Source organism: Euleptes europaea, chromosome 1, assembly GCF_029931775.1.
Source record: "Euleptes europaea isolate rEulEur1 chromosome 1, rEulEur1.hap1, whole genome shotgun sequence".
Classification (NCBI taxonomy): Eukaryota; Metazoa; Chordata; class Lepidosauria; order Squamata; family Sphaerodactylidae; genus Euleptes; species Euleptes europaea.
The window spans coordinates 77961244-78022191 of record NC_079312.1 but is presented as its reverse complement, the minus strand read 5'-3'; the positions used below and the strand labels follow the sequence as shown (position 1 = coordinate 78022191).

Here is a 60948-nt window from a genome sequence, read left to right as displayed (position 1 = left end):
CCGACGATGCTTTCTGTAAAGTTTTTGGGGAAGATAACCTTTTAATTACTCTTCCACCCCCACCCCCCCTTTCTTGCACATTGCAGTGATGCTACAACTGAAGGTTATGATTTGAGAAACGCACTGCTAGGTGTGGGTGAATAGCCGCCGCCTTATTCTGTGCGAGACTGATCCCAGCCAGTTGCCATCAACAAAGGGCTGTGCCGTATAACAATAAGAACGGATTTGTTCCTACCTTAGGGTAGTAAAAATACACAGAAATGTCTGAATACCCATTCTGATGCACCTATACAGCGGTGGGTATTCCCAAGCCTGCCAGGGCATTCCAGCATTCGGTGTCCCCCTTTCCCCTAGGACTTCCCAGGCTGCCTCATGAGGGCCTTGGGCCTGCTGCAAGGGAGCCAGTCCCGGGAGGGGCTCTGCCCGTCAGTGGCTGCTGTGCCAGCAGAGGGCCAGGGCCTGGGAGGGGGTACCGCGCGTGTCCGCCCAGCGTCCGCACTGACCAGCGTATTGTGATGCTCCGCCGCTTCCTCCGACTCGGCGGGGGCTCCTCCCCTTTAAGGAAAGGGGGCGGGGCCTCGCTTGCTGCAGAAACCTGCCCTTTAAGAGCGCGCTCCCCTTTCTCGCTGCCGCCGGTGGCCGAAGCCGCCTCCCTCGTCCCCGCTGGCCACCGGAGGAGCCTCGGTCTCGCCATGGTGTCCTGGATCATCTCTCGGCTGGTGGTGTAAGCGCGCCGTCGCGGGGGGGCAGGGGCGGGGAGGCCTGCTCCTTGCCGGTTGCTAGGCAACGGGATGGAGACGGGGATGGGGCTGGGGGCCTCTGACCGGGGTTTCCCTCGCGTCCTGTCACGGCGGTGGGGGGCCGCTGGTGTCCCTCTTTGGCCGCTCAGCTCCTCTCTCTGCCCCCCACCCCTGACCCACACAGGTGACGACCGGTGCTGCCCCCCCCCCCGCCCTCTTTCATGGCTTTTGATCTGCATCAGCCTGGCAGGAAGGGCGGCTTCAGGTGTGCAAAAGGAAGGATCTTTCGATCCTCTGGGGCCTGCCCGCGTGTCTGCATGGAGGAGAAGAGCCCTGGCCCTTTAGAAGGAGCCAAGGCTTGTGGGGTCTGTAGCCCAGCCCTGCAAAAGCTCACAGGCTTCTCTCGCTCTCCCCCCCCCCCTTTGTTTTCCTCTTATTCCAGCTTGGTCTTTGGCACTTTGTACCCTGCCTATTCTTCCTACAAGGCCGTGAAGACGAAAAATGTGAAGGAATATGTAAGTGTGAGCAAGTTACCACACCCTTGCTTTAAAGGCCTTCGTGTTTCCCCTCCATGGAGACTGAGCATATAGACTGCATCTAGGCAGATAACTGGGGTTGTGTTCCAAAACAATGCTGTGGTTTCTGAGACCCCTTTCAGATGGAATATTCAAAAGCACATTTGAGCATCTTGCATAATTTTTGCCAATACTGTTTATGTGGGTAAAGTAGTAGAAGGCAAACTGAATCCACACCCTAGTCAATTTAGATTTAACAGTTGCATTACAGATCTTTGTAAGTGCTGAATGATCTAAGCATCACATGTGAAAATTTATTCTGGCGCTTCTTCGGGTGTTTTTGCAAGTGACTTAATAACCGTTTTTTATCACTTACATATCCTTGGTGATGTCACCACCGATTTGCTTTAGCTGTAAAGGTTACAGCTAGTGCAGTCTAGTCTGGAAAATCAATAACATTCTTCTAATGATAGGTCACACAAAGCACAAAGAGGTTGAAATGTGAATGAAGATGGATTTGCTATCAATTTTATAAAGTAAATTTTGTACATTCAAAATTTTTCATACCAAAGATAATGTGAGAGGCTGAAAAGTTTTTAATGTAATTAAAATACCCTTCACTTCTGTTACAGCTTCAGTGGTTCCCATTTATTTTAGGGTTTTGTTTTGTTTTTGCTGTCCAGTCACAGCTGACTAATGGCAACCCTGTAGGGTTTTCAAGGCAAGAGACATTTGGAGGTGGTTTGCCATTGGTCTTTCCCCCTAACAGGGTCCTCAAGATGATCAAGAAGATAAAATGTAAACAGCCTCATATTACATAAAACACATGTGATGCTTAGATTACTCAATGCTTACACAGGTCTATAATACAATTGTTAAATCTAAATTGACTAAGGTGTCTCATAAAATTCAAAACATTAAAAATCAACAGTAAAATTGCAACATATGGGGATTTCAACAACAGTGCCATCCTCAGAATTTAATTCAGTTCAAAGGCCTGGACAAGTCTTCAGTCAGGACCAGAAGGCCTATAGAGGCAGTACCAATCTTACCTACTGAGAAAGGGCATTCCACAGACTGGCATTTACCAGAAGTTATACTAGTGTTGTCATCTAGAATAATAGGACATTTTCACAAGTGATGCTATGAATGTAGATTGTGCCAGTTCTAAAAAATGTGTAATAGTAATAAATAAATAAAAATTCAGAGACCACTGTTATCTATCACTTGTGAAAATCCAACAATATATTTAGAATTCAGTGCTCAGGCAATACAATTCAAGTCATTAGAAAGGGAGTGTGCTTGTGTGAAGTAGTGTCAAGTCACTTCTGACTTATGGCGACCTGTGAATCTATGTTCTCCAAAACGTCCTATCATTAACATCATTGCTCAGGTCTTGCAAACTGAGGGCTGCGACTTCCTTTATAGAGTCAATCCATCACATGTTGGATCTTTTCATGTTTTCTTGCTGCCTTCGACTTTTCTTAGCATTATTGTCTTTTCCAGTGACTCTTGTATTCTTATAATGTGACCAAAGTATGATAGCCTCATTTTAGCTTATAGGGAGAGTTTAGGCTTGATTTGATCTAGAGCCCACTTATTTGTCTTTTTGGCAGTCGACGGTATCTGTGAAACTCATCCAACACCACATTTCAAAGGAATCTACTTTCTTCCTCTCAACTTTCTTCATTGTCCAACTTTCACATCCATACGTAGTAATAGGGAAGACTATGACATGAATTAACTTGATCTTGGTTGCCAGTGACACATTCTTATACTTAAGAATCTTTTCTAGCTTCTTCATGGCTGTCCTTCCCAGTCAGGGGAATGAAAAGTGGCATTTTGGAGATGTATGAAAATTGGGAAGTAAATAAATGAGATGAGGGGCAGATTAATTTTAAGAATAGTGTTTGTGTTTTTACTTGTGCATTTTACTGCTGTATGCTTCACTGTATAAAATAAAGAAAATGTCTTCCTTTATGTAACAAGTTAACTAATCTTGAGTAAACTGTTATTGGGACTTTCACAATTTTTCATAAACTTCAGTTGTAGGAAAATTGTGACATTGATTGCTTTTGAAAATCTCTACCAGGAGAATTTATTAAACATCTAGTTGGGTTCCATCATGCAGAGTTCTTAGGGGACATCTCTACTGATTTACTGGAGGACAGCTATACTTATTGAATGAATCTAATCTTCAGCATCTGTGTTTTCACCACCATTTTGGAGAGCTCATTAGGCTGCAGCAGATGAGGGAAATGGTTGCTGGTCTGTCTTAAAAAAAGGGTACTTAATTTTTCTTAATGATGTGGTTGGATACAAACCATTATCTGGTAATCCTTACAACAACCCTGCAAAGTAGATCAGTATTACTAGAGTGGAAACAGTGGTCTTGACTGAGAAGATGTGGTTTACCTAATCTCAAAGTTATCTAGGTATTCAAAGCAGTGATGAGAAGGGATCTGGGGACATTCTGATTTTATTACTACTTTTCCAAATGTACAGTAAACTCCTCTATTGTTGATTATCTGCAGAGTTGCCAACTGACCAATAAAAGATTGATCTGCAGAAAGCAGGCACAGCCTTTAACAGTGTGGAAATCAGCATTTAATGTCTGCAGAGCAAGCTGGTCTTAAAGACGTAGCAGCAGGGGATTGTTGAAAAGTTAGCAACTCTAATTGTAAAAGATTCCTTGGTCGTTTATGCATGGGAGTTTCACCTGAGGATCGTTGCTCACTGGACCCACACTTTCCTGTTGGGAATCTATGCACCAGCAGTCTCCAATCTCAAATCAAGTCCCCACCCCTTTAAATGTTGCCTTGTAATTGGCTTCCTTTGTAGTGCTTACTGTGAGAGAAAATCCCCCCCCGCAAAACCCAATTGCTGCATAAAAAAGCATTTTAAGAACAAAAAACAGAGCAATCTGAAAGGAGGGGGGAGGAGAAATCCAAGCGTTGGTTTTAAAAAGCTTTTCTTCTGCTCAGAAAGAGCTCTGAGGAAGCAAGAAGCATATGAATCCCCACCTCTTTACACGCTGCTTTGTAATTGGCTGTGAGAGAAACCAAACTTGCATGTCCCTCATTTTGCCTTATGCACGGGGATTTTGCCCGGGCTGAGTTTAGGGGAGATGGAAGCATCAGGTTAACAGAGGAACGGGAAGTCCCGGGATTTGTGAGGGCTGGCAGCAAGGTCATCTCTAATGGACGGAAAACTCATGCATAACTCCAAGGAACAACTGAGACAGACAGGGGGCGAAGTTGAGTGAAAGTACCCATGTATAAACAACCCTTAAGAAGGAGCTCAGAAATTTTACTCAAACCTTTTGCTATAGGGAGAAGAAATTTCAATTATTGTACCCAGCAAGGGTGGGAGGGAGAGCGGTAAAGAAAGTGACCTGCCAGCTTCTCTGCCCATCCAGTTTGCAGGGCAGCAGTAGCTCCTTGCCTGCCTGGGGCCTCGACTCATCTGGCCTGCCATTACCCTCCCTGCCCCCACTCCACAAAGGAGGAAAAGAACAGGTGGCGCCCCACTCAGCTCACAGGGTGGCAGTGGCTGGGCTCCTTCCCACCTGGCTCAGGTGTGGTGGTTCAGGATGTGCCAAGGTTCATGCATGGCTGGATCCATATCAGGTGCCAGTACTCAGTATTGGTATGTACCATCACAAAACCAGCCCTGGTTATAGTGGTATTGAGGTTTCATAATTGTACTCATGCAGTTACTGTATTGTCAAAGGCTTTCACGGTCAGAGTTCATTGGTTCTCGTAGGTTATCCGGGCCACGGTTACACAGCCCAGATAACCTACGAGAACCAAAGTTACTGTATTCTTTGCATTTCAAGTCTTTAACGTGCCTTTACTGTGTTCAGAGATAAGAGGTAGTACATAAGAAGGGGGATGCACTCCTCTTTGTGTGTCCCCATGTTTAATAAGTGTGGTATTTTGTATTTATTTAATTCATTTGTACCCTGCCTTTATCCCCGATGGGAACCCATTAAGGTTATTTATTTAATCTAGGCTATTAAAAACTTGATGGCCTTAGAGTCTACAGGGCTGTGTACTTATTAACACATGGGAGAAATCCTCTGGATTTCTGCATCTGCACTACAGATTTCTGCAAGCGTCATTTGGTAAAGGAATAGGGACTATGGACTGTGTACAGTACATACTGTCTGTTGCTATATGTAATTTCTGCATCATTTAATGTTGGTGTTAATCCTTATGCTTGGTTTCAACTCTGTTTTCAGATTTCTGCAATACAAGCCTTATCACATTGTTTATTGGATGTCCCATTCCTATTGATTTAAATGGTCTCATGCTGTGTGATCCACCTTGAGAAAGGCAGGCTGTACATGATATAAATAAATAATACAAATAATTATTTGTTTGGTAAAAAGGAGAAATAGAGCTGAATGTTATCAGAGTACTGGTGGTAGTCTGCTCCTGCTAGATGAACCTCTCCAGTGGCTTCATGTAGATGTGGAATAGAACCCTATGAAGCCCTGCAGGACAAGACCAACAGGAAAGAGTAATAATAGTCTGTCTTCTGAAACCTTGCAAGGTAGAAGTGGAACCACTGCAAAGCAACTGGTCTAGTAGGATCTAAAACTGATTGCCCACTAGGACATCAAAAGCAGATTCAGTCCTGAATTCTAAGTTGAAGCCTGAAATAGATCCAAAATCAAAAGAGATTGAATATAAGTATAAAGTAATTTATGCCGCCCAGGTGTGAGTAAAATTCCTAACTTAATCTATAAGAGGCTGTGACTATCTAGAAATCAGACTCGGGATTGAAAACAACAACATTGAAACAGGGAAATCCAATGTTGAGACCTATTAAAGAGGTTGAGAATGCAATAGCCGGTATTATGCATTTATATAATTGTCTAATTTTCTGCTACAAGATGTGGCAGTCATCACTGGTTTAAACAATTTAAAAGGATTAGAAATATTCATGGAGGATAGGTCTATCCAAAGCTATTCAGGGGTAGTATGGTATTATCCAGCAGGATGTCTTTCTTTTGCTATTTCTTTCTTCCTCTTTCTTGCATGCTTATCTATCTCAACTTTGGCCAAAGATGGAGTTTTGACACAGACCTTTAATTGCTCAACTTCTGAGAATCCAGGGGTGGCTTCTTCAGTTTCACTACTACTTCTTTTCACAGATAATACTTTAGCTTGGAGAGGAGATGACTGAGAGGTGATATGATAACCATCTCCAAGTACTTGAAGGGTTGTCATATAGAGGGTGGCGTGGAGTTGTTTTTTGTTGCCCCAAAGATTGGACCAGAACCACCGGGTTGAAATTAAATCAATAACATTTCCAGCTAAACATTAGGAAGGACTTTCTGACAGAGTGGTTCCTCAGTGGAACAGGCTTCCTCGGGAGGTGGAGGGCTCTGCTTCTTTGGAGGTTTTTAAACAGAGGCTAGATGGCCATCTGACAGCAATGCCGATTCTGTGAACTTAGGCCCTTCCTTACATGCCCAGGGTAATGCCAATCACCACTTTGGGGTCAGGAAGCAATTTCCCTCCAGGCCAGATTTGTCAGGGATCCTGGAGGGTTTACACCCCCACCCCCCATCATATTCTGGGCATGGAGTAGGGGTCACTGGGGGTTTGGGGGGGCAGTTGTGAATTTCCTGCATTGTGCAGGGGGTTGGACTAGATAACCCTGGTAGTCCCAATTTAATGATTCTATATATTTCTATAGATAACATGAAGGCCTTAACTTCCCAGCTGTTTACTGCCAGCCATCATGGATACATGTCAAGAGGGAAACTGATAGTACTGCTGGCAAAGTATTCATTATTTATTTACTTAAAACTTTTTTTATGCTGTCTTTCCACCCAATGGGGGTCTGCAAGGTGGTGAGTAGGGGCAACTTCTGCTGCTTCCTCCTCATTGCAGAGCTATCCTGAGTGCCTTTTTGTTCATGCTGTTTTCAATTATGCCTGGGTCAGCTTCTTATGGGTCAAAAGAGGCTCCTGTTGGGGACTGGAAATGTGGGGAAATCTACTTTTGTGAGTACATTCTGTTCATGCATTGTAGGCTTTGATCCATGGTGATTAACTCAGAATGGATGCAAATGATTTTAAGAACTTAAGTTGTGGTTCTTGTAAGTTATCCAGGCTGTGTAACCGGGAGGCACAGATGAGTTTAAATGACAGCCCGCCCGCCTTCAGCGGGCTCCGCTGAAGGGGGGCGGGCTGCCCTTTAAACTCATCTGCGCCTCCCGGCCGGGAGGCACAGATGAGTTTAAATGACAGCCCGTCCGCCTTCAGCGGGCTCCGCTGAAGGGGGGCGGGCTGCCCTTTAAACTCATCTGCGCCTCCCGGCCGGGAGGCATAGATGAGTTTAAACGACAGCCCGCCCCCCTTCAGCGGGCTCCGCTGGAGAGGCGCGGGCTGTCATTTAAACTCATCTGCGCCTCCCAGCTGGGAGGCTCAGATGAGTTTAAAGGGCAGCCTGCCCCCCTTCAGCGGAGCCCGGGCTGTCATTTAAACTCATCTGCGCCTCCCAGCTGGGAGGCTCAGATGAGTTTAAAGGGCAGCCCGCGCCTTTCAGCGGGCTCCCCTGAAGGGGGTCCGAATTTGCCGAATTTATTCGCGAACTCCCGAACTCGCTGAATTCGGCCCCCCCGGTTGCCCGCCAGTTTTGAGTTCGGATCCGTCCGAACAGAAAATCACCGAATCAGGGGAAATTCGGTTGATTTTCAGTTCGGACCGAACCGAATTGACAGCCCAAGTTGAAAGTACTCTTCTATTTTTATTTATTCGTTAAAATATTTATGGGATGTGAAATGGTATAATATAGGCCGATCTCGTCAGATCTCAGAAGCTAAGCTGGGTTGGTACTTGGAAGGGAGATCTCCAAGGAAGGCTTTGCAGAGGAAGGCAATGGCAAACCACCTCTCCTTCTCACTTGCCTTGAAAACCCCACCTGGGGTTGCTATAAGTTGGCTGCAACTTGACGGCACCTTATACACACATTAAAACATTTATATCCCACTTTTCCTTGTAGTTCAAGGTGGCTTCAGCTATCATCCCAGCTGCTTCATTACTTGCGGCTTCCCCAGAAACCACATGGAAGTGTGCAGTCTAGGATCAGGGAATGTACCTAGGAACGATCATGCCAACCATTTGAGTAAACTCTGTGTTCCAGGAACTGGATAGGGGGTTGATAGGACAGCTGGCCAATCAGTTAAAGGAATTTGCCCAAGGTAGTTTGGAAACCATCTGGATGCATCAGCCTTCAAAGACCAGTCATTGTAACTGGTTCACACACACCCCACACACAAATAGATATATAGGAGTTTAAAAAATATGAAAGTACAATTGTAAGCAGATGGTTATCCATCCATAGCAACCATAGTCTTTTTCAGTTCCTTCACCTATGGATCATTTTAATCTTCTCTAAGTAAGAGATCAAACCCTGAGTGTAACCTACCATATTATCAGGTCGGCAACATGTTAGGACAGACAAAAAGTTGTCATGGAGCACATTAAATCCTATGCTGCCCCTGTAAGTAACCCAAGACTGTTATACATACGTACAGAGTATGCCACTGTAATAATGCTTGAAGCAGTAAACTGATTTTTTCCTGCTGCATTCCTGTTCTGTTTGGATTTTTTCCTGCTTCTCCCCTTCTTTCCTCTACACAGGAATATGCATATTTCTGATCTGCTGTGGTGCCTTTGGCTCTTAATGAGTTTGTAGGATTTGAGAGCGTAGAATCAAAAAGCCAAGGACAGGGTTGAAAAACATAAACAAATTTTTACTGTTCTCTGAATATCTTTTTCTCATATCCCTCTGACCTTCACACATATATATCATAAGTAGATTTTGTGTGCAGCTAAAATAAAGGACTTTCTGTTCAGTTTTGTTACATTTATGCCAGCAGTTGAATCAGCAGCTGGAACTGTCACAAGCCAGGCTGTTGCTAATTCAGACCTATTGCTAAAATAAAAGTAGCCCTCTGCCAGATTACCATTACAAGAATTTTTTCTCATCTGGTAAAGCTGTATGTAAGGGTTAAGATTCAAAAGCTAGCCCAGTACGTTCCTTCCCCTTACTTCATTCCTATGTTGTCTCCCATTCTTATATGTTGTTTTTTCTACCTTCCACTGTTCTCCTTTTACTTCACCAATCCACGCAAAAGAACAAATATTTAATGAGAATAAATTATGTACATATATTATTTACATATTTTATTCTAAATTCAGAGTCTGACAGTGCAAGGCTGTGCAGAGTTACTCCAGTCTACATCCACTGAAGTTAAATGGCCTATACTGGAGTAACTGCACAGGATTGTGCTAGACTGTTGCAATGTATTTTACATAGGCCAGCTGCTATGTAAGACAACTTGGAGACTCCAGCTGGCACGGAACGCTGCAACTGTTACTGTCAGGGCACACCCAACAGACATTCGGTTGGTTACTGATCAGTTACAAGGTTCAGTCCAAGGTTCTGGTAGTCACCTACAAGATTCTTAATGGCTTTGGACCCACATACCTGCACGATTGCCTCTCCTGCCATGCCCCATCATGATAGCTTTGCTCATCTGAGGAAAGCCTTCTGAAGCTGCCACAGTGCAAGTGTGTACGCTTGACTGTCCATTCGTGTGCATGCTCTGTGATGGCTCTCAACCTCATTAGCTGAGCAATATCTGTCCATATGGTATCAAATCTCAGCCTTCACAGAGGATTCTGGGGCATACTCTGTGGTATACTGGAAGTTCATTCAGGGCGATACTGAGACCCAGATGCTTGGCCTGCATGAACAGAATATGCACCCTTGGGTATGTTTAAAATTCCCTTGTTGATGGCACATTGTAGCAAAAGTTTGGCTGTAGAGAAAAAGCTGTCTTTCAGGGTGCTTGTCAGACATGACTGATCTTACTGAAGAGCACTTAATATTCTTCTAGGAAGTCTAAAGTTCCTCAGAACAATTTGGAAACCAATGCTTTGTCATAAGTGAAGTAAAAATAAAATGTATACTTGTATATGTTATCACTAGCATTAGCTGTATTGATTATTGTATACCTTGTACAGTCTGAAAGTATCCTTAGAGATGTGAGACTGAAATTATGACAGCATGGATGAAATAAACCTGTTTGAACATCCCAAAATATTGCCAAGAATTACGGTATATTCCTTGGCACTAATAGCTTTCAAATATTGGGCAGAGTAGGCAGTGTGAAATCAAGACATTTGTTTTTAACCATAAAGTGAACCCCTGAATGAAGTCTGTTTAGGAAAAGATGTGCTTTTTAAATAGCTTCTTTATGGTGTCAGTTCAATGGCAAGATATATTCATGATGATACTGACTGAAGGGGGCACTGGCTTCTGATTTTTGAGTTTGATAGAATAGTTAATTTAGTATTTGGTGATCTGTTCTGCTATTAGCAGCCCGTTCTGTATCTACACTTGCTAGCTTATTCTGGAGGAGTTGAACTGCCCTTAGTAAAATGTAGACATCCTGGAACTTTCTAATTGAGAACTGTGGATTTTTAAGTGGTGGCAAAGTTGATTTGTAAGTGCATTTATTTTATTTCCTGTGTTGTCTCATTGCAGAAGCTGTTGGGACATTTTAGTGAATGATACAGTTGTGGCAAACACAACCAGGTTATCGGCATCCTACAAACAATTTTTCAAAACAAGCAGAATTTGAGGACAGTAGAAAGAGCAATGAATAGGAAAATTGATATGGTAGGCTGGGCAAACAGAAGCACCAGGATTTGCAAGGTTTCCATCTCTGTTTAGTACAATGTGGTTAGTTGTTGAGAACCAGTTGCACCTGATGCCCTTTGTGCAAATGTTACAGGTGAAATGTGAATTATAGTGTAAAAGCAGCAGTTGAGATGTACATTATAGGAAACTCGGGACTCCAATTGTTTGCTAAGGGTTGTACCCTTAGTAAACAACTGGAGTCCTGAGGTTCCAATGATGTACATCTCAACTGTCCTCTTTACAAAGCAGGACAGCTATAGTGTATAGGGACAAAGAAGAAATTTCTTTGTGGGAGGAAAGACGCTCTGTTTATGGGACTTAATTTTCCTTTGAAGTCTTTGCAACCAGACATTGAACAAGGAAATCTAAGAAAGACCAAATGTTGGTTTGAAACTTTGAATTGCTGACACATGAAACTAAGTATAAGTGTACAGAATTGGCTTAATGGATTTGGCATCAACCAAGTATTTATTGTAATGTGGGTCCTGATGCTTGGCTGATTTCTAATGGGATTTTCTGTCCTGCAGGTCAAGTGGATGATGTATTGGATCGTGTTTGCCTTCTTCACTACAGCAGAGACACTCACAGATATTATTCTCTCTTGGTAAGTTCTCAGACAGTCTTAGAAGGGAAGAGGGGGAACTGTTAGTTTCCTTTTTCAAGCATTCTTCTAGAATTGGCTGCTGTGCTTTGAGATATAATAAGGACTTCAGCTTTATGATAACCCTGTTTTTGAGAGCCGTGAATGTGGTTTTCTAATGGAGGCCTATAATCTATTGTGTCTGCGATAATATTTCAAATATACTTCATATACTGAAAATGTGAATTTGACAAAAAATGCATAGTTACTCTTCTTCTTGCCTCCCCACCAAGAAAAAAATTCAAGGTCTTCTGAGGGACACACAGAGAGTATAATTGGGTGTGGGAATTCTAGTTCCAAGAATTATTGGAAAAATTGTATGTATAGATAATTAAAAAACAAAACAAACTCTAAATCCTAACAGAAACAAAATATAGTAATGTGGAAGCCTTTCTTCCAAGAGTGATTTTTAAGCAGATCTAGTTCTGAACAAAATTGTAGATTCTTTCACTGTTACATCCCATTTATTTCTATTTATTTATTTGTTTAATTTGTATGCTGCCCATTCCTGACTAAGTCAGGCTCTGAGCAGCTCACAACAAGAATAGCACATAATAAATAATATAATTAAATATGAAAATTACTTTCCATCAGTTAAGATATCAATTAAACGGAATCGCCAGGCTATCAGCAATAAAAACAATGTTGGGCAGCCATCCAGGGGAGATCTCGGCTAACAGTAACATTTAATCAAAACGGAAGGGAAGGGACGCCAGCAGAATGGAAACCATTGCTGCTCTCAACCATATGCCTGGTGGAACAGCTCAGTCTTACGGTCCCTTCAGAACTGTTTCAGGTCCTGCAGGGCCCTGATCTCACTAGGCATAGTGTTCCACCAGGCTGGGGCCAGGGCTGAAAAGGCCCTGGCACCTGTTGAGGACAGCCAGATACTTTTCAGGCCAGGGATCACCAGTAGGTTCTCTCCAGCAGAGCGAAGTGCTCTTTAGGAGGTCTATCGAGAGAGGCGGTTCCGCAGGTACGAAGGTCCTAGATCGTTTAGGGCTTTAAAGGTTAAGACCAAAACCTTAAACCTAATCCGGTGCTCAATCTGGAGCCAGTGGAGCACTGGTTGAATATGTGCTTCCAAGGGGTCCTTGTAAGGACCCACACCACTGAATTCTGGACCAGTTGAAGTTTCCAGAGCAGCCTTATGGGAAGCCCTGCATAGAGTGAGTTACAGTAGTCTAACCTGGAAGTGACTGTTGCATTTAACACCAGGGCTAGGTCAGGGTGAGAGAGATAGGGTGCCAACAGCCTAATCTGACAAAGATGGTAAAATGCCACTCTGGCCACATTGGTGACCTATGCCTCCATTGACCAGGAGGCATCCAGGATCACCTCCAGGCTCTTGACGACTGCTGTTGATGTTAATTGGACACCGTCAAGAGCTGGAAGCTGGTGTCCCACCCCGCATCTCCCCGACCGAGCCACAGGACTTCCGTTTTTGATGGATTCAGTTTTGGTCGGCTCTGCTTCAGCCATCCCACCACTACACCAGACACCTGGCTAATATTTCTGGGGCAGAATTTGGACACACACACACACATCATCAGATATAGCTGGGTGTCATCAGCGTACTGTTGACACCCCAGCCCCAAACTCCATACTAGGTGGGCAAGGGGGACACATATAGATGATAAACAACATTGGGGAAAGGATTGTCCCCTGCAAGACCCTACATTCTAAGGGGTACTAGGAGGACAACCTACCCCCCATCACCACCCTATGTCCCCGACCTTGAAGAAATAAGATCAGCCACTCCAAGGTTGTCCCACATACCCCACTGTCGGCGAGGTGGTGTATATCTTGAGCTTTGTGAAATAATACTTCAATATTTGTGCTCAACAGTATGTACCAGGAAGATATTGAGCTGTATTGTGCAGACTTGCTTCTCTGGAGTAGGCGTTTAGAGTAGAACTGATGCTGTAATCCTACAGTGATAGGTGCATTAAATGGTCAGTAGCATTGTTTAGAACACCTATCTGTCAGTAATAAGGTTTTACTTGTCTAGAAGACTTTACTGGACAAGATAAGCTGGTTGAAGAGGTCAGACATTCACAGGCACAGGGCCAATTCTTTATACAGTTCCTGAAAGTTTATGGCTGCCACAGACATGGTACTTGCTGCTGGAACATAGCTCTGTATTTGTAAGAGTGAAGGATAACCCTATGAATGGGTTTAGCAAGCCTATGCAGGTAACTAAAATGAGATTTCAGGAAGGTCAGTTTCAGTAAGGGCATCTGTGGCCTCTTGTCATGTCGATTCTGTTCCATCTGTGGTGCTCTCTTCTTCCCTTTGCTTCTCCCATCTGTGCTGTTCTCTGTACTGTCAGTCTTTGTCTCTGACCTGAGCTTGATTCCACCTTTTCCATCTCTCTCAGGTTTCCTTTTTATTTCGAGTTGAAAATCGCATTTGTGATCTGGCTGCTCTCTCCTTACACCAAGGGCTCCAGCGTTCTCTACAGGAAGTTTGTTCACCCAACGCTCTCCAATAAGGAGAAGGTACTTCCTTCCGCTTGCCCTGTTTACTAGTCCTGGAAGTTGGGTGACATTCGATTCTGTTGCAGTAAAGACCTTGATATTACTATTACTTCTCATAATGATTGCATGGCGTTGGCTGCTTCTACAGAAGAACTAATTTGTAGCCTGATGGTTCTTTGTTAGTCTTAACTTTAATTACATTGAATTAGACCCCATATATCCCAATTAGGATGCAAAGGTCTATTTGTGAAGTTCCATAAGGCTCTTAATGTATATTCATCAAAATCCCACAATGAGGCTGGGCAAAATCCTACAGTATGTTTAATCTGTAGTAAATCCCATTTACCAAGGGTTGTGCTTCTTCCTGCAGTTTTCCTTTTGTTTCTTTGCTTTATGGTCTAATTACTTAATTCCTGTTATCTCCTGGCCAATCATGGTGTTGCGATTCAATTATTTATCCGTCCTTTTTCAAGGGAAAATTAAAGTACCGCATTTCACTTTGCAAGCACAGCCACTCTATTTTTTTTATTTTTTTAATGAATATTCTAGCACTATTACCAAGTTACAATAAAAACTGGAAAAATTATAACTGCTTGCTTGCAAAATGAAATGCAGTACTCCCTGAATAAGAACAAATAATCAACAACTGATTCATGGATGCTGTGTTCAGCCTTGGGAAACAGAGGTAGTGAAGTCAGTATTGACCATACTGGATAACTTGGAACTGAAGCTGCATTTTTTTAATTGCCACAAGGACTGAAGAAGGATGGGAGGAGAAACAGAAAGAAGGCTGGAATGCCATATCACCTGGATTTTCCATTTACAAGTTTGCAATTACTCTGGGATAATTCCCTGTTTTGCTCTCATGGCTGCTGTAACAAGGAGCTTCTACATGTGCTTTCCCCTTGTGTCTGTCATTCCCCCACCCCAGCCATTGGCAGGTTTTTTGCTGATTTCTGCCCCCCCCCCCCATTTTTAGTAGGTATATTGCTATAGTGTTTTAATAGAATAACAATATGCCCATTACTGACTTAAAAACAAACCTGGGAGCAGGGGAATGGCAGGAGTGCTTTCCTGTCCACACAGATCCAAAATTTACTTTGAGTATGATCTTCCTGGCAAGTTAGTACCAAAGCAGGCTTTAGAAATAATGCCGTGCAGCCAGGGAAAAGCTGGAAGGTGGATGACTGCACAAAAATGTGTGTGAAAGCTCAGAGAAAGAAAACACACACACAAACCCCACTGTGGTTTGGTGGGGAGCAAGGAGCGAGTGTGAACGCAGCCAGTAAGTGAATGAGTTGTAGCAATTCCAAACTTAAATGGCTAGTATAAAAGCAATTTATTATGTTATCACAGAATTTGATGCAGGAAGTGTCTGGAAATTCAGAGGGGAAAAATTCACATATATTGGCACAATGCCAAACAATGGGAATTTGCTACACGTGACTCTGTGGGCTGTGCTATATCAAATGAACTATACAGTGTTTTCTCTGGGGATACCAGTGGGTTTTGATAAGCCTGGCAGGATGTACATGATTCATAGATCATTGACTCTCCATCTCTGAGTGCTGTGACTGTTGATACTTTTTTGTAATGTGGTACAGATACTAGATGAGCCCCGTGGCGCAGAGTGGTAAGCTGCAGTACTGCAGTCAAAATCTCTGCTCACAACCTGAGTTCAGTCCCTACAGAAGTTGGTTTCAGGTAGCTGGCTCAAGGTTGACTAAGCTTTCCATCCTTCCAAGGTCAGTAAAATGAGTACCCAGCTTGCTGGGGATAAAGAGAAGTTGACTGGGGAAGGCACTGGCAAACCACCCCGTAAACAAAGTCTGCCTAGTAAATGTCGGGATGTGACGTCACCCCATGGGTCAGGAATGACCCAGTGCTTGCACAGGGGAGCTTTACCTTTACAGATACTTGAGTGTGACACACTTGCCTTACAATAGTTGCAAAGGACACATGGTTTTTCAAACCATGACTGTTCCTGCAAAATGCAATCAGGAAAGGATAGTCAGTATGGTGTAGTGGCTCAGTATCACATTAAAATTGGGGAGACCCAACCAGATCTGGCTGACCTTTGAACTAAGCCTAGCCTTCTCACTCTAACTTACCCTTCTAGTGGTAATGTGAGGCTACAGGGAGAATCTTTACTCTGTCCCCACTAAGACAATCTGACAAATTTCCTTCATAATTCCCAGGACCTGAGTTTTCCCAAACCAGAGGCTTCTCCAGTATGTTGGCTTATTACTGGACTTCTGTACCTACCAAGAACTATAACCACCCACTTATATTTCCCAAAGTTAGTACCAATGTGCAGTATGACAACGGGCTTCTTCCCTGTACTGCCTAAGAGCCTATTTACGTGGGACATGACATCTGCTTTCTTTGCATCAGGCAAATTATGTGGTCACCAACCCATTTCTATATTTCTAGTTATCAAATTACCCACTATTGGGACCATTCTCTCCACCCCTCACCCCCCAGCATATCCTTGCAAGAGGACATCCATTCATCACCCAAAGAATGGTTTCCTTCAACGATGATCACTTCAAGGATCAGTGTGATGTCCTCCTCACTCAAGACTTTCATTCTGCATAACAGCAGAAGTGCTGTCAATGTAGGAGTTGGATCTCCGTACCACATCCCTGAAGGTCTCATCCTCAAACCTCTCTGCCTGACCCAGTTCTTCCACATCAATCACCTTGGCTTCAAGGAAGTGAACTCGCTCCCTGAGAGTCAGGAGTTCATTGCACAGAGGGTATGACCATGACAGCTGGCCATCAAGCAGATAGTACCACTTGTGGCATTTAATGCAAAACACTGGAAAGCTCTGCAACCTTTCTATCTCCATTGTTTTAGCTTCAGTTAATATTTATAAAACTATGAATAGATAGTACTCACCACCACATCCTAACTCCAGATGCTTAACCTGCTGGCCTACCTTGTGCTGCCTTGTCTCTGGGGCTGTGAAGCTCTGGATTTCTCTTCTCCTTTTTTTTCTGGCAATAGCAAGGAGGCTTTGTTGGAATAGTAATTATTTCCCAAGATTCCTGCTGTCTCTGCTTTAGCAACTACTACTGCTGTCCTTTTCAATAAAGTGTAGGTTCCCTATTATTCCCACATTACAAATGTGGGGCTGGAGCTGAGACACTGTGACTTGCCTACCTAGTAAATTCATGGCAGAGGTAATCTTTGACCCAGAGAGTTGTCGTTTTGTAGCCCAGTCTCTTAGCCTCTAGTCCAGCTCTGTGACTTGAGCTCTACACGCTTACTGACAGACTCAAGGCATGAATTCAGTAAGGTTTCCTTTTGACATCTGCATATGCTTAACATCATGACAGCTTTGTGCTGAACAGGGGAGCTTACTAAGATAATCTATAGCAGTCACTAGAATATAAAGTAGAGTATAGGAGCCCCATGGCGCAGAGTGGTAAGCTGCAGTACTGCAGTCTAAGCTCTGCTCATGACCTGAGTTTGATCCCAACAGAAGTTGGTTTCAGGTAGCCGGCTCAAGGTTTACTCAGCCTTCCATCCTTCCGAGGTTGGTAAATTGAGTACCCAGCTTGCTGGGGGTAAAGGGAAGACGACTGGGGAAGGCAATGGCAAACCACTCTGTAAACATAGTCTGCCTTGGAAATGTCAGGATGTGATGTCACCCCATGGGTCAGGAATGACCTGGTGCTTGCACAGGGGACTACCTTTACAGGTCATTTACCCAACATTTTAAAGGAAATAGATTTTCCACTAAATGGTATCTCATTACAGATAGGGTCAGCTTTGACTTAGCCAGTTTACTTCATAGTGTCAGTTGTAGTTCAGAGTCATTAAGGGACTCAGATACTCAGTGTGGGACATCATGGCTTGGATCCAAGCTAGCCTTTTCAGGTGCAAGGACTACTATCTGAGAAGTGAGTTTCCCACCTCGCCCCTTCTATGGAAGCCTGACTATCACCCATAAACATAATGGGGGGTATTTCAGCCTGCTGCAGGGAGAGGAGAGGTAGGAAAATTGCATCCTGCAGGTGGAAATTCTTGCACCCATGGAAATCCTTATCTGGATCCAACTCCATGTGTAGATATTCTTGCCACATGTCTTTGATATGCAGCTCACTATTGGCGGAGCCCTTAGTTACCTGTGTGAACCATATTACACTGGTATCTGGAATTTTTCTCCTGGGGATCTGATGTCTTAGGAGTCTTCCACACAGGAGGCTTTTTCATGGTTTTAAAATTGGTAATTGATACATCAATATACCATAATATTGATATGTCAGTTACCAGTACAAATATTTAAAAGTGTCAATATGAGTGGAGCCAGGAAAAACCTGGACTTTACTGTCCACATGGGAGCTGTCTTTCCAAAAAAAGATTATGGCAAAGCAGATTTTAGAAAGAATGCAGCAAAGCCAAGGAAACCTTGGAAGCTTATAAAAGCACCATGATGCTATGGGGAAGTGGGGAAAATACCCTCTTCCCAGTAGCCTACAAGCCAGGGAAAACAATGCATTTGGAAAACCTCATAATAGCCAGGTAAATGTTTTTCACTGCCAAGTCTTTGTGTGTCTTCAGCTGATTAAGTTGTTGTCTACTAGAATCTCTGAAATTCCATTTGGTTGTGTGTATAGCACTTTTGTGGCCTGAATAAGGATTGTCTTAAAATTCTGAATGATTTTGTTACAGCTGCTGCTACTCTAGGAATTATTTTGGAATCTAGCACAACAGAACTCAGTGAATTGAAGTATACACCCTTAGTTTTCTGACAAGTTCCATGTGGGTTTTTCCAGTATCAGAAGTAAGATTCAAATCAAGCTGAGGAACAGAAATAAGTATCTCATTACTTCTGAGTCTGACAGACTTATTGATGGGGGAATATCTACCGTGTTAGCACCCATGCTGTCATTAAATAAAATTTTCTGGGTATTGCTTATGATTTCTCTACTGCATGCTAAATTTAGTGATTTGAGTTGTTGGGAATCAAACAATCAAATATTGCTAACTTTCCTTTTTTCTGTACTGAATGAAAAGTGCTAGGTTCATGAATCTGCCTAGTCTCGCAAGTGATTCTGATGTTTGTCTTTTTGTTAAAACTATGTTGCCATTAATAAGAAGTAAAGTCCTGAAGTTACACTAGAAGTTAAGTGGCTAATCTTGCATCAAATTTGATTTAAGGCCAAAGTCGACATTATGGGGAAAGTCACATTTGTCATTCACATATAGGAGGGGGAAATACATGAAGGGGCAAATGGGTACAAGAAACTAAAGCCTCCCAATTTCTCCAGTTTATTTCCTTGTACCTCTTTGGTTCAGGCGCCCAGCCCAGTTTTGATACCAGAAGTTAGTTGGGCTAGGAGAAAAGAGCCTAAGCTAAAGGAGCACAGGTGGGTAACATGGAAGAGTGTTCATCTTTTATGACCCATTCACACCCTTTTTGTTTAAACAAACAAACCTTGAACTCTTATCTTTCACATACTTCATATGTGAACAGGACAGATACACAAACCACCCCATATATCAAAGAGCTGATGACCAGACATTTTAGCCATTAAACTTGCAACTATTATGTACTAAATAGCAGCAGTTTCCCCTTCTGGATACACACCTTAACGTGGTGAGGGGGTTTGTGTGTGTCAGGGAAGCTGAGAGCAATACCGTAAGGGGTCTAGACTATCAAGAGACTAAACGCCTAGCAGAGTCACTCAAGACGGAATGGTCACAGCTGAGACACCAGACGAAGATGCATCCACCCCCTTAAGGGATCAATGGCCACATCCACAGAAGAGAACAGGCAGTTCCAATGGGGATGGGGGCAGAGGAATCCCTGAAGGTTAGCTACTGGGCAGCAGCAGTAGTGGAAGGTGACACTGGTGGAGGATCTTTCGTAGACAACGGCAGTGCCACTACGACTAACCCTGGTTAGTACTGCGCAGAAGAAGGCACTGGTAAGCCACTTCTGACCAACCTTTACCTTGAAAACCCTATGATGAGACAATCCAAAATGACATTTTGGAGGACTTTCATTCATAGGGTCACCATGAGTCGGAAGCGACTTGACGGCACTTAACACACACACACAGCAGCAGTTTAAATTAATTTGATGCACTTCTGTAAGTCCACATACATATTGTAATGCACTTCGAATCAGAGGTAGATATCTGCAGATTGTCCAACGTAAATACTGAGAATCAGTACTAAAGTCTGAGGTACTAAATTGTATGCTGATTAATACGGCTTATGAGTGACCAGGCCATCCACAAGGCCAAATGGCCATCCAACAGCTGCCACCTTTAGTATTAGATTGCTTACATAAAAGAATCAATTCTCTCCAGGGGAGATGAACCAAACAAGCAAATACAGAGGGTTTTTTTCCAGGTTCAGATGATTTGATAGTGGTATCTGATATATGCAAGTCAATAAAGTGAACAGCTGCGCTGTTACATGATGTTGCATTAGAATTGGCTTTTAGCATTACACTTTCTGCTGCCAAAATTGTTTTGTGAAGTTCTTCGTCTCTGATCCTAATCTTGCTTAAAGGTACATGGGATTAATCCGTAGTTTAAAAAGCTTTTTCCCTCCAGGTCTTTAATCACTAGCTAAGAAGCCTGCTTGTGTTAGATGAAATGATCTCTTCTGTATCCAATCTTATTGAAGTGGAAAGTATGAGCTTCTCCATGTTCCTCTTTCTGCTGAATTCTGCTGTTTGTTGACAGAGCCAAAATGTAATACTACTTATGTTAATTAATATAGCTGTGTGTTTATATACATATGCACATGCTATTCCCATTCATGTGTTTTTAGGTACATATGGACACACCATTCCCACTGAGCATTGGAAGCTTTAATCACTGAACAGAAGGGATTTACTTTGGGAAGGAATGAATGACTTGACTCATGACTTAAGGAGGCTTGGTGTGACAAACTGAGAATTTCTGTTCTGTGTGATAAAGGAAATCATTGTCCAAACTATATGGACTCATCCTCTGGGAAGCTTAAAAACTGTTGTGTATGAGTGTGCATCTCTCACTAGAGGGCTATAGTTATGCAGTTTTAATCTTTAAATATGATCTTCCCCCAATTAAATCCTAGGAAATTGATGAGTACATCAGCCAGGCCCGTGACAAGAGTTATGAAACTATGATGAGAGTTGGCAAGCGAGGATTAAATTTGGCAGCCAATGCAGCAGTTACTGCAGCTGCAAAGGTAACCTCATACTTGTGTGCAATGTCTGCTCTATTCCGTTCTGCTGGACTAATGTTTGGTATAATGCCAGCACCCCCCACATCACCCAGGCTGACTTCTGGGCATCCGCTGGGCTGTTTCTTCTGGTTAGCTTAGGTTAGGGCTGCTTTTAACATGAGACAGTCTCATTCTTTCATCTGCTAGCCAAGCTATGTCCCTCTCGTACCCTCGTTTTGCCCTTGTCCCTCTTGTGGGGCATAAACCTTTTCGAGTATGTTTCCTGTGATGCATTCTGAATGATATAATGTGTGTGGATAGCTGAAATCTGCCATTGTATCTTAAAGGGCCAAGGAGTTTTGTCTGAAAAGCTACGGAGTTTCAGTATGCAGGACCTGACTTTGATCCGGGATGATGACACTGTGCATTTACGGAGCCCTGAACCACGCTTGCGTACCGCTACTACTGGTCTTCTTGAAACAGTTGATGATTCAGGTACTAGCAACTCATTGATTGTTCCACCAGGGTAGGTATAACAAAGACTTGAATTCGTAAGGTTGAAAGCCAAATGCACCAGTAAACAGTAGGTCAGGTGACTGTTTGGCTGTGGATTGAGCAATGTCCCTTCTTCAGTTTCTGAACACACATTTGCAGCCTATGGACCAGTTCCTGATTGACCATTCATGTTCATTTTCCTCCTTTCTGCATTTGCTTTCTTTCCTCAAGTGCCTGGAGTGTTCACCAATCAAGCATTTTGTTTGATGCTTTAAGAAAGGTTGTAAACACTTTTTTTAACCTTTAACCTTTATTTTGGGAGGGGAGGAAGTTGGTTTCTGAATGACTCGAGGACCAGCCAGTCAGCGCTGTGTACAGCCTCTTGCATGCAAAGGAGGAGCTGGCTTTGTGATTAACAGAAGGGCTAACCAATCAGTGGTGCGCAAATCTGTCTTCTGCCAAAATCCAAAACAGGCTCCCACTTTGCCCAGTTTGAGCAGAAAGGTTGAACATGTAGTGAGTGTATAATCAGTAGTGAGTGAACTTCTACTGTAAGAGACTCACCACTGAAACTATGTACAGCTATAATTACCCTAAGAGTCTTGCTTCTGTGGGAGATAGTTATGCTACTGTGCACTGAAAGGCAGAATGAGCATTTCCACTCTACTTTTGCTCAGTAACAGAGTACATGTCCCAACCATTTTTTTAAATGGCACTGGGTAGGAAGGAATGGTCATTGCTACTATCATTGTAAGATGTTACAAGATATGACAAAAACTTTTGAATCTAGCAAAGATTCCTAGTAAGACAAAATAATGCAAATTAGGCTGGGATTGTAGAACGAGGGAAATAAACAACATCAGTGTAGTAGAAAATACTTTACAAATAATAAGTCATCTGAGCTGCTCCATTACCACTGCAACTTTGTTATCTCTACAAGAATGCCCTCCTGAACAATTTTGTTTTGTACATTTTGCAAAACAATAGAAGTGTGGGGGCCTTCCTGATAGCCTCAGGCAGACTGTTTCACAAGGTGGGAGCCATCAAAAAGAAGGTGTGTGAACGGTCAGTTGCCAATTTTAATAGTTTGCAGGATGGCACCTTCAGAAGGCTTTGCTCAGATGAGCACAGCTGTGACAGTGGAATGTAGCAGAAGAGGCAGTCCTGCTGGAATGTGGGTCCAATGCATTTAAGAGCTTTGTAGGTGATAGCTAGAACCATGAATTGAACCTGGTAACTGATTGAAAACCCATGGAGTGTCTGCCGAAAGGGAGTGAAAGCAGCTCTCAGGGGTGGAGTTTAGTTGCAAAAAAAGGCATTCAAACAAGAGATACTTTTCTTACCTTGCTTGCCCATCTCTCTAGATGCTTTTTTTCATTTGGGCTGCAATACCAGAAGTGAGCTTGGAGGGGAGAAAAGCACCTAGAGGATGGACTATGGAGGGGGACTACAGGTAGCAGTGAAGAGGCAGGTTCTACACCTCCTCACCTGGACACCCCTTTTGTACTTTATGTTGCACTTCCCCATCCATACCTTCTCCCAGTGAGGTGAAAAAACATCTCAGTGGGAAGGGGGATGGATTCAGAATCTCACCCCTCTCTCCATAGTGGTCTTCCATTTCAGACTGCAGCCTTGCTCTCTCCCTAGGTGCTTCCTGTTATTCCTCAGCAGATGAGGTGTCTGGGTCTCAAAAGCATAATGGTACCCAGTCTGACGCCAGAACGGACCCCTCGGATGATGATGCAGACAAGGTTCCCAAGCGGACCCAGAGCCTTAAAGTTCCTAAAAAAGTGACAAAGACTGAGGTGAGCTGGAATTGTTTACATGGGCTGCAGCTGGATCTTGTGGCTAGCTATGCCTTAAAAATATGGGGGGAAATGCTGCAGTGCCTTTCATGCTAATTGTGTTCCTTGGCCCAGCATATACCATCTTTTCTAATAGTCCTTCTCCTCCCTCGTAGTCTGCTTTTGCCTGCAAACTAGCCTGCTAATTATATTTTGTCTTTTGCTGTACTGGAAGTGTTGTTTCAAGATCCCCCAGTCAAGATCCCCCATCCACACTTTCAACAATTTACCTGCATGTGCTGTCATTGTTAGTGGAATTGTTCTGTTTTCTGAGAACTGGGAGCTGAACTAGATATTACCGTGGCAGCACGAACATGTTGTTTGTGTGACTGTGCCATTCACATATAAAGTGGTGTGTGTCATTTTAGCATTGAAACAGGTGCACTGATATAGAAGGTTGAACACTTCCTCCATTGCCTGAACCTTTTTCTGAAGCCCGGATCTGAGGCCAGTACTTGGCCAAGCCAGGAACAAAACTGGGAACATGATGGAGGAAAGTGAGATAAGGCAGGCAAGAGAGTGGAGTTTCAGTTTCCCTCATATGCATGCAGCTTAATTTGGGCATTGGGGTGTAAATGTAGGAACCGAAAACTTGTTTTGGGGTGGGAGGGAGTTGTGCTGTAATAAGCAGGCAAATACAAGGGATGGAAGGCTTCAAGCTTTGTGTTATTTCTGAGCACCAACATTCACTGAAAGCTTTTAAAAATGCTTTTGTTATTGAGCAGTTCCTCTTAAGCACTATGCATGCACCCAATTTTTTTTAAAAAGGGAAGAGAGGGTGGGAGGAGATTCATGACAGCAGAGAGACAGCAATGGAGAGAGGGGGTGATGTAATGGTAATGTTGGCCTGTTGTGCAAGGAAAAGCACAGCTAATATCAGATTACTTTGTGCCATGTGGAGTATCCATTGGAAGTTCAGATTGAGAGAGTATCACACTGGCAGCATAATGAGGACATTAAAACTCCCTAGTGTGGAAGCCCCCCCCCCTTAGTCAGTGTCTGTAGGGTGGTTTAGCTGCCTCAGTATCCTGCTCTAAGATCACAGCTAATTATGGAGATGATGGTGTGACAAGTGCAGGCTGTAAGTGGTTTCCTTCATTGATTGTGGGGGTGTTTCTGGGAAGGTGGTACAATTTATCATTTTGGGGCATATCCTGTGCATTTGGACATGCCTTTAGAGTAGTTCAGAGTACACATTTTCTTTCGATGTGGTCATTAAGTATTGTCAAGCATTACAAGATTTCTAGGTTTTGACTTAAAATGGATGGTTATGAGGGGGAAATGGGTGTAGAGTGGGAAAGTTAGTTCTTGCTCTGAGTGCCTTCAACTGATTGCTTTATAGGTGCATTTTTTTCTTTCATAGAAATTATCTTTGGTTACTGCTGGTATCTAGTAAAGGTCAGTCTGAGTTTGCTTAGCTTAGAGTTACAAAGCAGTTACCAAATTAGGAGGGTTAAAAAATAAGGGAGAAATTTATTAATCTTTTTAATTGGTGGTCCCATAGTCCTGGAAGTAATAGCTCAGTAAATGGCTTAAGCTGTCTCAAAAAACTGAATAAAGCCCTTTCAGTTTTTTAACCTTCATTGTGTCCTGAAACTACCCTATTTACCTGAAAGAAAAACTCATTCTCGCTCTGGGAGAGGAGGCCATCTTAAGTGTGGGGTGTTTCCTCTTCCTCTTGTTCCGGGAGGCAGGACCTAAAATTTTTAACTGCCTATCTCTTGAGGGAACGCCCCCGCCCTTTCCAGTCTTGTTCCTGCCTCGCTCCGGGAGAGCAGTGTATTCACAGCTCTCTTCCCTGAGCTATAGAACAACCTATTCTATTCTTATTACTATACACTTCTATTCTATCCTAACTATTTTTTTAAAAAAATATTCTTTACTCTATCTCTTATTTGTCCTCTCTGTCTTCTGAGGCAGGGCAGAGTAGTTATTCTCCCGCCAAAACAAAATGGCGACCGAGCGTTCTGATAATTTTATTTCTGAAGGAGATTTGGATCCGGGTTTACTACAGGCTACGCCTCTCACCCAGGATCTGCCTTCTGACATTCACTCTGGTGATTTGAAAGGCAAAACTAAAAAAGCGGGGACAAGCGCAAGAGAGGCAGCTCATCCCATCACGGCGCCAAACGCCTCCTCACAGCCGCTCGTGCCCTCGCGTCTGCTGTGTTTGCGGCTAAATCCCCCGGGAATAAAGATTGCTCCTCTGGTACCTGTAACGGCCGGGAAAAAACAGCGACTTCGGTCGTTAACCCCGTGGTTCAGGCCGTAGGCGGAGCATCCAAGAAGCCGGTAATGTGATCCCCTTCCCTCCCTTTCACCCACAGCCGGCCACTTCGGCCGCAGGAGAAATCGCGCTGTTACGAGCGGAGCTAGCGTCACTAATTAAAGACGCTTTTACTGAGGGACTGAGAGTAGCTCAGCTTACTTCCCCGGCCCCTTCTCTTAGCGGCATGCAAGCCGACATGCAAGCTCCGTCTCAGGATCAAAACCTTCGCGGTCTCTGGGGAAACAGCCAGGCGGGTGGTGGGGAACAGACCCGCCCGCATACATCACGGGGGCGGCGGTTGGCCCACGAAAGCAGCCCTAAAGGCGGCTTCATCCTCTCAACCCCGGCAAACTGGGCAAGACTTTTCTCTTTTGATAATGATGATTCCGATAGAGAGGAGGGCGAGTTCTCCTCAGAAGGAGAGGACCCTTTACCCCAGCCAACCAAACAAACCAGGCTCTTTGAGGCTGAGGATTTTCAGCCATTTTTAATAAAAGCCCTAGCTGCATTAGATCTTTCTGATGATTCTACCCCCTCTCAAGAGAAAAAGAAAGGGGCAAAGGAGTTCTTTCATTCATATACGGTCACTGATAAGGTGGTACCTGTACCTGATTATTTTTTGTCTCTGCTGAAAGGGGAATGGGATAAGCCCATGGGGGGAAAACAGTTCCCTCAGACTACTAGAAAACTGTATAATATAGCCAGTAGTGTTGCTGATTTGTTAAAGATCCCCCTAGTGGAAAGTCCCATTACTGCACTTCATACCTCTGACACAGTTACAGAGGAAGGGTTGGTTTCTATAAAAGATCCTTCTGACAGAAAGACTGAATTGGCCTGTAAGAAAGCCCACGAAGCCTGAGCATTTGCCATTAGCTCCTCAATTATATCTGCCTTAGTGTCCAGGGCAGCTATAGTCTGGACTAGGAAGTTAGCCAAGCTGATCCCAGAGGAGGATAGAAGCGCTATGGAAGGAGTGTGTAGAATCCTTAAGGCAGTCTCCTTTCTGGCTGATTCTACGTTGGATACCATGTGTTTCTCAGCAAGGACCTTAGCCACCGCAACAGCTGCTAGGCGGGCTCTATGGTTACGCCCATGGCAAACCGAACACAGGTCTAAGGCAGTTCTAATGGGTTATCCTTACGAAGGAAAGAAATTGTTTGGGGAAAAATTGGAAGAAATATTAGTGGAATCAAAAGATAAAAAGAAGTACCTACCCAGAAGCCTCTGTAAAGAGTCAAAGGGGTTCCCTAACCCTACTTCCTTTCGTCCCTACCATCCATATTCGCGGTACAGACCAGAACAGAGGAGAGGTCAATGGAGTTATGGCAGGGGATCCTTTCGTAGGGGAGGGCGCTTCTCTAGAAATTCCTCCAGAACCCAGAATTTTCAAAGTGACAGAGGCGACAAGTCCTTTCGTCAACCAAGGCAGTGACGCCAGACAGCAACCGGTGGGGGGCAGACTCAGCCTCTTTCACAACCAATGGTCTACTTCCCATCCAGACCATTGGGTATTACAGATTGTCACTCACGGTTATCGAATACAGTTCTACAAAAGACCAAGAGATCGTCTAGTTGTGTCCCCTGTGTCTCGTCAACCAGACAAAAGTCTCAGAACCTTAGGGGCCATCCAGCACCTGTTGGAGGTCAAGGCCATAGAATATGTGGTCCCCTCGGAACAATCGTCGGGCATATATTCCGCGTTCTTTACTGTGCCAAAAAGAGACAGAGGATGGCGGGCCATCCTCGATCTGAAATACCTGAACAAGCATGTAACATACCGACGCTTCAGGATGGAGACTGTACACTCCATAGCAGAGGCTTTAAGACCAGGAGACTTCTTAACCTCCGTGGACTTGACCGAGGCCTATCTGCACAAATTATTCACCCAGAGCACCGACGCTTCCTCAGGTTTCTACACAATGGACATCACTTTCAGTTCAAGGCTGTCCCCTTCGGACTAGGGTCAGCCCCACGAGTCTTTACCAAGGTCCTGGTGACCTTGGTAGCCCTAGCATGTCAGGAAGGCGTAAGGATCCACCCTTACCTCGACGACATTCTAATTTTCTCGTCGTCAAGAGCACAAAGCATCCAACACAAACATCGTGCTCAAGCTATTGGACAACCACGGCTTTCTAGTCAACCAGAAGAAAAGCCATCTCACCCCTACTCAACATCTGTACCATCTAGGGGTGTACATCGACACCGTCGCCAACTCTCTGGTTCTTCTGCCCGACAAGATCCGCAAGATTTGCACTCTCGCGAGGACAACTATAAAAGCATCCACAGTCCGCCTCATGACCCTGGCAAAATTACAGGGCCTAATGATTTCATGTATTCCGGCGGTGCAGTGGGCACGACTACACTCCAGGCCCCTTCAGTGGTTTCTCAAGATTTACCAGAACGATATTCTGATAAAGAGAAACAAGTCTCTCCTCCTTTCTGCCACGACAAGACGCAGTCTCAAGTGGTGGACCATCCCAGGAAATCTCCAGAAGGGGGTCCACTACATACGGCAAACGCCGGTGCAGCTATTCACGGATGCATCTCTTACAGGTTGGGGAGCCACCCTCCAGGGTCAGCCAGCACAGGGCACATGGTCAACTCAAGAAAAGCGAATGAACATCAACTCTCTAGAGATCCGTGCAATTTATTATGCCCTCCTGCACTTCAAACATCACCTGACCGGAACAGATCTGCTGGTGAGAATGGACAATGTGGCAGCCAAGGCTCACCTAAACAAGCAGGGGGGCTCACGATCCTCTGCTCTACACAGGGAGGCTCTAAAGATCCTATCCTGGGTGGAGACCAATCTATACTCCATCACAGCAGAGCACATTCAGGGAGTTCTCAACGTCAGTGCTGATTGGCTCAGCAGACAAGACCTCAGCGAAGCGGAGTGGGCCCTGAATCAGGATGTTTTCCATCTCCTGACAACTCAATGTGGCATGCCCCTAGTAGATCTCTTTGCATCAAACAAAAACCACCAGCTCCCAAGGTATTACACCAGATACATCCAGGTGGGAGCAGAACAGACAGATGCGCTCTCGGCACCATGGCCATTGGGGCTTCTATATACCTTCCCTCCATTCCTGCTTCTTCCCAGAGTCCTCAGACGAATCAATCTCCTTCAAGCCACAGTCATTCTTGTGGCACCCTACTGGCCACGTCGTCCGTGGTTCCCCACTCTAATAGAGATGTCCATTACGAAACCGTGGACACTTCCACTTCGACCAGATCTCCTACTCCAGGGACCGATTCTTCACCCAGATCCAGGCTGGTACAGGCTGACCGCCTGGGTATTGAGAGGAGTCGCCTGCTGAAGCTAGGTTACGACCCAGAGATAGCAGAAACCATACTTGCTGCCCGAAGACCTTCTACAAAGCGAATATACAACACTACGTGGAAGGCCTTCGTGAGATGGTGTCAAAGAAAACATCTTAATCCCATCAGACCTACTACCTCCAACATCCTGTCTTTTCTGCAAGATGGACGAAGACAGAATTTATCTCCAGCGACTCTACGTCGTCAGTTAGCGGCAATTGCTACCATTGTCCCAAATGTTTCAGACTATCCACTGTCTAGTCATCCCCATATTAAAGCCTTTTTAAGGGGACTTACCTTAATCTCACCTCCAGTTAAACACAGGTTCCCTACCTGGAGCCTACATACGGTTCTAACAGCCCTTACTCAACATCCATTTGAGCCTTTAAGAAACATCCCATTAAATTGGTTAAGAATGAAGACTCTGTTTTTAACAGCTGTGACATCAGCTAGGAGAGTTTCCGAACTGGGAGCTCTATCAGTTAGGCCAGGTCTTTGCACTTTTCACAAGGACAAGGTAGTCCTTGCTCCTGACCCTTCCTTTATCCCAAAAGTTAACTCCCGTTTTCATAGGGATCAGGACATCATACTACCCTCATTCTGTTCAAATCCAAAAACCCCAAAGGAAAAAATCTGGCATACCTTAGATCTCAGAAGGGCCCTTCATACATACATTGACCGTACCAAACACCTAAGAGTCTCAGACGCTCTCTTTATCAATCTGGCAGCTCCAAACAAGGGCAAACCCATGTCCCGTGCATCTATCAGCCGCACAATCACTAATTGCATCACTCAGGCTTACAAAGCAGCCAAAATTGTGGTCCCTTTGGGATTGACAGCATACTCCGTCAGGAGTGCGGCCACGTCAGCGGCCTTTAACCGCAGAGCTCCCATAGAGGAGATTTGCAAGGCCGCGACGTGGTCCTCAATTTCCACGTTTGTGAGGCATTATAAACTTAATCTCTTTGCCTCAGCTGATGCCTCCTTTGGCAGGAGGGTTCTCCAGAGTATTCTCCACGACGTCTGATCCCACCCGGGCAGGGACAGCTCTTTTAAGTCCCACACTTAAGATGGCCTCCTCTCCCAGAGCGAGAAAGAGCCTTGGTTACTCACCGTGAAGGCTTCGTCTGCTCTGGGATACGGAGGCCATCTTGCCCGCCCAGATGTCCAAGTAATTCAGGAGAATGACATTCAATGGTTCTTTCTACCAATAAAAAAGTTTCACAACACAAGGTTGGGGTTAAATGCAGTTCTTTATTAATGTTGTTAACAGTTAAAATATAACAGTTAAAACTTACCTCAAGCATTTCTGCCAGGTTCTTTTCTACTATGCTTTACCTTTTTTGTCTCTGTTTAATGGTAACACTCCTCGCTCAGAAAGTCTTAGACTGAAAAGGGTGGGGGCGTTCCCTCCAGAGATAGGCAGTTAAAATTTTTAGGTCCTGCCTCCCAGAACAAGAGGAAGAGGAAACACCCCACACTTAAGATGGCCTCCGTATCCCAGAGCAGAAGAAGCCTTCACGGTGAGTAACCAAGGCTCTTTTCCCCCCTTATTCCATCAAGAAAGAGAGGTCTGTTGGCATACAAGTTGCAGTTAAGTACAGTAATTTAAATTTTTTATGTATAACCTTTTTTTAGGTGGGGATAATCTTAGATTCATACTTGTCGTTGTTTGGTTAAGGGTGATTGATTTATATTCAAGGTTGTCTTTCCTTTGGGTGAATACATGTAGTTTCATGGCACTTCTCTCTCTTGCTTTGCAGCCCCCACAAAAGACTGTGAAAGCTCGTCCTAAGAAGAAAGCTACAGGCTCTAGTACTGCTGGCGAGTCAGCCTAAGGACACCCTAACCTGTCTATCCCAGAGTTCTTCTGTCACTTTGAGGGGCACTCTCCAAGGAAAAGGAAGTGGAAATCATGTACATAACAGCTACTGCTTTGTAGAGCTCATTCAAAGTCGAGATGGTGACTGAAATTTGGCACACAGATCAGAGGATGGCCATCCTCAGGAATTATTAACTCTTCATCTCTGTGATGGAGAAAATACTAAACTGTCTGTACATAGCCTGTTGCTTTGGGATTCCCTCTCTGTGTAACCCTAATAGGGAAAGTCTTTGCTGGAACAACTCTTCAATTAGGGTTAGAGCCATCTTTAGTGGAGAGGTGGGGGAAAAAATGAAGGCTGGTGCTACTGAAATTCCAGTTGGAGAAGGGGAGCTCCCCAGAGTGTTTCAGTATTTCACTGGATATCCATGCTGTAGCTGCTGTGCGGAGATGTTAGGAAGTGCCTGAAGCAAAGTGACTGTTACTGAAAAATGAGTCATCCATACTTGTTTTGGCTAGAAAAGGACTGAAGTGATGGTTTGCTTGGTGCTTTGCTACATGGGCAATGGCTCGTTTAAATGGCTGTGGTAATGGGTGAGGGGTGGTTTGTTTTTTTTGGTAGGGAACTTGCAGGTTTTGTGGGAGGGGCTGAAGGTGAGAATGCAAGTGGCTGCCCGCTGTACCAGTGTCTGGTAGCAGTTTCCAAGCAGCCCCTTTTTAGCATGGGGTGAAGGTATTGCAGCTTTGCTTGTTTTAAGGGTTGGGAAGGTAGAACGATTTGCATGTTTTTTCCAAGTAGAATAATGGTAGGGAAGAAGGTTAAGAGGACCAGTGTGGATATATGCCAGCGTTACTCCGAAGTATTGGAATCCTGAATAACTGCTCTCCAGCAACCATGCCGTTTGGCCCTTCCTTCAGAGTTGCCTTTGTTTTAGATTTTCCAGGTCAGTCCACTTTCTGTAAGAATTTTTGGTAAAAGCAGGTCTGTTGAAGAAGCTGGACAATAGTTAGATGGCTGGTATTTAAATTTCTGCTGGGAACTTAATTATGTTTTATTTGCACTAAGAATATAAGGCTGGAGCTTGAGCAGTGCAGCTTGGTGAGCAGGCAAAAATAACAGACCATTTAAGGAGTCTTTGTGAGTGCTGTCTTGCAATATGGGGACACTATTAAAGATTCCATGGCTGCACAATGAATAATGTTACTCAGCTCTCAGGAACTACCCATTTCTACCATCATCACTCCCTGCTAACTCTAGTTAGTTAGAGGCAATATTATGTAGTGTTTGAAATCACCTACTGTGTTGTGAAGATCAGAGCTTGTTGATTTTTGTGTAGAACTCCCAAGTAAATGGGTGAAAAAATCTTCAACAGCTCTTCTGTTCCAGTCACCCTAACATAAGACTATCCTATTGCAGGGGTACTGAGGAAACAGTATATAATTCCGCTACTTTCCAGATTGCCCTTGTGATACATTCTCCATCTTCTGAACATGTGCCAAAGCCACCAGCCTTTTAATGGGAACAAATGTATGAAATGTGGGACCCAAGTTTCAGTAACCCTCACTTAAACGGACTACAGATTTATTCACAAGATTCTGGAAGAGGGTGGCATTATGAGATGAATTCCAGTGCACAATGAAATAGCCATGCAGTTGCTTCACTCTTCAGTTAAAATCCTGGGGGTTCCCCCCCTGCAGGCTGATATTCACTGCTTCCTTAAAGAAGTTTATTCAAAAGTTGTTCCATTGAGTTCAGTGGAGCACTTAGGACCACACCTTTATGCTTATGCTTGTTTCAGTAGTAAGTAGAGAAGACCCACCATGAAGACTGCATAGGCATTTCTATAGAAGGCATTGTCTTATTTACAATTCAGTTACATGTTCATACTTTTATGCTGTATTTTGTTCTTGGACACCTGACAATTTAGCTTTAGCAAGAAAAAAGAGAACCATTCACAATTTTGCCATTTCCTTTTGGCAGCAGCTGTTTAATGCCAAAGACTTGGCAAACGATGAAAGAAATTTTGTAATTTGTCAAGGATGCCAACCCAAAATCTCAGATTAGCCTTTTAGTAGTTGGAAGATTGACTTTGGTTTGCTGAGTGTGAGAACGTAGAAACATATTGTACTTTTTACACAGTTGATCACTCTCCTGGTACTGTGCTGTTAGTCTTGGGTGGTTCTCATTGAATGTGGAGCTTACATATAAAACAATTCCTCTTTCTTATGTATTGCATATGACTGGGGAAAATGCATTTGGATGATGTCATGACTGTAAATGAGGCCTTTATAGTTCTACAGTATTAGAGGGGGAAGGGCATTGCTGAAGAAGTAGCTCTACTTTATCTAATTTCTGTTTGTGCTTAACAGCACACTGCGTTTTTTGCTTGCTCGTATTGTCTTGCATTTTTCACAAGCACATCTTACACTGTTCAAAGAATACCCTGTGGCTCTTCATATAAGGTAAATGATTTTGCGTAGAAGTTGAGATCAGGTTTACTAACTTCATCCTTCATGAATAGACTGTTTTGCTGCAGTGGCCAGCTCCTATGCTTCCAAGGAGGTACAGTAGGAATGTTGGAGGTAACACTCCGCCCTCACAATCAAACCTATCACAAATAATTCTGGATTCTTTAAGGGCACTGCCATGTTAAAACTGTGCTACATTTAACATAGTGGCATATGTATGGCAGCTCAACCAAGAATCAATAAACCTCCCATTTTTGCTGTTCTTCTGGGACTGCAAAAAACAGGAATTGTTAAGCACCTGAAAAGCCACGGAGCTGCATCTGGCTCAGTTAGTTACATTGTGCACATCTCTCTTAGTCTTGACAAACTTGACAAACCTAGTAAGTTACCTTCTCAGATGATCATTGTATAGTACTTTCCAAGGCCTCCGCTTGTTTTCTTTGCTGTTCTGTGACACATGGGAGAAGCTATACTGACTCAGTTTTAGCGTGAGTTCCATGCTGCTGCTGCTTTTTCAGATTTCTCTCCACTTTTTAAATGGAATACTAGTACTGTCTAACGTTTTTCACTTTGCTGTCTCCCCCCCCTTTCAAGATTAGTCTAGCACCGTGTTGGCGAACCTATGGCACGCGTGCCCAACTTGGCACACGGAGCCCTCTCTGTGGGCACGCGGCTGCCCAGATGGGCGGTGGTTCAAACCCCCCCTTTCCTGGGTGGCCGGGGCTTTGAACCGCTCCACACTGCCTGCAGGCAGCGTGGACCAGTTCAAAGCCCCCCCTTTCCTGGACTCTGGGCTGCGGGGGCTTGGTGTTGGCACTTTGGGATAAATAAGTGGGTTTTGGGTTGCAGTTTGGGCACTCTGTGTCTAAAAGGTTCTCCATCACTGGTCTAGCATAATCCTGTGGAGTATTACAGGATTCCCAGTTAGCTCACTGGAGGGATTGAGACCTGTTTAAAAATCCATGAAGGGGGCGATGTATCTTGTTGCATGGAGACTTTCCCCCACTGATTGCTACTATCCTTAAGAAAGTTTATCACAATTCTTATCTTGTGGTAAAAGCTTCTGTAAACAAAACTGTCTTGGGATAGCTGCAATCACCATAATAAATAACACTGTCATCTGAGCACATCTTTTCCCACCTAATTTATTGGGAAGAATATGGAAGATTTAAGGATTTTTTTTTAGTTGGCTAGCTGCAAATATAAAGGTGAAGGACCATTAAAACATTTTGGGCAGGTTCATTGAAGTGCAAAGAACCTCTGATCCCACAGAAAGTGGCAATGGTTCAGTGATTCACTGCCCTTCCTGCATTGTTGCCACAATGTTCCTCCACTGATGTTTTCTGATCCAATAGGATTCGAAGTGTGAGAAAGTGCACGCACACTCACACACACACACAACTACCAGAAGACAGTAGCATGATCGTGATGTTACAACCAGGTATTTTCACACATTGATTGGAGAATTAGATGCTCTATATATTACGCATGGGTCTTTTTGTCGGGCAGAATAAAATCTGGAAAAGACTTCCATTCCAAAATATGTATGGTCTTCCCCATTTTAGGCAAAAGTGTGCCTTGTAAAGCACGTATTTCCTGCTGCTGCAGGAATAGCACTTCTGGGTATTTTGTGTGTGTGTGGGGGGGGGGGGTTACAGCCCTTCTGGATGCAGAATCTAGAACCTCTTTGTGCCAGAGCAAACTTCCCAAGATCACATTATCATATCTTGGTATTGGAGTACAAAAAGTATCATCTTTTGTTCAACACACTTCTGTTAATGTAAACAAGTGCAGAACTTTTCATTTAGGAGCTGCTGCTTATGATAGCAAGTAATTCCTTTTCCTAATATTGTCGAAGGCAATATTCCTGTTTTGAACTAATGATTCAGCAGCAAGGGTCTGATTTCTCTGCCTCCTTTAGCCAAGATTACTAGAATCTTAAACAAGCTTTAGAGTTTTTGCATTGTTGGAGCTCTGTTATATAAAATAGACAGTTTTGGTGTCATCATTTTACAAAAATTCAGATTGGCGTGCCTGAATTTTCATAGCAGTTCAAGTCTCAGAGCAGAGCCCAGAATGGAAGTGCATAAGGTTTATGCAATCTGAAATGAAGAAGAGCTGGTTTTTATATGCCGATTTTCTCTACCTTTTACAGAGAATCAAACTGGTTTACAGTCTCCTTCCCTTCTCCTCCCCACAACAGACACCCTGTGAAGTAGGTGGGGCTGAGAGAGCTCTAAGAGAACTGTGACTGGTCCAAGGTCACCCAGCTGGCTTCATGTTTAGGAGTGGGGAAACTAACCCGGTTCACCAGATTAGAGTCCACCACTCCTAACCACTACACCATGCCAGAGTGATTTGGATCTTTTTTAAAAAGCAAATTATCTGCCCGATGTGGCAGCTTGGGGGAGGAGAAGGGAAAAGTTGCTGGAGAGCAGGGCTGGCTTAAGCTAGTGAGCTGCCCTAAGCATCTTCCTTTCCTACCATTGCCCCCACCGCAGGATCCAGGGTGGGCTGTAGACGAAGCAACACCTCAGGTGTGCCTTGGATGAACCCTAGGCAACAAAGATCAAAGGCGTGTACACCCTCTTGTGTTGCTGTATACTTCCTGTGCAGCTCACCTTAGATGGATCTGAGGCAGCAGTAACATGAGAGGAGGTGAAAGGCTCCTCCTTTCAGGTCAGTGCCACCCCAGCAGAGGGCAAGGATTGGAATCCAAGGGGAGTGCAGAGGAAGGGATTTTGCAACCTACCTTGGACCCCAGGCAACAGTGACATAGGAGGTGGGTGCGAGTGCCACCACCTTGCCAGTTTGGCACCTCAAATGGCTACTTGGCTCATTCGGGCAATGATACAGCCTGCTGGGGAAAAGGTGTTTTATCCTTTCCTCCCATGCCTCTCCAGCAGTTTAAATCCTCCTCTGAAGCTGTGATTTGGCTTGCATCTGGGTTGACCCTCAGTGTTGGTGGCTGGGTGCTGCTGCTCCCCATCCCACCGGTCACTGTGTAAGGTCTCTGGCAAAGATACTGGCTGGTCTCTATTCAAGTTGGTTATGTAGAGTGTGTTGTGTTGCGAGCAGTGCAGAGGAAGGGGAGCCTAAACTAGCTCCCATTGCAATCAGAGTTGCTCCGTATGACATACATCTGCTGGATGTAGCTGTTGTGGCATCTGTGAAACTGTCCCTGATGCATAGTGGTGCATGTAGGGTTAAAGTTATCTTTAAGTATGTGAAAGGATGAGCACATCCATATATTCATATATGTAGCCCTTTAGAAAGAAAGAGAATGTGAATGTGTAAGGCTACCTCTCCCACTTACCAATATTCTACCATTCAGAAATATTTTCTTCCTTCCTGTAACTGGCTTTTACCTCTTCAGCAGGGCTTCCCCACACACACACACCCAACTATGTTTTGCACATTAATGAAGCTACAATTGTTGGGTTGGGGTCAGTTCACAGTGGCATTAAGGAGGACACTCCTCCCCTTGCTCCAGATAAATTATTGTACATAGCAGCTCCCTGCAGTGGTGGGAAAGGAAAGAATGTCTTGACTTGTGAAGAAGGCAGAGCACAGAACAGTAACTTGTTAAACAAATGGTTGGAGGAGGTTCCTTCACAGGATTTTATATGACTAAACTGAGAAAAAGTCAGGGGATTTCCAAGGAGATGGGATAACAACAAGTTATTCTTGGGATTTGTTTAGACTTGGTGGATGAGTCAGCTTCATGAACTAATAGAAGCTGGTAAATGTATCACTCGACAGCTTAAGTTAAGACATTTTCTACCCTTGTTGGAAGAGATGTTCTTGGCCATTTTGCCACCAGAGCCCAGCTGCTGTGGACTCTACCTTACCCTGCCTTGCAGTTGAATAGGCAGTGAGAAGGCTGTTCATGCCAGGTGTCTAAGCATTATATATGTACACAAACCATGCTGATCCTGCCTACGGAGACCAAATGTTTAGAATACCCTTGATGCTGTGCTATTCTTTGACCCCACTGTACAGACAGCTGATGATTTTAGGCTTGGATTGTTGCCTATGTCTTTCATCTTGCAGTGGGTTCCTCGGGGCACTGCTTTACACAGCAAAACCTATTTTCCCAGGAATGATAGTCCCATGATCTCTTACTTCCTCAGGAGTCCATGTTCTTGTCTCACTGGGATTTCTCCTAGAACATGCATCTCTCCCAACCATGGGGGAACACTGATGGGCATGGGTATCTCCTGAGAAGGAAGCTTTGTACCTCACCCCCTAAACCCATCTCCTGTTGCCTCACAGGGTAAAAAATTTAATATCCTGTTGTAAGAACATCCAATCTCCGATTGCTGTGCATGAAGATGCTGTATCACAGGAAAGAACATCTGCTCCTTGACAGTCACACTTTTATCTCTATTCTATTCTGAGTAGCAATCTATTTACCAGTTGGAGAAATCAACGGGGTATAAATTTAATCAATCAATAAATGCTATGCCATTGCTCACTTCTTCAGAAAATATCATGTGGTCAGCATGGGAAAGTTTTAGCCATGTGCAAGTACCACATTTTGCTGTAAGTGCTCTGGAATCTGTTCTTGCATCAGGTACAGGTATTAAAATCCAAGAGTCAGGTTGTATCTGCCTAGTACCAATGTGTAAGGATCCCTAGAGATTTATATGCCATCATCAGTATTCGTTTTTGAACTTTTAGTAGTATTTTGCCTGTGTTTTTTTACAGGATTTCTGTGTTTGTTTTTGAACCTTTAGTAGTATTTTACCTGGTTTTTACAGGATTTCTGTAACTGGTGAAGGCTTGCGCTAGACTTTCTTGTATGACTGTTCTTCCAGGGAATTTTTTTTTAATTTTGCCATTCATACCTAAATCTTGCTGTGACCCAATAAGAAGCAGGAGGTAACACACTACTGTATTTGGGAATTGTTTGCACAGTTACATGAGTACTTTTACACTTTATACTAACTGAAATTATGTCACCGGGGCGGGGGGGCTAACACCATACCATATGTACTAAACATTTGTTTGAAAAGCCACGGAATGTACAGGAATCAATCAGCCTCAAGCACAGCTTCTGCACTGCATCCCACTAGGTAGATCACGACGAGACCGTGTCTCTTCCTGTTTGCATACCCCAAGCAGGCCCTGAATTCTTTTCAGTTAAGTATTTGTCCCTTCAGAACAATGGTTGCTGAAGTTCCCCCTTCCTCAGAGTATCACAACTGTGGAGAGATCCCTGTAGGGCCAAATGCATGGTGGGATTCCAGAGGAAGAGAAAAAAGTTTACAAGCAGCCACCTGAGACTGTGAAATCAACCTTTTCTGGGAACTCCTTAGGCCAGAAGGATGAACTCTGTTAGAATTTTGTCTCTGAGAATGACTGATATTTGAACACATGTTTGTAGCAAAGCCCAGTATCAAAGCTGCTACTGTTCTGTTTGCATTGACAAATTGGAATCAGAAATAATATGGAATGTAGACAAAATATATATTGGCCTCTGTGTGTTTAATATTGTAAGTACTTTAAACATCAATCAGTTCCCATTTCTGGAAGGATGAATTATTATTGTTTCTTTCCTCCAATTGCTGTAAGTGTTCACATTGCAATTTGAGATTCTGGTTCTTCTGTAGCCTTATCCAAAGGACTGATACTGATGTGCCTGTGACATGACCCCTGGGTAACAAGTCAGTATTCTATGCTCTCCCATGAGAGAAATAATGGGGTTTTTTTTTTGTCTAACCCATGGAATTGGAGACATTAGTGTCACCAGCAACAGCCACAGGGTGGCATGAAAGCAGTGCCCAAACTTTTGCTATGCAAGAGAGCCAATCTATGCACAATGACACCAGCATGCCTCTATGCAATTACTAGGCCTTGTAAACAGAGCAAGGGCAGAAACGAAGGCAACACATGACCCACAGCTGCAAGAGAGACCGTAGCGTGCCACTAAACATCATCTTATACACTTCAGACCCCTGTATCAGCCCTTTGAACCGGTAGACGCACACAAAAGAAAGCATGGTCAGTCTGACCATATCATTCAGCTACCTTCACTTGGCATAGGAAAGCCTAAGGCAGGGGTCGGCAAACTCATTAGTCAAAAGAGCCAAATATCAACAGTACAACGATTGAGATTTCTTTTGAGAGCCAAATTTCTTAAACTTAAACTATATAGGTAGGTACACTGTTTATTAACTTAATAAACTTTAATTAAAGTTTCAAGTCTTAATTAAACTATAGGTACACTGAATAAAACTTGATATCATACTTAATAGTGATCTTATTTATTGATAAAAAATTGTAAGTCCCTGCCATTTCCCCCTCCCCGTCCGGAGTCCTCGTCTGGAGGCCTGGTCTACCGCCATAAAAGCCTATTGGTAGACCTGGCCTCCGGCTGAGTCCCATTGGGAGGCCAGGTCTACCCATTGGCTTTCTTGGCAGTAGACCTGGCCTCCGGAGGCCCATAGAAGCCAATGGGTAGACCTGGCCTCTGAAGGGGGACTTTTTTCCCCTCCTCAGAGTCCAGGTCTACCGCCAAGAAAGCCAGTAGGTAGGCATGGCCTCCCAATGGGACTCAGCCGGAGGCCAGGTCTACCAAAGGAAGCCCGCCCCGCCCAACAGCTGATAGTCGGGGGGGCAGGAACCGCCGAGCCGCCCGCCCAGCAATCGCGCGGCTAGATGGGAGGGGAGGCTTTAGCCTCCCAACCATTGAGGGCAAGGGAAAGGGGAACCAGGCTATTCTCCACGGCGGCGGGGGGGAGAGACAGTACGCTCGCTCGCCCGCTCTCTCTCTCTCTCAGGCATGCCGGCTCCACAGCCCGGCTGCCAGCGCAAGCGGGCGCAAGAGCAGGGGCTCCGAACCAAGTTCGGAGAGCCGCACTCAACGGGCCAAAGAGCCGCATGCGGCTCTGGAGCCGCAGTTTTGAGACCCCTGGCCTAAGGCAAAGCCCCTGGCTCCTCCCAGACAAACATTCTGATTCCACTGAGGAAGAGTTGGAACCTTTTGCTAAGCGAGACGAACAGATGCACTAGGACAAGCAACAAGGTGACATTCAACATTCACAGAAGGCACCTGTCATCCCGAGGTCCTTCTCAGTGCCAGGTTGGGGCAGTGGAACTGTGGTGGTAGCAAAGTTGGCAGGGGTTGCACTAGCATTGGTTCCAAGCAGTGGAGCAGATAGGTAAGTGCAGTTCTTGCAACCGCTTTATTGGAATGTCTCCCATATAGTGCTAGGCCTGCAAGTAAGTTCTCTCACTCCCTGCTTCAGCCGCCTGATGCCCTTTACATGTTCATCTCCATGTACTTCACTCAATGCCACCCAGATCCTTTCCATGACTGCTCTCAGGTCCCTCCTTAGGAGTTGTGCCTCACCCAGTTGCCAGGGGAGGAGCCCTGGCCATCACCCCCTGGCATCCTACCCAACCCAATGGGATGTCTTTGCCTGTTCAGGCCACCACCCCAATTACCCAGCTGCAGCCCAATTGATGGCCCTCCAGCCACACCCTGGCCACCAGATTAACCTTTTCCAGAATGAGGTGTCCGTGCCCTCATCCTCATCTCTTCAGCTGGGCTTGGACCCCACAATCACAGCATCTCCCCAATGCTGGTGTTTTTGTGTAGGCTATGCTTGTGGTCAGCATGGTACTATGAGTGGGTCCATTGTTTCTATCCCTGCTGAAGTTTGAATGGAAAAAGCTTAGAGAAAGGGACAATAATGAGTAATGTTCAGCAGCTGCAACAGACTGCATATCTACTTGAGCACTCTGTATATGGGGGTGGTGTAGGGTTGCCAGCTTCCGTCTGGGAAATTCCTGGAGATTTGGGGGTGAAGCCTGGGGAGGGCAAAATTTGGGGAGGCAACTCGGTATAATGCCACAGAGTCCATCCTTCAAATCAGCCATTTTTTCCCCAGGGGAACTGTACTCTGTCACCTGGCGACCAGTTGTAATTCTGGGAGATCTCCAGGCCCACCAGAAGGTTGTCAAAGCTAAGGTGGTGCTAAAAATTGGAAAGAGAAGTGCCATGTTCATGTACCACATACGCCCTTCCCTTTGATGCTACCCACAGTGTGTTGTTAGTGTAGAGTACCTGTAAAGGAGATGAGTATTAGCAATATCCTCTCTGTTTATTAGCTTCAGCTGTTCATGCGGAGTGCCTTCTTTCATCACCAAAGCCCCCCCCCCCCGTGTTTTCTAAGTGTAAATGACAGGAGGACAAAGAGATGTTGGCCCCATTCTGCACATCTTATCATCTGAGATACGGATGTCCTGGCTGGGATTTAGGTGAGCTGTTTAAGTAAGCTGTGACTGGCTGCAGAGATTATAAGACTCCAAAGCTCTGCTGTGGCTGAATAGGCAAGGAGGGGATTGGGTTTTTCTCCCTCCCGTTGTGTTCAATATAAGTATCTAGTCCTACATGGCTTCTTTTGCCAGTGTAACATTGCGCCAGGTGCCCATGTACTCACGATGGCCCTATATTTTAGAATGACACCATATATATTGAAGTCAATGTGTGTGGGGAGAGTGGGAACAAGCATGCTGAAGCATGCTGAAGCCAAGGTTCAGTGATAATAATAGAGCATCTGTTTTGCATGCCGAAGGCCCCAGGTTCAATCCCTAGCATCTCATGTTAAAAGGATCAAGTTGCAGATGATTTGAAAGACCTGAGTTCCTAGGCAGCCATGACTGCTCCAAGTAGATAATTTCCCCCCGTCAAGTCACTGCTGACTTATGTCGACCCCATAGGTTTTTCAAGGCAAGAGATGTTGAGGGGTGGTTGGCCATTGCCTGCCCCCATGTCACGACCCCGGTATTCCTTGGAAGTCTCCCTTCCAAATACTAGCCAGCGTCAAGGCTCAGAGTGTGTGACTGGCCCAAAATCACCCAGCAAGCTTCCATGGCATGAGTGGGGATGTCCTAGTCTGACACCTTAACCACTACACCACACTGGCTCTCTAAGTAGGTAATTGGGGGATCCAGCTCCCTACCCCTGAAGGGGTACAATTGGTACAGGTTCTACTGTTAAGAGTCTGCATGTGAACATGGATGCCTCCCTTTCATTGGGGGCCCAGGCCACAAATGTGGCTAGGATGGCATTTCCCCATCTCCATCAAGCCCAACAGCTGGCCCCCTATCTGTCCCATCCTGACCTGGCCACGGTGATCCATGCAATGGTCACCTCTAGGCTGGGTTACTGTAACTCTATGCAGGGTTGCCTGGATGTTACAAAAGCTTCAACTGGTCCGGAATGTGTCAGCGCAAGTCCTGACAGGGACCCCTTGGAGAGCATATATTCACCCTGTGCTCCACCAGTAGCACTGGCTCCAGATTGAGTACCCGGATCAAATTCAAGTTTTTGGTACTTACCTTCAAAGCCCTAAATAGTTTGGAACCTTTGTATCTGTGGGGCCGCCTCTCCTGATATACCCCTCAGAGAGCTCTACGCTGTTCATGTTAACAACTTATTGGTGGTCCCTGGCCCCCGGATTGTCCGGCTGTCCCTAACCAGGGCCAGGGCTTTTACGGCTGTGACCCCAGCCTGGTGGAACTCTCTGTTTGATGAGACTCAGGCCCTGTGGACCTAGTTCAGTTTTGCAGGCCCTGCAAGACAGAGATGTTCTGCGGTTGAGGCCGCAACGGTTAATAGCATAGTCTGGTCTCCCCCTTCCCCCTTTCCTACCAGTTTCCCTCTTTTTTCCTCCTCCATTCCTTTTTCCTTCCCTTCTTGGCCCTTTTCTGGTTAATTCCCTTTTTCTGGACTTCCCTGATCTCCACTCCCTGGGAATAATTGGCCTTCTGTTTCGGCTGCTATGCCCCCACTCACTTTTTGGAAATTTTTATTAGCAGGTATGAATTAGATGGCCTTTTAACCTGTATGTTGTTTTAAACTGTGTTTTAAATTCATGTTTTCATTATAATGTATGATAAATAATGTTGAAAACTGCTCTGAGCCCAACCTGGGTTGGGAAAGGTTGGGGTATAAATTGAATAAAATAAAATAAAAGTAATACTGATTGATAAATCAGTGGTGTGACTCCAGTGTAAAGGCAGCTTTGTGCATGTGATCTACCTGCATAGGCTCCCTCCCTGTGATTGGGAATGGTGCTCTTTCAATAATATTCGACTGAAATGTTCTAAAATATGGGAGCTTCAATTGGTGCAGAGCACTACAATAAGACTGTTGACAGGGATTAAGAGTTCTGAACATATCACCCTGAGCCAGCGTGGTGTAGTGGTTAAGAGCGGTGGAGTCTGATCTGGAGAACTGGGTTTGATTCCCCACTCCAACACATGAGCGGCGGAGGCTAATCTGGTGAACTGGATTTGTTTCCCCTCTCCTACACATGAAGCCAGCTGGGTGACCTTGGGCAAGTCACTCTCTCTCAGCCTCACCTACCTCACAGGGTGTCTGTTGTGGGGAGGGGAAGGGAAGGTGATTGTAAGCCGGTTTGAGTCTCCCTTAAGTGGTGGAGAAAGTCGGCATATAAAAACCTACTTCTACTCCTCTTCTTCTTCTTCCTTCTTCTTCCTCCTCCTCCTTCTTCTTCCTTCTTGCCACATTGGTGGTCAGCTTGTTTCTGTGCTCAATTCAAGGTGCTGATGTTAACTTATAAAGGCTGATGTTAACTGATGTTAACTTATGATCTAGGACCTTCATATCTGCAGGACCCCACCCATATGAGCCCACAAGGCAGCTCTGATCATTAGACCAGGGGTTATTATTAGTTCCCAACTGTTTCTGCTTGTGCTTTCTCAGTTGTCCTGCCTGTGCTATGGAATGGGATTCACCAGGAGGTGAAAAAGGGCCCATCACTACACAGAAGTTGTTGTTTATTTGGTTATTTATTTATTTGGGTTATTTATAGTCCGCCTTTCTCGAGGCAGATTACATTGGACAAATCAAACACAATGGGATAGCCAAAGAACTGTGCATTAGGGTTTGGACTACAGAAATCTGAAAACAAACAAGTCTAAAACAGAGCTGAAATAAACCTGAAACAAACCATAAAAATTTAAACACGATACGTTAAATGGTGTAGGAACTAACTCACCTGGAGCATACTTACAATGATAGGCAGCAATACAGTAGTATAGGCCACCATCCCTATTCCTTTACCAATGCAACTTTCTGAAAAATTTCATTACAGTTCTATTTACCTGTGCTTCCTTTTATTTGTATTTGTATTTCTTGATTGTGATATTGCATTCGGGTTTTTTTTAACTTGATGTTCATTGCTTTAAGCCCCAGTGTTGAGAGAAAAGCAGGATTTAAATATTTTAAATAAATATCTTATTTTTCTGTAGTGAGTGGGATTTAGAACATTATTCCCCTCAACCTTCTGCAGTGAAGTATTGTTCTGTAGTGAGAGGTTCTATAGTTTAAGCCTGCCTGAGCATTAAGCTTTTTTTAGTCCTATATTTTGTGGAAGTTGAGGATAGGTAAAGGTCATTCTGTACAAGCTCAGAGAGCAAGGGACATACACAGGCAAGTTGCAGCAAGGTGTCTTGCAAGGAATGATTAAAACCAGATATCAACTTGAGACTGTATGCTCATTTTTCTCCTCTGGCTCCCTTCCATACTCATGAGGCAAATTCTCCACTGGAAAGAAGAAGCAACGCAAAAACTCATATAACTCTAACAAATTTTATGCCCACTGTTCTCACTTATCATTGCTGACATTAAAGAAGAAGGAAAAAAGAAAGAAGGAACAGCCCCAGGAATGAAAGGTAACGTAACTGCACTGATGAAAATGACTTTGGTCAGTAAGAGGTTAACTGGCTCATTTCAGAACTGGCTCCAGAGTTATCGTTCCCCTTCCCCTTCCTCATTCCTTGGGTGAAGAACTATTTCACCATATATCTCAAGGCAATGTTTGTCAACCTGGGGGATAGGACCCAAAAAGGAGTCAAGTCTTCCTCACAATTGGGTTACAAAGTGTTGCCAACTTCCAGGGTGGGGGCTGGAGACTTCCCAGAGTTACAACTGATCTCCAGGCTACAGATATCAGTTCTCCTGGAGGAAGCCGCAGCTTCAGAGGGTGGACTCTATGACATTATAACTGACTGAGTTCCCTCCCCTCTCCAAATTCTACATTCTATAGGCTCCACCCCCAAAGTACAATGAGTTTTGAAGTGGGTCCCACTTTAAAAAGTTTAAGGACCACTGTCTTAAGGACTAGAGACGCCTTATAAAATGAAAGTTGGCAATTCAGAGACGAAACATGGGATCTTTCTAGTGGAGTGTGGCCTCCACATACCACCCTGTAGTTATGGCTCTGGGTTTTGCTGGTTTCATGATTGCCCCAAAGCACTTGTTTTAATATTTGATAACCTGTTGTTTGCCCCTTTTCACAAAGGCTAAAAACTATGGTGTGGATGATGGGTAATGGAAATAATTAGGCACCTCCTAAATATTTAGTGTGGGAAATTTTTAAACCAAATATTTACCATAATGGGTGTGTATGAAATGAATGACTTGGGGATGTTTGAAGGGGTGGGTGAATGACACTATCTTATACGGAATACAGGATTGTAGGTTATATAGCAAAGGAATGTCACTTATTAAAAATTCTCCAGTCCTTGAAGATTTAAGATAAAATTTGCCATCAATGAGATAAGCAGTTGTCTCTTGGCAACAGTTCACAGTGCTTTCGTTAGCATAAAAGAAAATAACAGCTTGGAGAATTAGCTTTCAACACTTTGCAAACTAGATCTATGAAATCAGAGGTGGAGTTTTGAATGAGTCTGCTCATGTAATAATGATGATGATTATCATTTCCCCTTAGGTTTACATCTATCATTACTTAACCATAATAATAATAATACTTATTGAGCACTTGTAAAACTAGGAGCTGTACTGCAATATTTAAGATCAAAGACTAAAGACTAATGACAAAAAGCATACACATTTTTGTCTTTTACTGATTATTTTTTCCCATGGGATTATCATATTTATGTCTGAGCACTAATCAGTCAAAGCCTCAAATGTTGCTTTTGGTAGCACTTGAGTGGGGCAACAGTTGGAAGGTAAATAACAATAGGTGCTCTCTTTTAAGGTAGTTTTGAAGCTCACCAACATGTTTACATATGGGACACGCCAACAGCAGAATATCTGATAATGTGATTTGTATATCTGATTATTCTTAGGGATAAAAATATTCACATTTTTTTTAAATTTGTGCATCCCAACAGCTCAAACCTACTGAATAGTTCAAACAGAAGCTTGAAAACCATGATTGATTTATTTATTTATGCATGCCCACCAGATGGAGTTAGCATCACACCTGCTGACAGTTTGCTGAACTGCTAGAAAAGTAGATTCGAATGATTTTGGATAATGATACAGGCTGAAATGTGAAATAGCTTTTATGTAAAGACTGGACCTTTATGTGTAAAACTGGTGGTTTGAAAGTCATGGAGGGACCAAAGTACAATTTAGTTTTAACCTTGGGGTATATAAAGGCCTTTCCAGCTTACTGGTACTAGAAATGAAAGGCCCACCAATTATTCATACTGGAGAGTTTTCATTACCCCCATTCCACGTTTTTTCATTCCTGCAGTATCCAATCAGGCTCTTGAATGCCATCTCTACAGGGAGGGGCTTCATGTGTGCATTTGTTTGTCTTGTAAGCCTACTAGAACTGTTGAAGGTGCATAGCCTCTGTTTTGCCCCGAATTTCGTTGGTCTGCCTAAGTGATTCCCTGGGACAGAGTAGGAGGGTAATGCTTTTAACTGGATCCTGTGGAAAAAGAATCCATTATGAAACCTAATAGAAGTACCTAACGGTTTCCAAGGTAATAGGTGACCATGGTAACTAAATGCTAGCTTTGTGATTTGATGGACGACAGATTTTTTAAAAAAGACATAGGCAATTAACTCTGTGCAAATGTTTCTGGGGGGAAATATTTAGCATTAACCCTACTGGTGCTAGAAATGCATAACTATTTGTGCACTCAAATTGAAAGATTGCGATACTATGGCTTTAAGCTGATGTCTCCGTTTGCAGTGGCAGGCTGTTAGCTGTGACGTTGGCTGAAGAGAGGCTTCTTGGAGCATATGCTCACCATTGCCTCTCAACCTTTCTGCTGGATGGAGAGAGATAGATAGATAGATAGATAGATAGATAGATAGATAGATAGATAGATAGATAGATAGAGATATATTTAATAGCCTGAATGCATAGTGTGGATTTCAAGTAATAGGGAGATAATTATATTGTTACTACTGCCCTTGCTGACCTAGTTACACATTTGGAAGTTGAAAAAAAAATTCAAATGGTTACACAGAGATGCATATAATTTCCTATGGTATAAGAGAAACAGTTCTTCATAAATGGCTCTCTTCTTCATCTGACTAGTTTAGATGGGTGGTAGGGAACAAAGATCAACTTTTCAGGCATTTGCCATCTTTCCCCCCTTCTGTCATAGACAGTAAACCATCTATCAGCATATCATAACACAACTCTTCTGCAGCATTTTTGATACGATGCAGCTCTTGGTTATTTCGGATGTTACTTTTTCTTTCTGTGTTTTGGAGGGGGAAATAGTGTAGGAAAGCTGCCATAAATGAGCACAGATATGCATTTTCAGAGTGGGAATGCTCAAGGGTAGTTCTGAACTGGAACTGTTTCTACGTCTGTGTTCCTTGGATGAAAGATTTTCCATTATGTGACTGAGCACCTAGTATGTAACCTGTGCCATTGCCAGAAGATGACTTTTTGCTTTCAAAATGATAGCTTATTTCATGAATGCATACCGATTTCTCCACTGGGTGTTTGCCCTGTGCCTCATGTTGAAGGTGGGGCCTGTGCTTCTCAAATTAGCAATCAATAACTGATTTTGAATACTCCTGCTGACATAAAACTATGTGCTTCAGTAAATATATAAAATAATACTAGGTACATATGCACAAAACTTCAGACAACTTGCCACAATATAGCAGAGTGTCCATAAATTATTAAAAACTCTGCAGGGGGTTGGGTGGTAGAGTTGTCCGGTCCCTCTTTGCCACCGGCGGGAGGTTTTTGAGGCAAAGCCTGAGGTGGGCAGGGTTTGGGGAGGGGAGGAACTTCAATGCCATAGTGTCCAATTGCCGAAGTGGCCATTTTCTCCAGGTGATTTCTATCAGCTGGAGATCAGTGGTAATAGCAGGAGATCTCCAGCTACTACCTGGAGGTTGGCGACCCTATCGGGTGGGCAGGACAGTTTCATAATCTAATTTTGACTGAAAGGGCTATGTGACTGTTAGGGGTACCAGGAAGGGAGAGACTTTGGCAGGAAGAATCCTAGTCCATCTCTCCCACAGCCCTGAAGTGGAATTACCTTGATTAATTGTGAAAGTTCTTACAGTTTGGTCAGAGGTTTGAAACAGGGCCAAGAGAATGAAGAGGTGCTAGATAGGAGTGCATTTACTGGTAGCGTTTCCCTTCAGGGTCCATAGAGTTTTAGTTGCCTTAACCTACCAACCTCAAACTCATCTCTTTCAGAACCCTACAGATGAGGCCCAGAGATCAGGCAACAAATTCAGGCTGCTGTCTCTAAGGTCTCTTGTCCTCTGCTTGCTGGGCTGATATGCTGTAGTCAAACAGTAGGGATTTGTGTAAAGCCATACTGGGCTGTTTCTTGTTTTGATTGAACTGGAATCCCTTGACTTTCAAATTTAGCCCAGACTGTTGTTTATGAGCATGGCTTTCCCTAGGGGCTTGTGTGGAGGTGGAAACTCTTTCTCTCCTGCCCCCTCTCTGTCACTGATTCTTGCCAGCATTATTAAGTGTTGGATATGCCACCCTCCACCTCCACAGATGTCCTCACTGCAAAGGGGCAGGCCTGCCACTGCAAGAATCAGGGTCCCATTCCCAGCTGTGCCAGTCTGTCTAAAGCCTCAGAGCATATGTTTTGTGTCTGTGCCTCAGTGCATTTGGTTTGGGTGAGTGTGACAGCAAGCAGGTACACACAATGTTTGGCATGTTCATGCGCAGGCACACGTGTTTTGTGCATACAGTAACTGGATACTAGCCATGGAATGTCAGTGAACACGTAGGCTAAGAGGACAAAACTATCAGTAATTTATTAGAAGAGCCCTGAGAAATATCATTAAACTTCAGAATTTAGAATTCAGAATCTCTCATCTGTCTAAATGTCAGGCTGTAGAACTGATGTGGGTTCACATGCCACTACTCCCTTCTGCTGAGGGTGTTCAGAATCTGTATGGAAGTTTCTTTTTATAACTGTCTATGAGGTCAGCCATGGTTAGTGTTTGGCTGGGAGACCACCACGGAATACCAGGGTTGCTGTGCAGAGGAAGGCACTGGCAAACCACCTCTGTTAGTCTCTTGCCTTGAAAACCCCAAAAAGGGGTCGCCAAAAGTCGGCTGCGACTTGACGGCACTTTACACACACACACATGAGGTCTGCTGCCAGGCCCCTGTGTACACGTATGTGTAGAAGCAGCTGGGTTGTAACCTGGGTGGGGCCAGTGGGTATACTGCCATGCCTGAAGCACTGATTTGCCTCAATTCATGATTTTTCAGAACTAATTAACCAGGCTTTTAAATCCATGGCGTGACAGTTCTCATTTAAAGAATTAGAGATGGTTTCTTGGAACAGTTGGATTTTATTTTTGCTTGTTTAAAAAAAAAATCCGTGGCAGCTGATATTTCACAAAAACAAAACTGTTCTGAACTCCATCCACAAGATTCTCTCACCAAATTTATACATATATTATTTATTTGTTACCTTTTAATCCAAATCTTCTTCAAGGAGCTAATGGTGGGATATATGGTCCCCCCCTTCCACTGTTTTATCCTTATTATTATTTAATTTTGCCTCTTTTTATTTCCTTCACATACAAAAAAGAACAGAAAAAGAAAAAAAAACTTAAGAAGAATATGCATAAAGACAAAAATATAATAACAGTGGTGGTGGATCTAGACATAAGTTTCTATAAATGGTTTCCAATAATCATGCAAGATAGGTTAGGCTGAGAGAGAGAGAAAATGGATGTGGGCTGTCCCAAGGTCACCCAGCAAGCTTCATAGTATAGTGGGGATTTGAACCTGGGGATTCTCACATCCTAGTCCAACAATCTATCCATTACACCACATTGATCTACAAATCCCCACACATACACACATAAGTCAGGGTAGATTTTTGATGATCACCAGCAAAGGGATAAGGAGTACTTTTAAAGCAAGAAAAAAAACCCCAAAGTGATTTAAGCATAGTATATGGTAAAAATACATACATGCATCTCACATGCCCTCAGAACAAAAACCACACACCTCCTCATCACGCACTATTGTGGGCACGGGAGGGGCCGTGGCTCAGTGGTAGAGAATCTGCTTGGCATGCAGAAGGGCCCAGGTTCAATCCCCAGCATCTCCAGAAAGGGACTAGGCAAGTAGGTGATGTGAAAGACCTAGGTGATGTGAGACCCTGGAGAGCCGCTGCCGGTCTGAGTAGATGATACTGGCTCTGATGGACCGAGGGTCTGATTCAGTATAAGGCAGCTTCATGTGTGTTCATGTGTTCACTTCTCCTACACACAAGCATACCCAGAAAGCCCTCACTGCACCCAATTTTAGCCTTTGTCATAGAGGTGTGTAGCAGGATAATAGTAGCTCCTCCTTTCCTTTTCCAGAGAGGAAAGAACCTCAAGGATGGCAGCAAGAAAGCTGGCGTACTCCAAAGGAGCAGAATATGGCACACCATTGCTTCACTGAGAGCTACAAGCACTCCAGATGAGCACCACTTGCCTGATTCTCTCTGCTTAGCCTTTAGACAGTGTGTATATTAGCATGACAGTTTTCTGGGTTGCCAGGCAGAAAGATTTGCTCAGAAGCTAAAGGGCTGATGGATTTGTTTGGGAAGGTTAAGCATGTCCTCGTTACTAATCTTCTACTGAAAGTACTGAGATTTGAAAGTGTTTAACTTTGGGTTGTGCCCATACTCTGTTTCTTTACTTTGGGGGGGGGGGATATTGTGAGTGTCAAAAGACTGCAATTTCCCTTCCTAGTTATAGCATGAACAGTTTTGTTTACTACCTTTTGGTACATGTGGTTCATTGCATACTATTACATTTTACAAATGCAGTCATTTAGTTCAAGGTGGTTCAAATTAATTGTCTAATACATTTGACCTCTGTCTATCCAACATAAACTCATCTGTACATCTATCATTTTTACATGTGGTGTTACTTTAAAAAAAAACATATTACGTCTAACTAGGTAAAAGCTTCTAAGTTCACTTTTAATATATGGATTGTACATTTCTGATGTTAATGCTTAATAGATATTAAATGAAGACATTTAGATGCTTGAGGTTCTTGAGCAAATTACAGAAGTTTCTTGAGCAGATTACAGACATTTAGGGGGGAAATTGCAGGCTCTCTAATATGGTTAGCAACTCCAGCCTGGGAAATTCCTGGAGATTTGGAGGTGGGGCTCATGGAAGGGGGAATTAGGGATTTTACCTAGAATCTATGGTCTACCATACAGTCTGCCCTCTGAAGCTGTCATTTTCTCCAGGGGAACTGATCTCTGTAGTCTGGAGATCTGTTTTAATTCTGGGAGAACTCCAGGCTCCAGTGGGTAACTGGCAACCCTATGAAGGCCTGCCTTGATACATTGCAAGGAAGGCCCACTGCAGCCTAGAGAAATATGTTACCTAAAAAAATCTGTGGAGTTGCCATCTGCGGCACTGAAAGTTTTTCTGCTTATGCTGATTTATTTATTTATTTATTTGTTACATTCTATACCCACTGACCTTTTCTGTCTCGTCACCAATTTTCTGTCTCCCACTAGAAAGAAATTCACAACCTTAATCTGGATCCATGTTACCTTCTTGGGGTTTTTTCAAAAATATTAGTCTATTAGATGAGTTCCCTTCCATTAGGCAGGTAGCTGGACTGGATAACACACAACATCCTCCAGCTATAAACTGGTTGTTATAATTGTATTTGTTTGTTTATGCTTCATTTATACTCCCCCTTTCTTCTCACTGAAGACCCAAAGCAGCTTACATTGTTTTTCTCTCCTCCATTTTATCCTCACAACAACCCTGTGAGGTTGGTTAGGCGGATAGAGAGACTGACTGGCCCAAGGTCACCCAGCAAGCTTCCTTGGTAGAATAGGATTTGAATCTGGGTCTCTCATATCCTAGTCTGACACAACTACACAATACTGGACATCAAATAATATCTCTGTACATATTTATGTTGAAAGGATATTTCTTTTAAGAGTGAGGAGCAGCTATGTGTGTGTAGGGGAGTGATTGACTACACAAGCATTTCTGAGTTACTGGTCCACGTGGACTTATTTCTACGGCTTGCCTCCCAAACGGCCCCAGTTTTTGTTGGAGCTTCTGCATGACTTCATTGTGTATCCATTCCCATTCTGCCTCCTTTGGAGGTTTTCTGTTGTTTCCTAAACCTGTGTTACTATAGACTTTTGTACAGAAAAGTGGGTTTGTCCTGGTGTGGACAGCATGCTTTTTGCCTGATAAATCACTGTAACCTTCTAACACTATAGTGACTTATCAACTACCAATTTTTTAAAATCTGGCAAAAGCCCACTGGTGGAAATACTGGGGGCAAGGGGGGGGGAGACTTAGGTAAACATAGAGAATCCCCCTGTGTGAACAATCCATTGCTTCTGAGAATGCAGACCAACTGAGAGCAGCACCAGGAATAGTCTCTATGTGGAAGTAACCATTGTTACACAAAGGGTTGCCAGGTCCCTCTTCACAACCGGTGGGAGGTATTTGGGGCGGAGCCTGAGGAGGGCGGGGTTTGGGAAGGGGCCATTTTCTCTAGGTGAACTGATCTCTACCAGCTGGAGATCAGTTGTAATAGCAGGAGATCTCCTGCTAGTATTTGGAGGTTGGCAACCCTAGTTACACACCTAGTGAGGTTTCCTTTTTTATTCTGGGAGGCAGGGTTCCTATTTCTACACTCACCATTTATTTCAACTGTATAATGTGTTTTCTGCATTTATGCCTTTTCTTTGTTGTTGTACATGTTAGGGCCGCATCTAGGGTTGCCAACCTCAAGGTAATAGCAGAAGATCTCCTGCTATTACAACTGATCTCCTGCCGATAGAGATCGGTTCACCTGGAGAAAATAGTCGCTTTGGCTATTAGATTCCATGGCATTAATGTCCCTCCCCTCCCCAAACCCCGTCCTCAGGCTCCGCCCCCAAAATCTCCCACTCATTGTGAAGAGGGACCTGGCAACCCTAGCCGCATCTGATGTTGCCTTTTCCTATCCTCATTCTGGAACTGTGTCCAGGAGCCAGACTGCAATGAGTCTGCCTTCTCCAGAGCTTATCAAAGACCAGGGGAACATTAACAAAGTTTGCATTCCTGAGAGCTGAGCTAAATATGTTTGCTGGCATTGGGAACACAACAGGCAGAAACAATAAGAGCTTATTTGGGGTGGGAAAATAGCAGGCAGGAAAGGTTTAGGGCACCTCCTCCCACTTTTAATGGCTCCCCTCCTGATTTTTTTAAAAGACATTGCAGGAATGTCACACACCTCTGGGAAAAAGAACTGTCAGCATGTCAGGTAAAAATGAATGTGCTGCACTTAAATAGAAAATGGCATACAGCTACGTGCAAATATATGGAAACTTGGCTGTCCCCCCTTCCAATATGAATAACAGCCCAGCGGAGGGGGTCAGTTTCAATCAGCAAAGTCATGCAGTTGAGAAAGGGTTAAACCTCCTATTAGAAACATAGAATCATAGAGTTGGAAGGGACCACCAGGGCCATCTAGTCCAACCCCCTGCACAATGCAGGAAATTCACAACTATCTCCCCCCACAACTCCAGAAGATAGCCAAAATTCCCTCCCTCTCATGATCTGTCTAAGGTCATAGAATCAGCATTGCTGACAGATGACCTTCTAGCTTCTGTTTAAAAACCTCCAGGGAAGGAGAGCTCACCACCTCCCGAGGAAGCCTGTTCCACTGAGGAACCGCGCTAACTGTTAGAAAGTTCTTCCTAATGTTTAGACAAACTCTTTTGATTTAATTTCAACCCGTTGGTTCTAGTCCAACCTTCTGGGGCAACAGAAAACTCGGCACCATCTTCTCCACTGCATGGCTCTCACAGCTTTGGTTTCCATTTTTTAAACGCTGGGAAAAACCATTCATGGATCTTCCACTGACACATTGAGTTCAGGCCTTTGATCTCTGTCTTCAAGGGTCAAGGTTTACAAAATTTGGAAAAACTCTGGCTTCCATACTTGTAGCCAGAAGCCCTTTGTTTTATCCTTAGAATGCCTTTTCATTTAGGATGTTTATAGCCCGCCTTTCCAGAGACATTTATTTTGAGGTTTGAAGCACTCATTTCCTTACCTGGGTAGCTAAAGCCCATGTGGGATCAGCCCACTTTTGTAAAAGCTTGGAGAAGTTACAGAACCCAGTTTGCCAATCAAAAGTGACCAGTTTCTGCTCACCCATGGTGCCCCATCCCCATTTCTCCAACTTGAAGAAAAAATGTCCCATCCCTTTAGTAGAGACTTAATGTGTGGAAACGAGCAGGTGAAGCTTTTCATGGCATTGGAGTAGGGTTGCCAGCTCTGGGTTAGGAAATACCTGGAGATTTTAGGGGTGAAGCCTGAGGAGGGGAGGGTTTGGGGAGGGAAGAGACTTCAAAGAGGTATAATGCCATAGAGCCCACCTTCCAAAGTGGCCATTTTCTCCAGGGGAACTGATCTCTATTGCCGGGAGATCAGTTGTAATGATGAGAGATCTCCAGCCACTACCTGGAAATTGGCAACCTTACATTGGAGGTAAGTATCATCACCTTGTAAATCACATCCCATTTGGCCTATTAAAGGGGTGGGGAATTTCTCTCTCTCCAAATTGTTGGCAACTCTACCCTCATTGCCTCAGCTTCTTAAGGCTGACCCATCTACTAAGCATATCAAGGCAGTCACTAGGTTTGCCAACCTCCAGGTACTAGCTGGAGATCTCCCGCTCTCCAGCCGATAGAGATCAGTTCATCTGGAGAAAATGGCTGCTTTGGCCATTGGACTCTTTGGCATTGAAGTCCCTCCCCTCCCCAAACTCTGCCCTCCTGAGGCTCTGCCCCCAAAGCCTCCCGCCGGTGGCAAAGAGGGACCTGGCAACTCTAGCAGTCACCCAGCGTGACAGAGGTATAGGGGCACCAGCCAGCCCTGTCGCCCCTCCTGCCTCTGACAGTAGGGTCTGTTGTGACAAGTGGCAGCTCCAGGAGGCACCCCTGACCCTAGTAGGCAGCCCACGTAGGAGCCTGCTCCTTCCTTCTATCCATGGGGAGGATTTCCCCTCCCCCATGGTGTGGGGATATGGACGGCATGTGGTGGATTCTCACCCCCCAGCAGTGCAAGTGGTGAAGAGGGTGGGCAGCAGCTTCCCACCTCACCTTGAGGGACCTACGCCAGGCCCACCAGCTGGCTGTGTATTTGTCTGGGTCAGACCTGGCCAAATTGGTCCATGCAACCATCACCTCCGGATTGGACGGCTGTAATTTGCTCTACATAGGGCTACCCTTGAAAATGCTTTGGAGACTGCAGGTGGTCCGAGAACGCAGCTTCTCAATTTGCCATGGTGCAGGGTGGTGGTGGGGGGCAGCAGTGTTATCCCTCTCCTCACCATGATGCAGGGGAAGGCAGGTGAGTGGTGGTTTCCCTGTGGTACTGGAGGGGGCGACAGAGTAATTTCACCACCTTGGGCATCAAAAAATCCTCGGGCCGGCCCTGCAGCTCTGCATCCCTTCGAAGTCATAAGTGTCGGCATAGGGAAGGGAAGAGCAGTCCCAAGGGGGTGGTATAAATCATCAGCTGTTCTCCACCCTCAGGTAACTTAGCTGTAAATCTGCCTGTTGAGGGAAGAGGGCAGGACCCTCCAAAACAGAAAACCTGTCCCAACCGATTCCTCTGGAAACGGTTGGAGCCAGAGACGGGCAGGCTGGATTCTTTAATTAACCTCCACTCTGTTAACCATAGAAAGCTTTTTAGCAGGCAAGCTAAGTAACTGCAATATTTATAGATTCAATTTCAAATCGATTTCCCTGATAGGCAAGTGCGGGAGCGACGTCACTCCTACTAGGAATGCAAGCAGCAAACACACCGTTGCCATGGAGATTTTGCCCTCACGGCACAGGCAGCCTGTGAGCAGGGCTTGTTTGTGGGACTTTCAGGCAAGGCAGCAACGTCCTTAATTAAAACGAGCAGAAAATACTTCTCACAAAGCGAAGCGGTGATAGAAGGACATGGAGAAGTCCAGTTCTTCAAGATACAGGCTGCAGAAAGAGAATTTGCTTCGTAGCCCCAGCACTTCTAGGAGCAGACGTGCTTGAAAAGGGCTGCAGTCAGGGAAGGGTTCTACACGCAGGCCCTGAGGGACAGTTTGCATACCTCAGGGAGGCACATTTGTAGCTCGCAGACATGAACTCCCCGAGAGCCTGAATCCAGGGGGCCATTCTTTAACCGGTTATAATAACAGCCAATATGGTGTAGTGGTTAAAGTGTTGGGCTAGGATCTGGGAAACGCAGATACGAATCCCCACTTTGCCATGGACTGACCTTGGGTCAGTCACACACACACTCATCCTCACCTATCTCACAGAGTTGTTAAAAACAGGATAAAACAGAGGAGAGGAGAATGATGTAAGATGCTTTAGGTCCCCATTGGGGAGAAAGGCAGGATATAAACTGAGGCAGCAGACCTGTAAGAGTTAAAAATTGAAAATTATTATTAAAACTCCAAATCCAGAAGGGCCCCTGGAAAGATATATTTGAAATGAAGAAACAGACAGTAAAAGAAGCCAAAAGGAGATTACAGTTTAAGCCAGACAGTGTTGTTTGTTGGGCTCAAGGTTGATTAGAGTTAGAATGAACAAGGGGGCGCCTGGGTGGCTGGTATGTCAAAAGGAGTGAAAGACTAATTGTAACTAGATAGAAATACCAGGTGCACTAACAATAACTCTAAACAAGTATTATCTAGACCAATGAAAATATTGCTGCATTTCTGTAAACCTATGATTTTTCCTTATGTTGTAACCCAATAGGATTATTCTGATTTGTATTATAAACCAATGAAATCATCCCCTAGAACTCTGAGCCAATGACAAGTTATTATGTAATATGCATAGTTAGAATATTATAATGAGCTAATTAAAAGGTTATAAAAGTCTAAACACACTTTTGTCCGGTGCTCCAAACTCCACTTTGAAAAGCCTCTGAGGGCAGAATTTGGAGACTCAAACAGCTGTTTGGAATAAAAAATGTTCTTCCAGAAACTGGCTTTGAGTCTTTGTGTTTGAAATCCAACTCCTAAAATCTTGCTACATCAAAACAAACACTAGTCTATCTTGCAGAGTTGTGGTAATGTAGCCCTACGAAGAAGTCCAGAAAAGTTACTAAATTGCTTGAAACTAAGAATATGTGCCCTCAAAAGGTTTTCTTTCTAGTTGCCTAGAGAAGATCCTTACTGCAGGAAGCAGGTGACTCTGAATGGCAGTAAACAAGGCTGGTTTAATGAAATGGGAAGTTTAAAGCTTGTAGAGCGCTTGGGAGAAATGCTATATAAAATTTATAATTACAGGAATTAGTGTAAAGCCCATGTACACTGCTGATGACTATTACATGCACAGATTTTTTTAACATTGTGTATGTTTAATGTGCGCAGGCTGAGAATCAGCACATGAAAAATATGTGCTAGGTACAGTTGTTATGAAGGTTGACCAATAGGAGAGTTATATTCTAGCCTACACAGCTTTGTACTGACTGGAGCAGCTTTTCCACAAAACTTCCCAAAGTGCACTGAGTTGTGGCCAGGGTGGATTGGGCATTAAGGCCACGGGGGAAATTCCCAGTGGGATGGTGGACTGGGGTGCCATTCAGCCTGGGGCCATTCCTGCCCAAAGAGAAGGGTGGGTGCAAAGTCCCCACCACTACAAGCCGCAGCAACAGAAAAGGGTGAGTTCAGGCTCACTCTGCCCAGCACAGGGCTGGGCCTGGCCTTGCCACAGTGATGGCTGTGCCCAGCCTCACCAGGGCGAGGGAGGTATGCCTGGCCTGGCCTCACTGTGGTGATGGGCCCGTGCCTGGTCTACTGGCTTGGTCAGGCATGCTCTCTTCATGGCTGGCTGGGCATGCTCCCTTTCCTTTCCTGGAGGAGATCCTTTTCCAGGGCTGTTTCCCCCTCCTCAATCCCCTCCCCTTGTGCTTCCTTAATTGTTGACCATAGCCAGCTGAGTACCTGCCAGAGCAACCACACACATTCGTCACAGTGTAGCCTAATACAGAGACGCACTACAACCACCTCCATCTCATACCTATTTGGTTGTGTGAATTGAACATAGCTCTTACATGCTACCTCACAATGCTCTTGTGTCTGATTCTATTCCTTTGCTTTCATGTCCTTACAGAAATATGTTGTAGTAGTTATGGTGTTGGACTAGGATTGGGGAACCTCAGGCTTAAATACCCACTCTGCTATGAAGCCCACCAAGGTCAGCTTAACCATTAGGTGAACAGAGGTGATTGTCTAGAGTGTCAGAGCAGGCAATCATTTGAGGAGCATCTAAAACCATGTACTGAGCTGCTATTCCTCTTCTTCCTCTCTGGGTCCCTCAGCTTCACTCACTCTTCCGCTGCTGAGAGAAAGCCACCACCTGCAGCTGCGTGCGCAGTGCTTGCAGAATCACAGGGGAGGAGGGTATGGCTGCTGTATCTGGCTGCACCTGCTCACTAGCTGAAACTGCATGCTATGGCAGCGCATTTCAGGTGGCGGTCCAGGCAGCTGTTGAACAGAAGTGAGCAGCTGAGCCGTGCAAGTCGTGAGGTATCAAATCACCTGGTGGTTGCTGCTGGTCCTGGCCCTGATGAGTCCTTCATAGACCAAACATCCCTGGAAAGGCCCCTCCCTCTGCCTTCTACTGAGAAAGACCAAGCCTGAAATGCTGGCAAAACTGTTGTGGTTGCCTAGCAACAGTCACTGACAGCATCTGTTTCTTAAAGGTACAGGCACTCTTTTAATCATTTTCAGAGGTTTTAACCCCCCACCCACCCAATTAAAAAAATATTTTTCTGCAATCCTGGGGCATTTTTCAAATTTGTAGAAAGATCTGTTTTGGCTCCAATCTCTGGACTGAAGCATCTTCAGCTCTGGCCAGGTTGAGAATTAGAAAGTACAAGTGGGGGACCTGCAAGGACTTGCAGGGGGCATTTCATGTCCCCTCCCTCCTCTTTTTAATCTTTCCCTTCCCTGAAAGACCGTATAGTTTCTTGCCTTTTCCTGCCTTCTTCTTTCCTTCCCACCCACCAGCCAACTTCATTTGCCCTCCTGTTTTTAGTTTTCCCTCCTTCTCAATGCTGTAGCAGCCTCTCCCCAACAAAACTATTGCCCAGTTGTACAGTGCCAGCTGAGCTGGGTCCATTGGCACTGGGGAGGAACCTGCAAAGAATTGAGGGAGGCAATTCACTTTCTCCTGCATCCTGCTCCCCACACTATTTCTTCTTTTCCTCCTAGCAATTCCCATATCCTCACCTCTGCTTCTTTCTCTCCTTCACACCCACCTACCTTTTATGTGTCCCTCATCTTCAGCTATATTTATTATTACATTTACACCGTGCCTTTCTCCACTATGTGGACTAAAAGCAGCTTTCATTGTTCTCCTCTCCTCCATTTCATCTTCACAACAGCCCTGTGACTGTTTTGTATGTCAGACTATGTGTGGCTAGCTCAAAGTTGCCTAATGAACTTCTACATTAGAGTGGGGATTCAGACCTTGGTCTCCCATATGCTAGTCTGACACTATCACTGCTACACTACACTGGCTTTTGTGGGGCAGCTGCTGTTGAACAGTAGCAAGCAAATGGACCTGGGTGAGTTATGCAAGTTGGGTGGTAGTACGTCACCCAATGGTTGCTGCCCTGCCTGGTCCCAATGAGTCCTCCATCAAAGGCCAAAACAGCCCCGGAAAGGGCCCTGACCCCTCCCCCTGCCTTTTACTGGCAGAAACCAAGGATGCAACTGGCTGACACTACTGTTGTGACTTCCTAACAACTGTCACCGAGGGCATCCATTTCTTAAAGCTACAGTTGCTCCTTTCATCGTGTTGGGGTTTTAAAACCTCCTATGTATTTTTTCAAGATATTGGATTTTACTGCAAACCTGAGGCATTTTTCAGGTTGTAGAAAGATCTATCTTGTCTGTTCATGGCTCCAATTTCTGGATTTAAGTATCCTCAGATTTGGTCAGGTTGAGAACTAGAATATACAAGTGGGAACCTGCAATAAACTTGTGGGGAGGGGGCATCCCCCCTCCCTTTTCTTCCTTCCCTCCTTCTCCCTTTCCCTGTTTATGTTCCCCCTCTCTCTTTCTGCCTCACCCCTTATCTTCCTCACCCCTTTCTCCCTTCACTCCTTCTATGTCAGTCTTCTCCTCTCTCTTACCCCCTCAGCCCTTCTCAGTCAATTTC

General features: G+C 44.4%; 1 protein-coding gene across 2 annotated transcripts; it reads left to right on the top strand.

The window, feature by feature from the left end:
- The first annotated feature begins 625 nt into the window (after nucleotides 1-625).
- On the top strand, nucleotides 626-38969 carry REEP2 (receptor accessory protein 2). Of its 2 annotated transcripts, XM_056864021.1 has the most exons (9): nucleotides 626-724; nucleotides 1183-1255; nucleotides 11511-11587; nucleotides 14004-14124; nucleotides 21187-21300; nucleotides 21624-21771; nucleotides 23419-23576; nucleotides 30969-31122; nucleotides 38694-38776. In XM_056864021.1, exons 1-8 carry the CDS (start codon nucleotides 693-695, stop codon nucleotides 31041-31043), a joined length of 798 nt encoding a protein of 265 aa, XP_056719999.1. In that variant the 5' UTR covers nucleotides 626-692; the 3' UTR covers nucleotides 31044-31122; nucleotides 38694-38776. The 2 variants fall into 2 exon arrangements, with proteins under 2 accessions (XP_056719999.1, XP_056720007.1); XM_056864029.1 differs by lacking the exon at nucleotides 30969-31122 and having other exon boundaries at nucleotides 38694-38969.
- The last annotated feature ends 21979 nt before the right edge of the window (nucleotides 38970-60948 follow it).

Bases quoted from the DNA above. Each gene is read 5' to 3' on its own strand.
- REEP2 (XM_056864021.1), top strand. From the start codon at position 693: ATGGTGTCCTGGATCATCTCTCGGCTGGTGGT. The intron at 11,588-14,003 runs GTAAGTTCTCAG...CATCTCTCTCAG, and splicing joins ACAGATATTATTCTCTCTTG to GTTTCCTTTTTATTTCGAGT. The intron at 21,772-23,418 runs GTACTAGCAACT...CTCTCTCCCTAG, and splicing joins TGAAACAGTTGATGATTCAG to GTGCTTCCTGTTATTCCTCA.